Genomic DNA, 72,089 nt, shown 5'->3' with positions numbered 1-72,089 from the left:
GTTAGAGGATTGAAAGAGGAGAGGTAGCGGGTTTGGATGTGGTGGTGTTGTTTATGCAGTGGAGATGGAAGATGGTTGGCGAAGGCTGGTTGGTGATCGCTGAGATGATCAGGTAAAGTTGCTGATAAGGGGTTCTGGTGGCAGTGGTAACTACCTTATAGCCTGGGCAGAAGGGTGCATGGCTAGTAAACCTGTGCCAGCCTTTCCCAGGTGTGTGTGTAAAACAAATCTCAAGACTGTGTATGTCAGCTACTTGGGCAGAAACATGAAGCACTGGTTGGACAGAGAGACTGTTGGAGGACATGGCTTGAATCCCTGGCTAAGGACTCAGCTCTAAAGCTGTGCCAGTGGGGAGTATTATTTGGGATTTGGAGAAAGAGGAAAACCAACCCTAGACTGACTGTGATCTCTGTGTGTTCTTAAGGGAAATTGCACTTTACTGTGTGTGTACTTGTCATACTCCCAGTGTGTATGTTCCCCACTGTTGCCAGTGGTGAGGATTGAGGCTTCTTGATTACTGGGCCAGTGCAGGGACATCACAAGGTCAATGTATTTTTATTTATTTGCCAACTGCATAAGCCCACCTGATGCAGGTGCACCTTTTCAGCATTGACCCACGATCACTGTCTGTCCAATTGACTTGCTCAGAGTCACATAGTAGGCAAATGGAGGTTGAAATAATTCAACCCTGTACCCCACACTAGCAGCTCATTAACAGTTCAGGGACTTAATTCTCTGTGTTCACTGCCACAATTGCATGAAACTTTATTTACATACAAGGTCAAGACATATAACACAGTTATCATGGAACACAGAGAGAACTCTTCTTGCTTGCTACTTTAACAATTCCATGCCCAACACTAAAACCTAAAGCATTTATTTACATTTGTTAAAGGTGAAAAAAAATGTTTGCTAGTAGTCTATAATTAACTAATTAAATAACTAAACATTGTAGCATTACTAGTTGTAGCTCCTGGTTTGGTGCCTACTGTCAAACATTGTTCTTTGCTAGTACATTGTTTGCTAGTAGTTTATAATTAACTAATAACATTACTAAACATTGTAGCATTACTAGTTGTAGCTCCTGGTTTGGTGCCTACTGTCAAACATTGTTCTTTGCTAGTACATCATTTGCTAGTAGTTTATAATTAACTAATAACATTACTAAACATTGTAGCATTACTAGCTGTAGCTCCTGGTTTGGTGCCTACTGTCAAACATTGTTCTTTGCTAGTACATTGTTTGCTAGTAGTTTATAATTAACTAATAACATTACTAAACATTGTAGCATTACTAGCTGTAGCTCCTGGTTTGGTGCCTACTGTCAAACATTGTTCTTTGTTAGTACATTGTTTGCTAGTAGTTTATAATTAACTAATAACATTACTAAACATTGTAGCATTACTAGCTGTAGCTCCTGGTTTGGTGCCTACTGTCAAACATTGTTCTTTGCTAGTACATTGTTTGCTAGTAGTTTATAATTAACTAATAACATTACTAAACATTGTAGCATTACTAGTTGTAGCTCCTGGTTTGGTGCCTACTGTCAAACATTGTTCTTTGCTAGTACATTGTTTGCTAGTAGTTTATAATTAACTAATAACATTACTAAACATTGTAGCATTACTAGTTGTAGCTCCTGGTTTCGTGCCTACTGTCAAACATTGTTCTTTGCTAGTACATTGTTTGCTAGTAGTTTATAATTAACTAATAACATTACTAAACATTGTAGCGTTACTAGTTGTAGCTCCTGGTTTGGTGCCTACTGTCAAACATTGTTCACTGCAGAAGATAAAGAGAATGTGATGCCTTGTTTCTGCATTTTGTGCTATTGTCATTTGATACCTTTGGCCTTAAAGATTAAGTTACTTCCGGTTCCTAAGGCAGGAAATCCATATGAACTTGTACATATTCCTATTTAGATTTAGCTACTTTCTTCCACTAGGGATAACCAGGGGATCTGGTTATGTATTCAGCTGCATATGAATCTAAACTAAGGAAGTTTAAATTCTGGAAAAAAAAATACAATCGTGTTATTTGACCACTGTTGCTTCTAGCTGTTGTTAATAACTTTCATTGATCCTACAAAGACATCTGTAAACCAGATATTAGGCTATATGAAAGAATGGCTATATCAGTGCTGACTTTTGGGTTTAGCTTCTACCAAGAAGAAAGTATACGTACAGGTATGGCTAACCGATTATGTTCCTTACTTGTCTTAAACACATTCTACTTTGCTCATCCTGTTCAATGAATGCCCACTATCTGCAATGGAACTGTTCCAGTTCTTCTTTGTTAAATGTTACTATTCACATGTTCATAGGTTCATAGGTTCATAGGCTATCTGCCCTAGGGCATTTATAAGCCTAGCCAGAGTGTGTATGGCTTTCGCCACCCATTTTAAATTAATTTTGCTATGCCCTTTTTCGAGGTTAGTATACTGTGCTTCTGTCTAACAGTGACACAGAACTGATACCCGGGGTAAACCTACGATCTCCCATCCACTCATCAAGATTCCTCTTGAAGAGAGTCAATGAGGGACTCTGCCTAACCTGGACTGGGATTTTATTCCAGAGTGAAGGGAGCCTCTGGGTTATGAATCTGTCCCTCCAGCATGTCCTATTTATTTCAGTGCTGAGGTTTAAGTCCCTCGAGCGCGTAGCTCGATGGGATTTGGATTTTCTGAGGTGCAGCATGTCCATTAATTCCGGGTTGGACATGGCTTTATACGTCAGGCACAGATCACCTCTGAGCAGGCGGTATGCCACTGAGTAGAGCTGGAGTTTCTTTAACCAGGCAGCATATGGCATCTGTTTGAGCCCCTTGATCCTCTTGGTGAGGTACTTTTGGGGTCTTTCCAGTTGCTGCAGGTGTCTGGTAAGGTACATCCCAAAAGGGGCATTGTACTCAATTATGGGCCTGATGAGGGATGAGTAAAGAGGCATGGTGACCTCCCCTGATCTAGATGTGAATCCCTTCATGATTAGGTGGGCTATATAAAATGTTTTTCTAACCACTTTGGCCATGTGGTTGTCAAATGAGAGATTGCTATCAACTTGGGTCTCCAGGTCCCTAATTACTTCTTCTGTACTTAATGGATTACCACCTATGTGGTAATTTGTGGGCACTTTGTTTTTGCCAAAGGGGATGACTATATACTTTTTGGCATTTAGCTTGAGGCCATGGCTCTGGCACCAGTTGTCTGTTTCTATGAGGCCTTTTTGGAGGATGCTTGTGTCAGCTGGAGAGTCTATTATGGTGCCCAGTTTGCAGTCATCTGCGAACTTGGTCAGCCACAGTCCTTCCATGTTGGCCTGTACCTCCGAGAAATATATACCGAACAAGAGAGGTCCCAAGACTGAGCCTTGTGGGATGCCACTTGTAACTGGTTTGGAGTCTGACATGGCTCCAGCTATTCTAACCATGTGGGTTCTGTCCTTGAGCCAGTTTGCAACCCATCTAGTGGCATAGGGGTTTATATTTAAGCTGGTGAGCTTATCTATAATGCCCGAGTGGGGTATTGTATTGAAGGCTTTTGCGAGGTCCAGGTAGGCTGTGTGGACCACCTTCCCCTTGTCAATGGCCTTGGTGACTGTTTCAAAGAAATTGACCAGGTTTAAGTGGCAGGATCTGCCCTTAACAAAGCCGAACTGGGTAGGATCCAGTGTCTGTAGGTCCCCAATATCTTTATTTATAAGGTCCATGATGATCCTTTCCATAGCTTTGCAGACCAAGCTAGTGAGACTTATGGGGCGATAGTTTCCAGGATCCGTTGAGGCACCACCTTTGTGGAGAGGGACCACTGTTGCTGTACGCCACTCTTTGGGTACATATCCTGTAGTAAGGCTGAGATTGAACAGTAGTTTTAGGTTTGGGTTTAGCTCTTCTTGGAGTTCATGTAGGACGCAGCCCGGGACACCGTCTGGTCCCATTGATGCTGTGTTTCTTGCTTTGGAGAGGGCAGCTCTTACCTGAGCATCTGAGATGTCAGAGGGGCAGCACTCTGCTGGGATAGATATTAGCCCTTTTGGTGGGGGGGGGGTTTGCGCTGAACCTGTCAGCTAGGATGTTGGCAATGTCTGTGGGTTCGGTATTTTTTGTCATTTCGGACTAATTCTGAGCATATCTGGGAATTCCCACCCAGGTTCCTAACATAACTAAAGAAAGCCTTGTGATTATCCTTAGTGTCCTGTGCAATTTTTCTCTCGAAGCTGGCCTTAGACGATTTTATGAGTGCCCATAGTTTTTTGCTAATACTGATCAGAGATGCCTTTCCTTTTTGGGATTTTGCTCTGTCATGTAGTAGCTTCCTCCTTCTATTGTATAGTTTGTTTATGGCTGGGGTCCACCAGACAGGACGTCTGCCTTTGGAGGATCGGGTCTTGGTTTTATTTGGGATTGCATGATCCATGCATTCCTGAAGGTGTTCATAGAATGCATTTATAAAGGATTTTGTGGTCTGGGCAGATATCCAGAGGCCCGTGGGCTTTGAAGGATTCCACCTCTGTTTTGAGGAGTGTGAAATTTGCTTTAGAGAAGTTTTTCACTGTGGTTTTCTGGGCATGGGGTGGGGTCGGGATGTGAATATCCAGTGAGATTAGTTTATGGTCTGATCTTACCAGTGAGGGATACACTTCTGGTCTGGAGCATAGAGTCCCCATGTTGGTGATAATCAGGTCCAGTATGTTTTTCCCTCTTGTGGGAGTGGTAACAAGTTGTTCCATAGCATTTGAGTTTATAAATTCTAGGAACCTTTGGGCTAGGGTGTTGGAGCTAGAGTAATGCTCCCAGTCTATGGCTGGGTAGTTGAAGTCACCCAATATAATGGTGTTTGGAGAGACCTTCATATTTTCCAGTGTTCTCAGGAAGGCTGAGTGGGGTTCCTGGGTTTGGGAGGGTGGTCTGTAGCAGGCTATAAACTGGAAGGCAGTTTTACCCACTGTTAGTTGCACATGGATAGTCTCTGATGCTTCGTGCTGTGCCACCAACCTGGAGGTGTGGGTATCTTTGACGAATATTGATACTCCCTCTCCTTTTGTGGTTCGGTCCAAGTTTTGGGGCGAAAAGCATGGTATGAGGTATAACCTGGTAGTGCTGGGGTGCTCTCGAGAGCCCTGAACCAGGTTTCTGTTACTGCACAGATATCGATGTTCTCCATGCTAAGGAGAGTTTCGAGTGCGTGCATCTTGAGGTTTAGACTTCTGGCGTTGAGTAGCATTACTCTTAGTTTCTTATCCCTTGTGATACCTATGGAGGTGGGTTTGTCTTTTGAGCCTTGCCTAAAAAAGGCACTATGGGGGTAGTAAGAGCCTTTGCCAATATCCAAAAGCCCAGGGGTGACAGGTGCAAGCCATCCCTAGCGAAGCATCGTGGCTTGTCGAGCATGTCATCCCAGGCTGACAGGCATTGGATCCCCTTTGAATGACACCAATACTTAAGCCAATTTTTGAAATTGATAATCTTGTCTTCATACTGTGGCATCATTCTTGGTGAGGGTAAGATGCTACTCAAGGTCAGGGTCATACCGGCCTGGGCTACATGCCCAGAGAGCTCCTCTATGTCTCTTTTCATGTAGTCCAGGGAGGTACGTCTCAGGTCATTCACACCAGCATGGACAATGACTGAGTCATATTTGTACTTGCCTTGGAGTGACCTGAGTGCTTGTGTTATGTGGCGGATCCTAGCACCCGATAGGCAGCTCACCGTGACCTTCTCCTTGTTCAGCCTGGTGAGCGGGACATCAGTGTGCCTGATGATAGAGTCACCTATTACAAGTGTATAAGGTGTGTTGTTTAGCCTTAAGGGCTGTGACTGTTCGGCACACTGGCTTTGTGAGCTATGTGTTGCATGTGTTTTGTTTTGGGGTAGCGGTTGCTTGGGTGTCTGCTTTGGAGGTCTCTGCTGCTTAGGCAGATTTTTATTTAGAGCCTCCACGTTTGTTTTTGTGTGTTTATGTGTTTGGTTTGCTGTCGTGGTAGGTCTATGTGAGACTGGAATTGTAGTGAGTGTGGTTTCCTTCTCCTCCTGACTGGTTACGCCAGTACTGAGTTGAGAGAGCTTAGCCTCCAGTTTGGCTATATGGTTGCATCTCTCACATGTGTTGGAATTTGTTGGGAGGAGGAGAGGGTTGTCTGTGTACATTAGGCAGTTGTAACATTGCCTCAAGGTTCCCAGGTTCACCAGCTGGACCGGAGAGGAGATTGACAACTGACCTTTGGACATGCTAGAAAAGTATTGGGAATTCCTTTATAATTGAAAAAAAGGGCCAATGGGGAACAAGTTACTCAAGGGGAGTTTGTGAGGGTGTAGTGCTTTTAATTTTTTAGTGCTGACTTATATAATTGCTTTAGTGAGCAAGTGCTAGGCTTTAGCATAGGAATACAGTGTTCATTATGAGAACTAGATCAGTTCCAAGGCTCAAACCCAAATAGGTGGCGCTGCTCGATGAAGCGCTATGCACAAAATCATGCAAAGCCGCTCTACAGCGGGTTTTATACAGGCGGACTTGAAAGAGCTAGAAATTGGCCCGAAACAGTCAACAAACTACCAGATTTCTGTGCTGGGAACACTCCTCCAGGGACAGATAGCCTGCTCCAAGCTCCCCACTGCCACTGGTGAACAAAGAAGCCTCCCTCTATCCAAGAAAGGAAATGGCAACACAGGAACTTTCCAAAAGTCCAGAATACAGCAAAGCCTGTATTTGGACTACTCTAGGTCAGGTAAGATGGGAAACAAGGATATCCAAAAGTCCAGAATACAGCAAAGCCTGTATTTGGACTACTCTAGGTCAGGAAAGATGGGAAACAAGTATTACTTATGGAACTGTTCCAGTTCTGCTTTGTTAAATGTTGATGTTACTTATGGAACTGTTCCAGTTCTGCTTTGTTAAATGTTGCAATTCACATGTTACTTTATAATCGCCAATACAGGAGATTATGTTCTGGTTTCTAGTCATAACGAGCTTATTATGTTTTTGAGACATGGATGCTAAGAAATCCACTTGGATCATGGACCTAATCATAATTCTTTCTAGTGTGTGGAGCTCCATCTGCTCCATGTACTACTGGTTGCAGCAAATAAAGAAAACCTGATTACCACTTTGCCAATTTTCAAAGCCGTAATATGCTAGTGAGAACTGTCATAAAGACAGAGTAATGCATTGTTTTATTTTAAGGGAAGTCGTGGACAGATTACTGACACTGGCAGCAGACATAAATAAATCTGTTTTTAATTCTGCTGCTGTCATTATCTAGTCAGTATGGCAGGTTTTACTGCCTAGGGTGATTCCCAGTCTTAACAACAGAAGTAGGGGTGCTTAACAATTAAGATAGGTCTCATGTATAGAAGTGCTTAACTGCTTGTTTTTTCATAATAGCGAAGCATAACTATGGCACTCCATACATCTACAAAATGACGTACTATGGTGATAGTTCTGTTTGGTCCTACAACTGGTAGCATTCAATAAATAATAATGAAAAACACACTTTCTCTCTACTACCAATGTAGATTGAAATGTGCATTTTGACAATTATTCTGTTTTTATACTAACGGCTTGATAATCTGTTCAATAAACCCACAACAGAGTTGCACTTAGTTACCCACTCTATATTATATCTTGATATAATTACCTTCTGTCAGCTGTAGAAGACTTTGAAAAAGTCAGTTGAAGAAAATGTTTGCAAGAGATGAGGAATGAATGACATGAAGATAGTCAAGGTCCACCTGTAAACAGCAACATATAAAATGTTGCCACACAACATGCAACTTTAGCATTACATCTTATAACCAGAATCTTAAGGAATGATATTCCATGTTAATTACAAAGAAAAACAAACATAAAGATTTTGTTAAGCAACACAATGATAGATCATAAATAATATTTCAAATATAAAGGTGCTTGGTGTGACATCTGGACAGAGGAAGGAGGACAAGGAGACCTGGTGGTGGAATGAGGAAGTATAGGAGAGTATACAGAGAAAGAGAATACTGGAGAATTTCTCCCCGGGCCTCTGCTGAAAACAGGATCTGTGGAACCTAGTCGGACTTTCCCGGTCAACAAATGTTAAATAAATAAAATAAAATAAATAAAAGAGGTTGCAAAGAAGAAGTGGGATTGTCAGAGAGATGAAAAAAGTAGACAGGAGTATAAGGAGATGAGGTGCATGGCAAAGAGAGAGGTGGCAAAGGCTAAGGATAAGGCATATGGAGAGTTGTATGAAAGGATGGACAATAAGGAGGGAGAAAAGGACCTGTACCGATTGGCTAGACAGAGGAACCGAGCTAGGAAAGATATGCAGCAGGTAAGGGTGACAAAGGATAATGAGGGAAACATACTCACAAGTGAGAAGAGTGTGTCGAACAGATGGAAAGAGTACTTTGAGGGGCTGATGAATGAAGAGAATGAGAGAGAGAGAGAGAAGGTTGGATGATGTGGGGATAATGAATCAGGAAGTGCAATGGATTAGCAAGGAGGAAGTAAGGATAGCTATGAAGAGGATGAAGAATGGAAAGGCTGTTGGTCCAGATGACATACCTGTGGAAGCTTGGAGGTGTTTAGGAGAAATGGCAGTGGAATTTTTAACCAGATTGTTTAATGAAATCTTGGAAATTAAGATGATGCCTGAGGAGTGGAGAAAAAGTGTTTTGGTACCTATCTTTAAGAATAAGGGTGATGTGCAGAGCTGTAGTAACTACAGAGGGATAACATTGATCAGTCACAGCATAAAATTATGGGAAAGAGTAGTATAAGCTAGGCTAAGAAGGGTGATAATGATTAGTGATCAGCAGTATGGTTTCATGCCAGGAAAGAGCACTACAGATGCAATGTTTGCTCTGAGAGTGTTGATGGAGAATTACAGAGAAGGTTAGAAGGAGTTGCATTATGTCTTTGTGGACTTAGAGAAAGCATATGACAGGGTGCCTAGAGAGGAGTTGTAGTATTGTATGAGAAAGCCGGGAGTGGCAGAGAAGTATGTAAGAGTGGTACAGGATATGTACAAGGGTAGTGTGACAGTGGTGAGATATGCAGTGGGAGTGATACATGCATTTAAGGTGGAGTTGGGATTACATCAAGGATCAACTCTGAGCCCTTTCTTATTTGCAGTGGTGATGGACAGGTTTAACAGATGAGATCAGACAGGAGTCCCCGTGGACTATGATGTTTGCAGATTAAATTGTAATATGTAGTGAGAGTAGGGAACAGGTTGAAGAGACCCTGGAGATGTGAAGATATGTTCTGGAGAGGAGAGGAATAAAGTTCAGAAGGACTAATTCAGAATATATGTGTGTGAATGGTGAGGATGCAGGGAGTAGAGTTGGTGAAGGTGCATGAGTTTAAATACTTCAGATCAACAGTTCAGAGTAGTGGACGAGAGGTGAAGAAGAGAGTACAGGCAGGATAGAGTGGGTGTAGAAGAGTGTCAGGAGTGATTAGTGACAGATGAGTACCAGTAAGAGTAAAATGGAAGGTCTGCAAGAGGGTAGTGAGACCAGCTATGTTATATGGGTTGGAGACAGTGGCACTGACAAAAAGGCAGGAGTCAGAGCTGTATGTGGCAGAGTTAAAGATGTCAAGATGTGCACTGGGTGTGACGAGTGTAGACAGGATTAGGAATAAGTATATTAGAGGGTCAGCCCAGGTTGGATGGTTTGGAGACAAAGCCAGAGAGGTAAGATTGCATTGGTTTGGACATGTGCTGAGGAAGGATGCTGGGTATATTGTAAAAAGGATGCTAAGGACGGAGCTACCAGGTAAGAGGAAAAGAGGAAGGCCCAAGATAAGGTTTACGGATGTGGTGAGAGAGGACATGCAGGTGGTTGGTGTGACAGAGCAAGATGCAGAGGACAGGATGAAATGGAAACAGATGATTCACTGTGGCGACCCCTAATGAGAGCAGCCGAAAGAAAAAGAAGACATGACAGAAATAAAGAAGTTCATGGAAGTTAAAGATCACCTGATTCATCTGCCCATGTCCCTCATTAATGTATGGGCTACAGGTTCAGAGTCAATGCATCACAGGTTTAACTGGCCTTCAGTAAGTCATAGTTTTCTAATTCCACCCATTTCACCATAAAATATTTCTGGCCTAACAAACACATTCTCAAATTCTATACGTCCTGACTTCTTTGTCTCCTTAGCATGGGTGTTTTAGGTGTTGACCAGTCATTTAAGTAGCAACATCCTCAAATTCACTCATGCCTAAAACATCTTTTTTTGTATAGTTCCACTTCACACCCATACTGTCGTATGACATTCAGAGCATTTTAGGTCTGGCTTTTTTGACAAAGTGAGTTACCAACTAATAATAGGAAGTATTAGAAAGGGCATGGAGTGATTAACAAAATTACACTAAGATAACAATCCTAGTGCAGGATGTCCTGCAGTGGAGAAATTAAGTTTTGTTTGCCACATATTATTCATATTTTCAAATTTATGTTCATATTTTCATAACTAAGTGACCTACATGTCACAGAGTTGTAAGGCATAAAACACCAATGTGGAAGACAGGATATTTCACTGTCAGTGCTGGTTTATATCATATTATACTTGGCATATTGTTAGTTTTTGATGGTAATTATGAAAATAAACGCTATTTCCATATGTCATTAATACTTCAAAATGAATAACTTGCAAACTGTTGCATGACATTAATTAAAACCTTAGATACTACTAAAGAAAACTTTCATCAAATTTACCCTGTAAGTTCTACATCTTGAGAGATATCCAGTATTATTTGTTTGGCTAATTATGCAATTAAACATGTTTTCATATTTCTGCAAATATCTTAATAAACGTTCACTTTTAGAGGAATTTCTTGTTGTCATGTGAAAGCTTATGTCCAATTAACAAAAATACAATATATGTTTAGGTATTACTGTTTTCAAGCTATGAAAATTTGTTTGTGTTTGTTTACAAATAATATAATTTGCGGTTTGTGTGCGTTATAGTATATTCCAGAATTTCTTGAAAAGACTTTGAATGTACCGACTATTATTATTGTAAGGAATACTTCTTATTGATAACATAAGACATATCACAGTTTCAATAGCTTTTATTATTCCCAGATATTTGCATTTGTTTATGTTTTTTAAGTTTAGTTTTCAGAAAATGAGAAAATGCTCTGGAATGCAAGATGTGCGTAAGCTAATACAAGTGTGACATTCCACACCATGTAGGTATTAATGAGTTAAGTCTCTACATTATAAAAACATTTTTCTTATTGTTATGGAATTCTTTTTTTTTTCCTTGTTCCCTTAAAGCATTACAAGTTCTGTTTTGTCTTCTAACACTTGTCTTGAGTAGTAGTAGAGGTCTGGTTATTCCTTACTTCTCTACTTATCCTGCATATGCATAATAAATTCCTTTATCTTCTCTTCATATAATGCCTTGTGACAATAAAGCACCCCATGGTGACTTATTATGGCAGCATCCATAGTAGATCTTTCTGGAAATGAATATTCCAAATCTGCAGATACTCTAGTGTTGACTCTACTAGGCATGACATGTGCTTCCAGTTTTCATACAAGAGAAGGCTACTGACTTCCATTTAAGAGTGACGGCAAGCTGCAATAAACTTTGTATTAGCCAATGGTTTTCTTATAGTTTTTAAAGGATTTAACCTTATAAATCCTTTAACTATGGCAACTCCAAAATGTATATAATATATTCTTAGAGTGAGAGGTGTAAAAAAACAAATATCTTTCAATTGTTCCACTTCCATCATTTCATTCTACAGGGCAGCAATGCCTGCTTTCCCCAATACTGCTCCCATAAACAAAACACCATGACACGTAATGTTTGTGCAACTAGTTCATTAGTTCATTGCATGAGTATAACACTGTAACGACTGAATCATCCAGACAATAAACCTCAGGCAATCTCATTTCAGCATTGATAAACAGCCCTGAGCCCTCAGTGCTATAGGCAATCCTTTACTGGACAACATGACAAACTGTCCCACTGGTTGATGAGACCATTACCTTAGCCCAGCAGCATACCAAGAGTGCCACCTCGGCAATGCATGACAATTTTATAAATGCAGCATAGTAAACATCTTATTATCCCATCGTGGATTTTTCTAAAATGGTTCAGGAAAGGAAGAGGGCAATAAAAATGAGTGAAAGTCACACTGCAACTGACCACCAGGCTGCAAGAATTACAGCCTGTTCCTTCCTTTTCCTGATCATGAATATCTACTCCTTACAAACATTGGAAGACAACAGATTCCACTCACAGACTCTTGGAATATACATTCACATCATCAAAGTATAAATTCTGCTGCTTAGTACAGCCCTAAGGGAGACATTTTATATATACAAGCAAAAGTGTACATTTGTGAAAGGGTCTATATTAGATAAACAAAAGTTTATCTTACTGAATGCTAACATGAGCAAATAATCCCGGAACCCGAAACTGGAATTGTGAGATCACAGTACAGTGAAGATGGGAATATTTACCCTTTCCTCACTGTAGTGTGATCTCGGAGTTGGAATATATATTTACCGGGGGGTGTGGGGGGGCGCAGCCCCCCACAATTGCAGTTTCGAGTTCTGGGATTTTCGATAATGTCAGCGTTCGGTAAGATAAACATTTGTTTATCTAATATAGACCCTTTCTGAAAACTTTAACTCTTATAACTAGAATTATTTAACAGTGATATGTCTTGTTTTTATTTTATATATTTTTTCATTAGGTATTGAAAGAAACTTCAGATAAGAAATAAAATGGGATTTAGGATATACTGAAAAGAAAATAAGAATAGGTTAAACAAATCAAAACCAATATCACACATACTGTATAACTTAATCCACTGAAAACCTTAGGAGATCTGTGTCTGCAAAGTCTCAATGCTCAACAACTGAAAAAAACATTAACAACTAAAAACTCCTTCTAGTGGACTTCTTGGGGTGTCTAGATATGCACTAAACCTTCTACCAGCCTTGTAAGAACCTGACAATAATGCAATGTTTTATACAAGCAGGTAATCTGATACACACACACACACACACACACACACACACACACACACACACACACACACACACACACACACACACACACAGAGACATACACACACACACACACACACACACTAAAACAAACACCAAAAAAAGTTCCTTTGCCAGGTTCAAACTTTACATCAGAGTTTTTAGCAGGAACACTTGTAGTCTTTGAAAGCTTACTCTTCTTGTTATTGTCTTATTATTAATATTTTCTACAAAATAAGAAAGTTTCTTTCAAAACATGGGAAGGTAATGAATGGGAATCACTTCACATTTACAAGGAGCTCATACTTCTGGAAATTGGTGGACTGGGCGACTGGAAAAATAAGCCCAGATTGGCAGGATCATGTTCAAAACAGTGTCCTGCCCACAGACTGATTAAAACTGTCAAAACATGGAAAATCGGAATGTTTCTTAACTAGTAGCCTTCACAAGATGAAGCTGATAAAATGGGCACTGGTAAGGACAGCTGAGTTGAAAGTATAACATGACTGGAAAGAACAATAGGGAGGTAAGAAACTGGTATTATAAAATTTGAGAAATATAATGATCTTGCAAGAAGAAAACAGATGTTTACTGCCAGGAGTCAACAAGCTGGGCAAAGTGAGAAAGCTTAAAACATAAAGCTCAACTGTCCAGAATTTCACAGAAGACCAAGATTTATCCATCCATCCATTCATCTATCCATCCGCAACCTTTTTTCCTATTTTTGTACATCTAGAGCCAAGGTTTACAGTTCTGGGTGACGGTCCCTGCCACAGTATTTCTTTTACACCATGCACATATACACACCCACACACACACACATACACACACACACACACACACACACACACACACACACACACACACACACACACACACACACACACACGCACACACTCACCTATGGCCAGTTTACAATGTCCAGTCCACCTAATGCATGTCTTTGGAATGTGGGAGGAAACTGGAGCAGCCAGATGAAACCCACACAAATGCAAAGAGGACATGTATACTAACACAAAAGCTGTTATTCTGGGAACTTTCCAAGTTTAGTACAATATTTAAAATCTGCCCTTGATTTCTGTAATTTATCCCTCCATTAGTTTGACTTTGTCCAGAATTCTCATGCTAAGACACAACTTCTCTCAGCTGGGTTCTAGGAGAGGTATGTCTTAGAAAGTGCTGCAGGACATTGCTGCTAGATTTAATAGTAACTATATCTAAAATGAACACCCAACCTTGTTTACAATTGTTTGAATTAAATAGTAGCCTAACCTTAGAAGATTAACTTTACAAAACAAACTCTTGATATGTACTAGCAGTATTATTATTCATATTATTATTATTATTATTTTGCTTGCAAAATTGGACTCTTATTCAGTGAACTTTAATGAATAACAGTAGTAAGTTATCTCAGATTACCGCTAATACTAGCCTTTATACTACCCCTCCACAAAGGTGGCAAAAATAATAACATCTCAAACTTCCAACCTATAGCCATTTTCTCCCCAATCTCAGAAATTCTTGAAAACTGCATCCACCTGCAGCTCATGCCTTTCCTTACCAATAATCAACTGTTCACCCCTATACAACATGGTTTCCATCCTGCCCATAGTAGAATAACTGCTCTTCTCTCTTACCTAGACATAGGAAACCACGCCCGTGACTCTGGAGGAATTGCATCCACAGTCCTTCTTGATCTCTCCAAGGCATTTGACAATGTTTCCCATTCCCACATCCTGAACCACCTGTCTAACTTTAATCTCTCTCAAAATACCCTAACCTGGTTCAATAGCTACTTCTCTGACAGATCTCAGGCAGTGAAATGGCAAACTGGCACCTCAGCCTTCCTACCTACCCCGAACGGGGTACCCCAAGGATCCGTACTTGGTCCAATGCTCTTTAATATATTCATTAATGACTTCCATGCAGTAATTCCAAACACTAAGATAGTACAATATGTAGACGACTCAACTCTAGTCTGCTCCACTTCTAGTCTATCAGAGCTCCAAACAAAAACTCAAATCGCCTTTTCAACTACTGAGAACTGGATGCTTCAAAACCACCTCTCTCTAAATGCCAACAAATATAAAATTCTACTTTTCTCTCCCTCAAAATCCCTCCCTCTCGACAAACACTCCTTCAATATTATCAGCCATGCCAACTCCACCACAGAAGTTGTTCCTTCTGCTAAACTTCTTGGGGTTACTATTGATGAGCACCTAAAATTCAATACTCATATTCAGCTAAATATTAAGAAAACAAATCAGAAACTTGGCATGCTGTACAGAAACTCCCACTTTCTCTCTCCTTCTACAAGATAAACACTTGCCACTACCTACTTACTACCATCACTATTGTACGGTGCTCCCCTACTAACCAACCTATCTTCCTCCATTTCTTCCAAACTGGAAACCTGTTACAACAAAATCTCAAAATTTGCCACTAAATCCAAATACTCCTCCCACCACTGTACATCTCTCCACCTCCTAAATTGGTTAGAACTTCCCAACTACCTTAATTACCTCCAGCTCACTAAAGCCCACAAACTAATTTTAAACCAACTAGATGCCCAGCTCTAACAAATATCTTAGCATCATACACCCCTCACAGAACTCTTAAGATCTGCCCACCAAAATCTAATTTCTGTACACAAACCAAACCATTCCGCTGGTCGGCATCTCCTTTCCTTTTCCTTAGCCAAAAAATGGAATTCTCTCCCTCCCACCCTAAGAATTTCTGAAAACTTTGAACACTTTAAAACCCAGCTCCATTCCTATCTCACCCAAAATTGGAAATGCAATTGCACTCTACCCACTTAACCTGCTAATAACTACTACAAGTTAATCTACTTCATATTGATTACCTAAAACAGCAGCCTCACTCGAAATATAACGTAATTTAACATCTATATCTTGAATGTATACATTGTAAATAGTTTACTATTTGTCTTCTCTCTCCCCATCTGGGAAGGATTCTCTCTACTGCCATAATTTTTGATGCTATTTAACAAAGAACATCAACGCTTCCATATCCTAAACTGTAATGTATGCACTCCACTTTTCTATTTCACAACTACCTCTCTCTATACATTAATATCCTAAATCTATACATTTCAAATAATGTACTTTCCACCTTTATACACCCCTTTTATGGAAAAACTGTATTTACAAATGTTAGTTTTTATAACTATGTTCACATGATTTACAATTGTTATTTTATAACCTTGCACACATGATCTACTTCCTCTATGCAACTAACCTCTGTACAACTTGTCTCTAATCAAGTGTGTATGTATGCAATGTATGTTCCCCTATTTTATGATTAGACTTTACTAAGTTTTACTATGTAATATTACTTTTCGCTTATTTTTACTATGTATTATGGAGCTTTTCTCCCTGGGCCTCCATTGAAAATGGGCTCCTTGTGTACAGTGGACCTCCCCGGTCATCAAACTGGAAATAAATAAATAAATAAATATTTCTGGTCCGTACCTGGTTCTAGAATGGTGGAGGGAACTAGGCTACCAATTTATTAGGTTAGTACTAACATTCCAGCAATGAAGTAACACAGGGCAGACACCTGGCTGATTAGCAGACACAACTTAACAAAATTTAACACAGCAATGAGCAAGAAAAAAATTCTAGGTGATTTATAGTCTCTGACTTAAACAGAACGTTACATGACAGAAGGATTAGTAGATACTGCACCACCACCAATTACCAGAACAGCACACTAAAATTAAAGCCTTGAACGAAATAACTTTAGTACTATAAGCAGAGCCATAGAGCATAAGGCAGATAAGGAAAAATTAGACTTACATTAGCATGAGGCAATTCTGAACCAGGAAATTATTTACAATAAACTGACAAAAATACTTACCAATAGTGACTATTTATGATTCTGGTCACAAGACAAGTGACTACTAAACCAAGGGGAAGGAAAGACTTCAAGATTTCCACAGGCACTAAACTGGGTTTGATACCAGAGCACTCCATCTCCAGGATTAAATACCCTCCCAGATTCAAAATGACAATGGCATGTCCCCACCCACCCACACCCCTCCCCCAACCCTAGACAGTAACAGCAGCCTTGGGGATAAAATCCTTCATATGCAAATAACTTTCATACCTCTGAAAATGTTCAGCAAGTGCAACACTAACCCAGACATCCTAAACAAGAGTGCTGTGTCAGATCTGTGGAGCCTGTTCATTGAAATTGTGGACATCAAAGAGCAACTAAAATCAAAGACAATGACTTCTAACCTCAAGCTCCACATTAATGGACTTCCGCAAGCAAAAACAGCTTTACAAGTTCCTTCAAAATGACCATGGAAGCCTGTAGTGATATTACTGGCAAGAAGAATCATATGAAAGCTTTTATAAGCATGTTGTACTAACAGAACATTTGGTTCTTTGGCATACTTGGGGGGGGGGGTGGGGTGGGGGGGTCGCCAGACCAAATATCCAAATTCATTTATTTTGTCATGTTTTCTTGTAACATTCACTTTACTGGTATGGCATATTGGCTGAGTTTTTTGGTCAATTGACATATAAACCCAGATTCCAAAAGAGTTGCTTTCAGTGCAAGTCTGCCCTAATTCCAAAAGACTCGCTCTCAGTGTAAGTGACTTACTTTGGTGTAAAGCCTATCTATAGACACACTAGGTATTGTAGTCAGATTCCAAAATACCTGCTTTCAGCATGCTCTCAATGTAATAGTCACTTAGACTGAGAGCAAGTATTTTGGAATCAGGTCCCATAGTGTCTTCATTCTGCTAGGATATATTTGCTTGCTTTTCAATTTTTGAATATTGCTTAGTCTCAGAGAATTTATACATTTTACTAAGATAGATAAATATGAAGGTAAAGTACAGTAAATACAAAACCAGTAGCATAGTTCAGCACAACCATGGTGGCATAAATTGTTTAATAAAAACATATTAATAGACAAGTGACAAGCAAATGCCTGAAGAAGCTTGAAGTGAAAACATGTTAGCTTGTTGTTTATCTGTTTATGTGCTTTCATTAAACGATTTATATAATCTTAGCTGTGCTGAGCTATGCTACTTGTTTTGTATTTATTTAATTTGTGCTTAGCTGGCACTTTGTTCTACAGTCCTTCATTTGTTGCTTGTAAACTACATTAAGCCACTTATTTCTCATGGACAATGCTTCCTGTTGCATGCAATGGCCACAGAAGGGCCACATGCCCAGTGTTGATGCTCTCTCAGTTGAATTTAAATTAATTTGCCTTGTTCCGTATAAAGCCCAGACTGTAATTATAATTTCTTTATTAGGCACATTTGTAGATTTTGTACTTTTCTTTTCTGATACTGCACATGAAGCAAATCAGGATGAAAGCTGCTCTACAATAATTATTTATATGTATGCCAGTCAGTTTTGGTTGAGATAACTTATGCAAAAAACGGGGAATCATGCCTGCTTTGTTATTAAGAAGTACAGCAGAAATGAATATTTTTTGCACGGTTCTTCGCGTCCTTGACATTGCAGGTAGGATTCTATTCAAAAGCTCAGCAGGAAGTGTCTGCACTTTTCCCTTTTATCTTCGGAAAGAAAAGCTTCATTTTAAACTAAAACTAACATGTTAATTAAAATGTAATAATATCTCTAAGGCTTTATTGATTTTATAGTTTATATTCATTTTACATATTTATTAAATATGTATGTATTGTGGATTTTATGTAACTGTTTAACAAAATTTGCTAGAATTAGGCCATGGGCAAGCCAATCTGCATTCTTTTGTTACTTACGTAAAATAAGCAGAAACAAAACATGACATTTACTTCCACTCAATTCAGTAAGGAGCACATTTGTATTTATTTAAAATGCATTTTGTCCCCCAGCATGTCAAAAACTACTATATTAAGTAAAATATTTTCTCAGTTTGCAAGATATGAGAGTGGTAACTTTTCTTCTGTATGTAATCTGCCAAGTAAACATTTCAATGAGGCAGTTTAGTGTTAGTCTATAAATGCATTTCACATTTTTGCATCTTCTTAGTATATGAAGCAACAGATCACTGAGGGTGTTTTGTATCAAATATACTGCATAATAACAGGGTCATCTAAGCACTGCCCTATACCAGCAATCTGGACAACTCTAGGTACAGTTTGATGCTTAAGCTTTTTTTTTTTTTTTTTTTGCTCAGGATTACCACCAACCATATCAGTATTATCATCCAACATAATATTGCTCAAATATGCTTGTGATTTTACTGACAATAAGCATTTTGATATGCATATATGGGTATGTGGCACAACGAGATGTAGTCTTAATTATGTCCCAAAAAGCCAGGTCCATCTAGCAGCTGAGATTCTAAGAGATCTAATAGACAAGAGATGGGAGTGTGAGTTTGACATCAGCTTAACTATTTCAGAAGGAAGATGGAAACTGTAGATGTATTGCTGTTGGAGTACAACCTGGGGGAGTGGAAGCACAGGACCTCATGGCCTTGACAGTGACCCAACAGTACATACACTACAGCCATGCATTATGAACTTAGAGAGTAATTCACTCAAACATTAATGAATTCCCCACAACACTGTTCTATTCCCAATAACTTGGTGCAAACCAGTAAAGAATAAATACCATCAAATGGCATTGAAAACCTCCTGTACAACCACCATAACTATACCTGCCTCACTTCTATTCACCATCAGGTCAAGCTAAGACATTTTAAAGTAATGTCCAGTGATTGGATGATGACCATCTTTAAGAAAAACCTACCTGAGGGTCTGCAGTAATTTCACAGAGAATTTTCTTAATTATCGGTACCAAAACTCTGATATAGAGATTACCATTTATATTACACAGGAATTTGGGGCAAAAGTTGGTGGGATCCTCCAGGTCTCCCTTCTCGTTTGGCAGTACTGTCACTGCAGGTTTCATTATCCAATCTGGGACATTTGCCAAATGCATGATTTTACACTGTATTTTTACCCATACCTTAACAAGTCTCAGTACCCATTACCTTGTTAAAATGTAGGGAAAAACAAACTCCACCTGATCTTACTTTTTATATACTTATTAGTGGCTAAAATTTCCCCCATTTCCACCACTTTCTGCAAAATCACAAACTTCTCCCTTCAAAAAAGTTAACAACTCATTAATAGAACCTCTGTCCCCGTGCAATAATACCCTTATAAAATGATGCAAAAATTTACTTAAGAACTCTATAGTACCCTCATCTCTAACCATCCTTTTCCCACTCCGATCATTTCTGCTTCCTCTCCATTCCCTGTTTATCCTCTTTCTCCCTTTCCCCTCCAATCATTTATTTTCCAGCCTAAGAGCTTTGTTTCCTGCTGCACGTTTGCCTATCAACAACTCTTCCTCCTCCTCCTCCTCCTCCTCAATTCTGCATCAACCTGACTTTCTTTTAACATCATCAGATTCTCTTTCAATTCTCTTAGACTGTTCAGTGCCTCTTCTTCTGCCCAGATCCTCACTATTCCTTGCAGTTTCATCATCGCCATCTGCCATGCCCTAACCTTATCCCAGGAATCCCATTTTACTCATGCCTTATAATCAATAAATCTTCCATTTCATGCTGCTTTTATCCCATACAGTGTTCAGATACTGTTTGGTATACCGCCAATGCATTATTTATCCTGTACATTGATTATGGCTGACCAGAATGTGAGAAAAGGATTCTGTCCCATTCACATTTCTACTGAAGCAGTGTATGTGTTGACTGCTGAGATGAATAATGTATCATATAATGTCTCTAACTGAGCTTCTGGTTCTCTACATCTAGCCCAATATTGAATTAATGCACTGGGAACCTCAACACCAGGGATGAATAATTTATTGAAAATAAACAATTTGAGTTAAGCCTTTGGGAATGCTCCCTGCATTAGTGCTGTCCTGTAATAAAGTATTTTCCATTTGCAGGCTTCACATTTTAAATAAATTGTCACAAAGTCCCCATATTTTCTATGTTAGGTATTATCAGTTTGATTAACTCTATGGGTTTCCTTACACAAAATAGACCTCTTTATCTGTTAATCAAAAATAAATGTTGGGGAATTGGTATGCTGGTCATGTAGTCTGATCCTACTTACTACCCCAATCAGTACCATTTGCATAATTTTTGTCATTTGTGCCCTGGTTAACATCTATCACACCTACATTTCACAGGTCTTGTCACTCATCATCTTCTTTCGGCTGTTCCCATTAGGGGTCACCACAGCGGATCATCTGTTTCCATTTCTTTCTGTCCTATGCATCTTGTTCTGCCACACCAACCACCTGCATGACCTCTCTTACCACATCCATAAACCTTATCTTAGGCCTTCCTATTTTCCTGTTACCTGGTAGCTTCATCTTTAGCATCTTTTTCCCAATATACTCAGCATCCCTCCACAGCACATGTCCAAACCAATGTAATCTTGCCTCTCTGGCTTTGTCTCCAAACCTTCCAACCTGGGCTGACCCTCTAATATACTTATTCCTAATCCTGTCCACCCTTGTCACAACCAGTGCAAATCTTAACATCCTTAACTCTGCCACATCCAGCTCTGACTCCTGCCTTTTTGTAAATGCCACTGTCTCCAACCCATATAACACAGCTGGTCTCACTACCCTCTTGTAGACCTTCCCTTTCACTCTTACTGGTACTTGTCTGTCACAAATCACTCCCAACACTCTTCTTCACCCACTCCATCCTGCCTGTACTCTCTTCTTCACCTCTCTTTCACACTCACCATTACTCTGAACTATTGATCCCAAGTATTTAAACACATCCACCTTCACCACCTCTACTCCTTGCATCCTTCACAGGTGTTGTCACTACAACCAGAATAAGGTTGAAGTGGAGGTGACATACTAGTTAAATCAGGTGTATCTCTTTTTCATTTTTAACTATGGCAGAATGATTTTGCTGCTTATCCCCATTAGTTGGGTATTAAACTCTGATACCACATTATCCAATTTAGTCATGGTTTGTGTGAGAAATTGTATAAGTTAGCTCACCAGTCACTGGGGCCACTGTATCATCTTCATGACTGAACAATATGCTTTCTTCTTCTTCTTCTTTGTCTTTTCGGTTTTTCCCAGTTAGGGGTCGCCACAGCAAAACTCCGGTCTGCTAATTATTGGCAGTAGATTTTTTATGGTGCTGAGTTGCCAGCCCAATGCCCAACCTTCAGCGAAGGCACGCCCATTCACACGTCTTTCAAAGGCCACTTGACTGCAGGGAGGACATGCAGACTCCACACAGAAAGCACTCCAGCCATGAACTGAACAAGAGAACCTCTTGCTGTGAGGCAAAAATGCTACCGCTGTAGTACCACCGCGGATTGAATTTTACATTTGAAGACACAGCCATGGTGGTGCAGTTGTTAGCATTGTCGCCTCACAGCAACAGATTCTCCAGTTTAATTCTCAACTGAAGCACCTTCTGTGTGGAGTCTGCATGTCCTCCCTGCAGATGAGTGAGTTTTAAAGACATGCAGGTAGATGTGTGTGTGGGTGCCTTCTGAGAAGGTTGGGCACCAGGCTGGCAACTCAACACTGTAAAAACTTCACTGCCAATCAATCTGCAGACTGGTGATCCGCTGTGTTGACCCCTAACCAGGAAAAGCAAAAAAAAATGATTTTACATTTGAAGGCATCACTTTTATAATTAGATATGAGGTATTTTTATTATTAAATATGTGATGCTTTTTTATTGTCATATATTTTTAAAGATTTCCATAGGGCTGACTTTATAAAGTAAAATGATCCTTTGATTGGCTGTTTTTAGCATGTGATTTTTGAATGGTTTTAAAAGGGGAGGACTGTTATTTAATATTTTAGTTCTGATGAAGTTCTAAATAAGAAAACAAAAACACTTAACTCAAATTGTTTATTTTCAATAAATTATTGATCCCTTGTGTTGGTGTTCCCAGTGGCATTAATTCAATTTTGGTGGATTTTTATACTGCTTTGGAAGTATTTGTTTCACAATTCATCCAATGCTAAACTAGAACAGCTTGGCTTAAAATAGCTCTTGGGCTGATACCCTAGTAACCACCTATGAACCTATGAGCTACAGATTGACTGTTTTCGTACTTCTTAACAGTCCAGATTTTCACAAAATGTCCAGATTGTTGCCTCATATTGTTTGGTCACTTCCTCATAAAATATGTGGTTTTCTGACAAATCATTGAAGACTGAAGTCACCAAATAATGACAGACACTGTAGTTTCAGACTTCATACTCTTTAAACACAAATATACCTCTTTGTTATCTATTAATCAAAAATAAATGTGGGGGAATTGGCACAAGTATGTTGGTCGTGTAGTCTGATCCCACTTACTACCCCCAGTCAGTACCATTTGCATCATTTTTGGCATTTGTGCCCTGGTTAACAACTATCATACCTACATTTCACAGGTCTTCTCACTACAATCAGAAAAATGTTGAAGTGATGGTGGCATACTAGGACCACTCCATTTAAATCAGGAGTGTCTCTTTTTCAGATTTAACTATGGCAGAATGATTTTGCTGCATATCCCCATTAGTTGGGTATTAAACTCTGATATCACATTATCCAATTTAGTAATGGTTTGTGTGAAAATTTGTATAAGTTAGCTCACCAGTCACTGGGGCCACTATATCATCTTCTTGATTGAATGATAAGCTTTCTATTAATAGTATTTTACATTTGAAGACATGGCCATGGTGGTGCAGTTGTTAGCATTGTCGCCTTACAGCAACAGATTCTCCAGTTTGATTCTCAACTGAAGCACCTTCTGTGTGGAGTCTGCATATCCTCTCTGTGGTCGATTGAGTTTTAAAGACATGCAGGTAGGTGTGTGTGGGTGCCTTCTGAGAAGGTTGGGCGCTGAGCTGGCAACTCAACACTGTAAAAACTTCACTACCAACCAATCTGCAGACTGGTGATCCACCGTGGTGACCCCTAACCAGGAAAAGCCAAAAAAAATTGTTTTATTTTTACATTTGAAGGCAGCACTTTTATAATTAGATGTGAGGTTTTTTATTATTAGATATGTGATGCTTTTTTATTGTTATATATTTTTAAAGATTTCCATAGGGCTGACTTTGTAAAGTAAAATGATCCTTTGATTGGTTGTTTTTAGCATGTGATTTTTTTTAAATGGTTTTAAAAGGGGAGGACTGTTATTTAATATTTTAGTTCTGAATAAGAAAACAAAAACACAACTCAAAGTGTTTATTTTCAATAAATTATTGATCCCTTGTGTTGGTGTTCCCGGTGGCATTAATTCAATTCTGGTGAATTTTTATACTGCTTTGGAAGTCTTTGTTTGACAGTTAATCCAATGCTAAACTAGAACAGCTTGGCTTAAAATAGCTTTTGGGCTGATAACCTAGTAACCACCTATGAACCTATGAGCTACAGATTGACTGTTTTCGTACTTCTCAACAGTCCAGATTTTCACAAAATGTCCAGATTGTTGCCTCATATTGTTTGGTCTCTTCCTCGTAAAATTTGTGGTTTTCTGACAAATCATTGAAGACTGAAGTCACCAAATAATGACAGACACTGTAGTTTCAGACTTCATACTCTTTAAAAGATGCATGCTAATTCAAAACCTGCTATTCTAGCAACTTTCTATATTTATAACAGTAACATTGAAAAATCTGTCCCTATTCTAGGTCTTTGATTTCTGGCTCTTACCAGATTTCTTGTGCTAAGAGGTTGAGAGGTATGATGGTTTTGTTCTAATGATGGTTTTGTTCTAATAATAGGTACAGTGAATGTTGTGAGGAAGACATGGATAAAGCTGTAGAAGCTTTCTAGAGCTGCTGAAGTACATGAAGAAACTTCACAAGCTACAGAACAAAATGAAAATGGCAGTAACAGAAGGTGCCAAGATGACAGAGAAACCACATGTGATAGCTACATGATATTACTCAGCTGAAAGTAGTAAATGTTGAATTAATGATACATACTTTGAAAAGTAATCTCAGGGCATGGAACCAAATTCCTCTGGGCTATAATTTCATTACGAAAGTATATAAATGCTGCAGTTGTATTATAACTTACTTGGATATGAGAGAGCTGCAAAACCAAATCATGCAGACAAACGTATTTACATATACATAATTACAGAGTAAAAGGAGTACAGGTGCCAGCTGAGACACCACAGGGAAAGCAGAATATTAAAACAGAATTAACTTTCATTTCTAAATTTTACTATAAAATTACTGTAGGTATGATTTAGACATATTAATTAAAGCTTTGGAAATGAATTATAGGATTTCTAAGACTGAGAAAATGTAAGAGTATTGGTTATAAGTCGATACAAATTGTTTAATATGTGATACTCATAGCTACATAAGAAGCAAAGATGGAATTTAATGATTTTTATATTCCAGCCACCCACTGACTTTTCTCTATTTTATTGCACCCTACTTCATATTACATATTGTGAAAATAAAGCAGGTGTTGCACATATGTCAACAATAAAATGTCATGCCACTTATTGCATATAAGGTCAGCATGTCACTTACAATGTAATGCCCTGCTTTAAACAGAAATAAATCCCTTCCTCTAGAGCTGCTCCCTACAGTGATGGCATGCATAACGAAATTTACATCTGACAACCTTCCTTTGAAGATTTAACATGATTGTTGCCTCTGTCTGCATGGAGTTTCAAAAGTGTGTAATGCAGACTTTATGTTGCTGATGCAGTTTCCACAGTCTTGACAAATATGTCTTATTTTATTTCATGCATGCTAGTTTACCCAACAAATCTTATGAAACAAGACGTGCACACATCACAACATTATCCCCGCACAATGACAGTCAGAGTTAATACATTTGCAGAAAACTTTAGATAAGGAAGATTTCCACAATTATAACAATAGCACAAACATATATATTGAATAGAGGATATTGTATAAAGTTTACTATGCAAGTATTCTATTTCTACTGCAGTGACATTTAATGGACAGAAATACCAGGGTAATAAATGTAACAGTTACAGCCTTTTCTTTTTGTATGTCACTTAGACTGACTGTACTAATATTTTTTTTTACTCTTTGTGGATTGCCACATGCACTTTGGAACCAGGAAAACAACAAAATGATTTCATTCTACATGTCTGAGCTATTTAAAATAACATAATTTGTCATAAATGCAAAATAAATATTTGTTGAGTGGTAAGAATATGATATGCTGAAGACATATATGCAGTAATAATTATGTCCCTGTATAGTTACATATTATTATGCAATAACATATATCTGTTTATTTGCTTATTTATTGACCTGTAACACTGGAAAGCTTAAAAGACCCAACACAAAGAGATACTTATTGATAAGGGAAAAAATACAGAGAGTAGAGAAATGTAGTGCATCTATACAACCCTAATATGCAAATATAAAGTATATCCACAAAATGCCATGACGGGCACCACTTGGTGATTATTACTTGGTTGACTAGACTGAGTCTGTATGCTGCTATTAAACTTAAACTTCAGTTTTATTATAGTGCATATTTTCTAACTACTCTCACAATAATCAAAGTGATGGAGTTTGTACAGTAAAATTAATTAATTTTTACATAAAACAGAATGATGCAAGACTGTTGATAGATTTGAGACCCTGAACAAAATGCAAATGTAAGTACAGTGAGTAAACAATTTAAATTAACATAGCGACATAACTGAAAAATGATGTCAAACCACTTAATTTAAATATGAGAGTTATGATAAGAAGTACAGTGATTATATCACTCAATCATAATCTCATGCCACCAAATTCCAACAGGAAGAAAATAAATCCATCAATCCAAAACGATATCCTATCACACATTCCGCTATTAGGCTGTTCTTCATCCAGCACAAGTTGTCCAGGTGTACACCATCCAGCAATCATGTATATCAACTTTCCAGATAAATGACCTGAAGGCATCACAAAAGTCCAACATCCAGCATCCTCAAACAAATCCACAGGACCTTACACTTGTGATAATGTGACTTAGCAATGTTACCAAACAGCATGGACGAAATAATTAAAAATGCAGACAGAATATAAAAGTTCAAGTAAACCCTCAATACACTCCTGAAAAAAGCAATACTCAGTGTCAGAATGAAAAACAGCTTAGGAAAAAAAAAAGATTTTTGTCCATTGGCAACCAATGATGCCATCTTCTGATATGTGTGCTTGTACTGATTGCTTCAGGAAACTTATGGAAGTACTTGCAAGAAATGATGTTCCAAAAATGACATTTACATTCGGAAGTACAATACAAAAATGCTATCATATATTTTAAAGCAATATTTTTCAAAATTCATGCTGCATGTATCCTAAACAACTTAGCTATTCACTGGCTTTTTGAGAAACCTTCTCCAGTGCTGAGGTATACCTAATGCAGCCATGTGACTCATGTTTCCCTGCAACAATGTACAAAGGTGACTGCTCTGGTGGAGCAAAAGACACATAGGTTCATAGGTTGGTACTAGGTTATCGACCCTAGGGCCTATACAAGCCTAGCCATAACATTTCCCTGGCTATTTCTTCCCAGAATATTTACTTCCCTGATTCCCTGTTTAGCAGGGTGACTGATGTGATCCCTTGGGTGAATTTCTTATCTCCCATCCAGTTGTCAGGGTTCCTTTTGAAGAGGGCCAAAGAAGCGCTTAGCTTGACATGTATGGGCAGTCTATTCCAGAGTATGGGAAGTCTCTGGTTCAGGAACCTATCCCTCCAGCATGTTTTGTTCATTGTGATGACAAGATTTAGATCCCTGGAGCATGTGGCTCTGAGGGATTGGGATTTCTTTAAGTGCAGCATGTCCAACAGCACTGGGTCTGACATGGCCTTGTATGTTAAGCAGATATCGCCTCTGAGTAGGCGATATGCGACAGAGTATAGATGAAGTTTTTTTAGATGGCCAGCATAGGGCATCTGCCTTAGGCCTGTGATTCTTTTAGGGAGGTATTTCTGTGGCCTTTCTAGTTGTTGCAGGTGTCTTGTGAGGTACATACCAAACAGGGCGTTGTACTCTATAAGGGGCCTAATGAGGGATGAGTATAGTGGGACAATGACCTCCTTTTTTCTGGATGAAAAGTCCTTAATGATGAGGAGTGCCACATAGAAGGATTTCCTGAATGTTGTGGCTATGTGGTTATCTAAGGTGAGACCACTGTCCACCCGTGTCCCTAAGTCCCTTATGACACTTTCCATGTTTAGTGTACTGCTACTTATGTGGTAATTCATGGGTACTTGTTTTTTTTCCCAAAGGGGATAACTGTACATTTCTTGACATTGAGCTTGAGCCCATGGTTCCGGCACCAAGCATCTGTTTCTGTAAGGCCCTTTTGTAGAGTATCAACATCATTTGAGGATTCAATAATGGCTCCCAGTTTACAGTCATCTGCAAACTTTGTTAGCCAGAGTCCCTTAGTGCTGGCCTGTACTTCAGAGAAGTAGATGCCAAACAAGAGAGGTCCCAGGACTGAACCCTGAGGTACTCTGCTTGTCACTTGTCTGGAGCTGGATTTTGAGTCGGCTACTTTTACAGTGTGGGTTCTGTCAGTAAGCCAGTTGTCAACCCATCGAGTGACATAGGGATTAATGCCCAGCTTAGTAAGTTTATCTATGATTCCAGAGTGCAGGATGGTGTCAATGGCCTTGGCAAGGTCCAGATAGGCTGTGTGGACCACCTTACCCTCATCCATGGCTCTGGAGACTGATTCGAAGAAGTAAATCAGGTTGAGGAGACAAGATCGGCCCTTTACAAAGCCAAATTGGGTGGGGTCCAGTGTTTGAAGGTTGCCAATGTCTTTGTTTGTAAGTTCCATGACAATGCGTTCCATGGCTTTGCAGATCAGGCTCATCAGACTGATGGGATGATAGTTCCCGGCATCCAAGGTAGATACCCCCTTTTGGAGTGGGATAACTGTAGCTGTGCACCACTTATTGGGTGAGTCTATGATTAAACATGACACTTAGGTGGGTTGCCAGTTAATTTTGTAGTTCATGTAGTTCACAGCCCGGGATGTCGTCTGGTCCAATGGATGCTGTATTCTTAGCTTTGGAGAGTGCATTTTTTAACTGTGTGGCTGTGATTACCGGAATTTGGCAATCTTTTGATATTGAGATGGGCCCTTTAGGGGGAGAGAGGGGGGTGAAGTTGGCACTGAATCGATCTGTCAGGATATTGGCAATATCCTTGGGATCAGTATATTTGATGCCATTCTGTTGTAGCTCAGAGCAGGTCTGAGCATTGCCATTTAAATTCTTGACATAACTATAGAATGCCTTGTGGTTGTCCTTGGAACCTTTGGCAATTTTATTATTGTAAGCAGCTTTGGAGGATTTTATGAGGGATCTCAGCTTCTTACTGAGGCTGGTAAGGGAGTTTTTTGAATCCTGGGATATTCCCCTTTTCTGCAACAGTTTCTTCCTTCTGTTGTATAGTTTGTTTATGGCAGAGGACCACCAGGTCGGGAACCTTTTTTTGGAGGAGACCATCTTGGTTCTGTTTGGAATGGCATGATTCATGCACGAGTGGATGTGCTCGTACAGTGCCTTTGTGTAAGAGTCAGCATTCAAACTTTCAGTTCTCGTCTGCATGGGTGTCATGAAGTTTGTCACTTCTGAATTGAGTAGCATGAAGTTGGCTTTGAGGAAGTTTTTTATGGATGTTTCCCCACTGGGGGGTGGGGGTGGGGTGTGGACGTCAAGTGTGATTAGCTTATGGTCAGACCTGACCAACAAGGGGGTGAATACTGGTGTGGAGCATTGATCTCCCATGTTGGTGATGAGCAGGTCTAGGATATTTGAGCCCCTGGTGGGACTGTGGATTAGTTGGCCCAGGGCTTTGGAGTTTATGAATTCAAAGAACCATTGGGCAAAAGTATTGGTACCAGAGTAGTTTTCCCAATTAATGGCTGGGTAGTTGAAATCACTCAGTATTAGGGTGTTTGGTTGAATCTTAATATTTTCTAGTATGTTTAGAAAAGTTATTGTGAGAATCTTGGGGCATGGTGGGGGATCTGTAGCAAGCTACAATTTGGATTGCAGTCTTACCTAGTGTTAGCTGCACTTGTAGGATTTCAGATGCATTGTGTTGGGCAACTAACCTGGAGGTATGAATATCCTTGGTGAATATGGACACTCCTCTGCCTTTAGTGCTTCGGTCCTGGTTTGGTGGCCGAAAAGTGTGGTAAGAGTTGTAGCTTGGTATTGCAGGGGTGCTCTCTGGAGCCTTGAACCAGGTCTCAGTTACTGCACAGATATCGATATTCTCCATTTTTAGGAGTGCCTCGAGAGAATGCATTTTGAGGTTTAGACTTCTAGCATTGAGTAGCATTACCTTCAGATTTTGCATGCTTGTACCTGTTACGGTGGTGATTTTGTCCTTTGAGCTTTCCCTAAAAAAGGCACTATAGGGTTATCATGAGCCTTAGCCAGTAACCTGAATCCCAGGAGTGACAGGTGCAGACCATCTCTGGCAAAGCATCGTGGTCTGTCGATCATGTCTTCCCAGGCAGACAAATACTGGATCCCCTTTGAATGACACCAGAAGCTTAGCCAGTTGTTGAAGTCAATCATTTTGTTCTTATACTGTGGTATCATTCTGGGCAAAGGCAGGATGCTGCTCAGGGCTAGGGTCATACCTGCCTGGGTCACATGATCCAAGAGCTCTTCCATATCTCTTTTCATGTAGCCCAGGGAGGTATGTCTCAAGTCATTCACTCCAACATGGACAATGACAGAGTCATATTTGTACTTGTTGTGGAGTGACTTGAGTGCATGCATTATGTGGCAGATCCTGGCACCCGACAAGCAGGTGACAGTAATTTTCTCCTTGTTCAGCCTGGTGAGTGGGATATCAGTGTGCCTGACTATATCGTCACTTATGACCAAAGTGTTTGGTACGTTGTCTTGCCTTAGGGGCTGTTGTTTGGTGGCACACTGGTGTTTTGAGCTATGTGTCACTTTGGTTGTGATTGGTGTTTGTTTGCATTTCAGCTTCAGAGGTCCTTGTTGCTTGGGCAGGTTAATGTTAAGGGCCTTCGCATAAGTGGGTTTAGTGTTACTATGTGTGGATGTTGGTGGCATGAGTTTTGAAGGGCTATGTGTTGCTTGAGGTGTAGTGCAGGTGTTAACCTTCTCCTCTTGACTGTCTAGCACAATCTTGGCTGGAGAGAGCTTTACTTCCAGTTTGGTTATGTAAGTGCATCTCTAGCAGGTTGTAGTTTTGGGTGGTAGGAGGAGAAGGTTGTCTGTGTACATAAGACAATTGCTGCATTGCGCCAGTAATCCCAGATTCACCAGGTGGACTGGAGAAATAACTGGAAGCTGAGCCTTGGACATGCTTGGTTCTGTGTTTCTTCTGTAAAGTACAAGAGCTGTTTTCCCTTACCTTGGCAAGGTACTTTGCAATTATTGGCTGTTTAGTGCCTACGATTAATTTCTCCTTATTAACAAGGAGAATTGAGTGCTTGTATCAGTTTAAGGCTTTCTAGTGCTTTCCCGCAGGTTAGTTACAGGAAAGGTGGGAAACAAGCACAGATGTAGGCTTTTGAACCAGAAAGTTGAAAGAGATGGACAAACTGCCCAAATGGTCAATAAACTACAATTTGTGGGCCAAAAACAACTCCTCTTAATTTTAGACATGTTCTATAATGCCTTACAGTTCCTTAAAAAAAACATAATCAGTTTTACAGTTGGAAGAAAACTACAGTAATATAAATATTTAATTGAGAAATCTGTGTGCTGGTTGCCAATGCTTTCTCTGCTTTCAGAGTACAATAGTTCTGCAAATTTTAAACTAAATTTTCTAGCCCTAGCTACCAGTCTGTCGTGGTAAACCTGCACTTTACTAGCAGGCTAGACCATCATTGTACCAAAAATATCTTTAACGAGCAATGCAATCCATGTTAATCATGTTAACTAGAGCACAGCATTTAGCTGTCTACAGCAATGTGATCACTAAATTAATTTTTATTTATATTTAGCATTTGTTTACTGGGATAGTTTGACTGTGATGAGTAGTATTCCCCTTTTTAGGTGAGGCCTGGGGAGAAAAGCTCCACAGAAATGTAATACAAGCACATATAGAAAAACATATTACAGTTATAATACATTATCAGTAGCTGCATATAGGGTATGCATGCAGACAAACATGTCAGAACATAGCAGTTTTGCAGATTTCATGGTACAGTGATGATAGTATATGAAAAAATGAAGTGGAAAGTTTTCAATATGTAAGGAAAATGACCGCACATTACTGAATTTAGTGTTTACAGACTAATAGTGACTACACTGATAAGGAATAGATAATATATTGAAAGTGTACAAGGTTTGGATTTTATCATAGATATACACTTTGAAAAGCAGTTTTAAGTATGAAAACTACATTGTTTGATTTTTAGTTTAGAAGAACATAATGCTTAGATGGACATGAAAAAGTCTTAAAACATTTTTGAATCCTACACAATGGTAGTATGAAAGGAGGTGTTAAGGTATAATGATGTAGTGAATCAGGAGAATGACTCGAGCAAAGCAAGAAAACTGGGTGAGGTGTTTTCGTAAGTTGTAGTTTGAATCTGGGTAGCTTTTATGTTTGTTTTTAGATAGAATTGAATGGACTACCACAATTTGCAACATAGTTAGAGTATAAGGAATTACTTGCTAAATTGTTAGTTTTGGTTATGAAAAGGAGATTTTGGTTATAAGAAGACCCTTGGCTAGTTCATAGTTGTGTAAGGTGTTTCTAAGGGATGGGCAGTTGCCAAGATGGTGGATAAGTGAGTGAGTAGTCAGTAGTTAAGAATAAGTGAGTTCATTTGGAAACTCAATCCATTTTAGTTCCATCAGCGCTAAGCAGTGATGTTAAAAAGAGATCTGGTTTGCTACAAATCTAGCAGTTTTGTTGTAGCATGTGTCCAGTTTAGATTTCAGAGAAAATTTAAGATTTATGAGGATAGGAAATGCATACAAAAGAGAGGGGAGTAGGTAGGTAGATAGATGCTATTGTTTTCCCAGTGTGGTTTGTAAGGTACAGTTTGGATCTATAATGAGTGCCATGTGTTTAATTTTTTTTTCTATGACGAGCTATCAAATTTCATGTTATCATCAATGATGACTGAGCAATTATGTATGGGATACAAGCAGTGTTGTTCATAGAGGAAATGGTAAATGAGAGTTTTATGTTGGTAAAGTATTTTGTTGTGAAAAGCATGGGCTTAATTTTGTTTGGGCTGTGTAAGAGGTGGGCATTAAAGAACTAGGTCTCAGTTGAAGAGAGATAGTCTTGGGTAATTTTCTGTAGTGCATCAAAGTTTGGCGCAAAGCAGATGACTATAGAATAATCCACATACTGTATAACAAAGGTATGTTTGGGGAATTAATTAAGTGAATTAGTGTAAATGTTGAATAATAGGGGCCTAGGATCAATCCTTGAGATACCTTGACAGAAATGGGTAGGAAGGAAAAGTATATTTGCTGCCGCTTAACTGCCTGTTTTTTATCTATAAGGTAACTGCAGAACCAACATATCAGGGTAGCCAGCTCATCTAAGAGATTGTGGCATGGAATGGTATCGAATGGCTTGAACAGATCTAGGAATGTGAAGTGAACTAGACTGCCATAATTTCTCTCTTTATGGTGTCAGAGAAACTAAGAAGAGATGTGGTGCTGCTAATGGTTTAGGTATGAAGCTGTGTTGTGCATCTGTGGTTAAATAATTTTCATTTAGGTAGGTTATTAGCTGGGAGTGGATGCATTTTTCAAATATTTTATCTAGAGGGGATAGGCTCTGTAATCATAGTACCCTCATAGAAGTTCCCCCTCATGCAGGGTATAATATATAATCCTTTCAAGAGTGAGGGGATATAGTTTTCATTAACAGAGTGTTTAATAAAGATTGATATAGGGTATGCTGGGGCATCTAATGTGATTGTAAGGTATTCTGTTGGCAAGTGGTCTTCTGCCATGGCAGTTGGTTTTAATTTTAAGAATGTTGCTTAATATTAGCAGTTGGAATGGGTTTGAAGTGGAAAAGGGCATTATGGGTTTTGGGTGTTGACAGGAGGGTAGTATTTTTGTGTGAGGCATTTTTGAGTAGTAATAATACAGTTTTAATGAAATGAAAGTAGAACTGGCTGGCTATGCAGTCATTTTTTTTCATAGATTTAGGAGTAGGAGTATTAGACAGCCCTGGATTTAGAATTTATTAATCGAGTTCCAAAAAAATTAAGGTTATTATAGCAATTTGTTGGAGGTTGTAATAGTACTTTTTGTCATGTTTTAGTTGTCATTTTTTATAAGGTTTCTTAACTGTCTGAACCATTCAAGGGACATTTGATTTGTTTTTTGTTTGTAACCGTTTCCATTCCCTATGAATCTGCAACATTACTTGTTTTGTTCCTATTGTAAGCAATTGTACTGTGCTGAATTTTATTCTGTTTGTTCTAAGTGGGGCTTGTTCATTTAAGATGTTTAGTAGAGCAGTATTAAAGTATGACACTGCCTTGTGTAGGGGCACGTTTTTTAGTGGGAACTAGTCTTTATAAAAAGCACTTAGGTCATGTACCTAGTTATAGCTTTTTTTTTTGATAGTAGAACATTGTCTAAGCATATAAGTAGGCAGGTGATCACTAAGGATGTCAAGTAAACAAAGAGAGTTGCTGATGTTGTTGTGATTATTGGTCAGGATCCAATTTAATACAGACTGTCTACCGCTGTTTTTATGTACTCTAGTGGGTATACTAATAACCTGGGTGAAGCCATATAGATTTATTGGGTCAGTTTTTGTGTCTGGATTTATAAGTTACCAATCAATATTGAAATCCTAGTATAATGGTTTCTTAGGAGATGTGGCAAAAAACTAATATAGGATATCCTCTGCTACTCATGTGTTGTTTCCTAGGGGGATGTAGATGGCTGCTATGCAAATATTTTTGTGTAGGTATTTAATTTGAGGTAGGACATTATAATGTCTGCCTTGTGAAAGTTGAGGATACTATTTATAGGTTCATAGACTCATATGTAATTACTAGGCTAATGGCACAAGACCCTTTACAAGCCTAGTCAATAATACACAGGATATGACAATATATCTTAACTCCCCAGATATGGGATGGAGTTGTATCAGGGTAGTGGGTCTTTGGGTGTTAGTGCCCTGAGTGATTTTACAGATTGCCTCTGTCCATAAGGGACATGGGCAGTATCGCAGGCATGAATTTATGATTTTCCATTCATTCATTTATCCAAATTGTTTGTGAAGAGAATGAGGGATGTGCTTTGTTTTACAAAGATGGAAAGTTTATTCCATAGATGAGGTAACCTTTGGGATATTAATCTGTCTCTCCAGTGAGTTCTGTTACAGTCACAAATAAGGTTCATGTCCATGGAACTCATTACCCTTGTATAACTTTTCTGGTGAATATGTAACATTTTCATCAGGGCTAGATCCCAGAATGCCTTGTAGGTCAGGCATAAGTCTCCTCTCAATAAATGATATGAGACTGAATATAGGGATAAGGCCTTTAGTCAGTCTGCATAAGGCATGTGTCTTACACTTTGTATTTTTTTAGTAAGAAAACGTTGGGGGCGCTCCAGTTGGTGTAAGTGCCTGGTTAGGTGCAAGCATAAGTGAGCATTGTATTTGATTATGGGCCTGATGAGGGCCAAGTACAATGGCACTATTACTTCCTTTCATCTTGATGCTATGCCTTTACTTATAAGTTGTGCCACACAGAAGGATTTCCTCACTACTGTAGCTACCTGGTGGTCAAAGTTTAGGTTACTATCTATCTGTGTTCCTAGGTCTCTCACCACTAGGTCTAGTTTTAGGGGTGTGCTATCAATATGATAATATCCAGAGATATCTGATTTATCAAAGGGTATGATTATGCATTTTTTTAGCATGTATTCTGGATCATGGCTTTAGTACCAGTCATTTGTCATTTTTAGGTCTATTTGTAGGATGTTAGCATTGTTTGTGGATTCAGTGATTGCCCCCAGCTTACAGTCATCAGTGAACTTGTTGAACCAGAGGTACCAAACATTGGTCTTAACTTCAGAGAAGTATATACTAAACAGGAGGGGTCCGAACACTGAACCGTGTGGGACACTGCTAATAACAGATTTTTTATTGGAAGTGGATTCACCTATCTGGACAGCATGTGTCCTATCAGTGAGGCATTTGGGCATCTCTAACAATGTAGGAGTTTATGCCTAACTCACTAAGTTTATCTATGATCCCTGACAGGTGAATTGTGTCAAAAGCTTTGGCCAGGTCTAGATAAATGATGTATGCCATTTTAACCTCATCCATGACCCTGCTGACTTTCTAAAATAAGTGCAACAGATAGAGCAGGTAAGACCTTCCTTTGAGAAAGCCAAATTGGGTCTGGCCCAGTTTTTGGAGAGTTCCTGTGTTGTTATTGATCAGCTCCATGATAATTCTGTCCATAGTCTTGTAGATGAGCCTGGTCAAGCTTATGAGTCTGTAGTAAGATATAACACCTATTTTTTTTTTTAATTATCAAATCTCTGCAAGGTGGTTGGAAAAATGTTATACAGTCTTGTGAAGTCCATGTCACATCCTTATGAATGTAGCCGAGATGAAAAGGTAAAGAATGACTGTTATGATCCTTGCCAAAGTTACTTTGTTAATGCAATAGTACTCAAATGCTTTCTACTGCCCACCAGAACTGGAGCCTTATCTCGCATAGATAGAGTAAAAGTAGGACTTGCTTTTAAAACACATTTATAAAAAAAGTGTGTGCATTTTCAGGAGCTTTTAACTTTGGATAGAGTTTGGATACACTTAGTATTTTGGATTATAATCTTTTCTAACATCTCCTCATCTTTATTCCTAATAGTGTGCTTAACTAGCTCATATCACACTGAGTTATGTCTGTGTGATACCACGTCAGATGTAGTATGCCAGCACAGCACTGAAAACCTGCTGCATGGACAGCACTGTGTTATCCAATGGCCATAAACTAGCTCTGACTAAGGACATCTTTCCAGGGATCCATACAACTTGACATTGTTATAAGGGTAAAGGCTCAGTCTCATGATGTCTACAACCTCTTTAGTTGAAAAACAAGTCCTATTACTAACTGTCCAGATTTTTATTTTATCGGCACTCACCTTCCTGTCATGTCCAAACATTCGTTGTTGATCTGCTATATTTGCTATATTCAAATGTTAAGACAGTTCTATAGGTCCACTAAAACCTATAATGAAGTTTTGTATGCAGTGTACAACAAACCTCTAGAGTCAATTGGGTTCAGCCTCTCTCTTATGATTAATCAAGTTATAAAGCATCTCTGCTTTCAAAAATTCAAATGTTGGAAACACAGCAGACTTTTATGCACTTGTGTATGTACAGAGTGTATATAAGACAAGGTTTTTGTCCTAAATAATCATGGTATAATTTATAAATTTTTCTCAATTTTGTCTTTATGCAGAATTAAACCATCAAATCAATTATTTTGTTTGCTTTAGATGTAAAGAAATATATTTTCTATACAACGATTCTATAGATAATCAGCTGAGTAAGACATGCATCCATACCTCCCATGCTGTTAGCTCAAGAATTCCAGACAAAGGTGAAAATAATGTTGGTAGAAAACCCCCAAATTATAAACATTTTTGTTTAAATACTTCACTAATTCATTAACAGAAAAGCAGTAAGAAGGAAAAAAACACCCATGTCTGGCGTTACTGACCATAATCCTTAGTGAGTTATCAGAAGATCATTTTATGATGCCCAAGAAAACATGTGAGGCAAAATCAGGGACAATCTGCAAAATTCTGAATTGCTGAGAGATATACATACATATCGCACATCTGTCAGTGAATGCTCCCAGTGGAAACAATATTATTTTCAGCACCTAAAGGAGCGTGCAACCCACTTTATCTGATTCACAGAAAAATAAGAGTAACTTGTGTCAGCAGGAGAATTACTCAACTGTTGCCAAAGCAAGCACTTACCTTGTGATTATAGGGACAGCAAATAGTGGCACAAAATCTACACTTACTCTCTGAAAGAATATAAAGAATATTTTTGTGAGAGAATGGCACAAAAAGAAAGCATTAGCTTTGTCGCCTGCTGTACAGACTTCCTTTTAAATGCTCCCTTTATTTCCTATAGTATGTCTCCTCAATTTTACCAGTGGTAGCCCAGTAAATGTTACACATAAGTCATAACTTTTTTTGGTTTAGAATAACATTTCAGAGGAAATTAACGTCAAGAGTTGAAAAAAGTCATTTATAGTAAGCAGTTGATTTCACCACTAGCCAAGCTGACATTCTTAGTCACAAACTTCTGATGGCTTTTAAATAGTGAATATATAAACAAAGTGATGATACTTATCTTTGAGTTAAGACAACTTGGAAGTAAAGGCTGCACCTGTGCATAGATGGGCAGTTAGGCATACTTCTCCAAAGGATGCACACCCATAAAAGATGTTTTCCATTCTACATGTCTATTTGACTTATAAATTCTAGATTCAGAATTCTGAAACTTAGATGCAAGTACTATGCCTTATCGAAGGCATACTTTTTTTCAGCCACCATATTACAAGATAGCTATCAGAGGAGTAATCAATTTCCTCTACATTTAGAGTCTGTTTGCATTAGTGGGTATATAATCCTTGTTGCTATTATGTTCAAGTTTCAAGTTTATTTGTTTGCCCTTCCTATGCCATATTATTAGTGAAGCTCTTTATATTCCATTGCACTGAGGATCAGACTGAATTTTGTACATATTTTTTGGGGCAGCTATCTCATCAGCCTCAAAAAGAGATTTTGATATTTCTAAGTCAGTTCAGTAACCCAACATGTTATCATCCCTTAAAGTGACAGCATATAATGTTATGTAACCAAAGCCTTTCTCTATCAGTCAGTTCTTTGGCATAAAGAAATACAGCTAAGATCTTGGGTTCTGGATAAGGTAGCAGTAAGGTATGGGAAACAGTGGCTGTCCCCTACTTGCCCATCTTGAGGGTGAAGGCGTTAACCTGGTTTACTGAAAATAGGAGATGCTGTTAGATACAGCAAGCCAGCGCCCAGAACAAATATGAACTCTTGTTTAACAAGCAGTGATTTGTGCTGTTTCTAAAACTGGCACATGAGTAGTAGCATAAAATGTATTGCCAGACTTGCACTTTGATCCTTGTTAGCGTGCACCAGAAATTGCAGAAGATAGGACATCAGGTTGTGCAGAAATCTCATATGGCTTCTTATATGACAGTTGTCCTTCAGTCAGCTATTATATTCCAAAGATAGAGTTTTAATGGGGTTGGTGTGGCAGATGAGTTAGTGAATGAATGAAAGAACAGGGAAAATGGTTGACCAGGTGGGTTTATGATTAGAAGGAAAAGAGTTCAACGTATAAAGAAAAATCAGCAAAGAAACCCAAAGGCAGTGAGTATATTCCAGTAGCAAACCCAAGCAAATGTCCATATAAAAACCACAGCTGGTAATAGGCAGGAAGACAAGGCTGAGCAGTTGTAAAATCCACAAATTTTATTAAAAGTTAGCACTTTTGCACTGTTCACCACCGCTTCATCAGACAAAAGAATAAAGCAATTAGATATCTCTTATATCAGGTTTTGATGTCAATTAACCAATCAATTCAAAATCCTAATTAAAGCACAAATGATCTTCATTTAAAGCAACAGCATATAAAAACAACATATAAAAATGCTACAAATAAAATACAGCATACTATATTCATTTACTTCTCCTAGCTTTTATTACTAGTTTTAGGGGTACATGGTCATTCAGACCCAATCCCCTATGTGCTCCTAACCTTAAAATACACAGTAATTCTGCATTTCCTGTCATGTTTAATAAATCACCTCCCCCCACACTCTCTGTCACAACTTGCAAAACTGGAAATACAAAGGTATGTGTATTACCCATTTGTTAATGTGTGCTTGGTCAGGGCACTACAGTCATTCCCTTTTCTCATACAATACAAATGATCCCGCACCCTTTCTTTCAATTGTCGATTAGTTTTACCTACACATAATTTAAAACACAAAATACAGTGTGCTGCACAAATAACATTCTAGGTATTGCAATCTGCCGGAACCCTAAGTTTCCATAAATAACCTGCCTCTGAATGTTTAAAATACATGGACTGATCAATATAATCACAATATGCACATTGGTGACACTTGCATGTGCCCCACTGCCTTTCCCCTAAGGCAGTATAAATTCTAGGGTAACATAAACATTGTTTAAGGGCTTTTTGTTTTTGTATACAAACACTGGCTGTTGAACTATAGCTAAGCCTTACTTCTCTCATCGACCTGATACAGTAAAGTATACAAGGAGAAGTTCTGTGAAAATGTCCATGGTTATCATCTACACATCAGAGGTGAACAGGATTAGGGAAGTCGTTAGAAGTAATTGGCACATTTTACACACTGATGAATGGGTTAAAGAGCTGATAGTTCAACAGCCAGTGTCTGTATACAAAAACAAAAAGATCTTAAACAATGTTTATGTTACCCTAGAATTTATACTGACTTAGGGGAAAGGCAGTGGGGCACACGCAAGAGTCACCAATGTACATACTGTGATTATATTGATCAGTCCATGTATTTTAAACATTCAGAGACAGGTTATTTATTGAACTTAGGGTTTCAGCAGATTTCAATACCCAGAATGTTATTTATGCAGCACACTGTGTTTTGTGTTTTAAATTTTATGTATGTAAAACTAATTGACGATTGAAAGAGAGGGTGCAGGATCATTTGAATTGTATGAGAAAAGGGAATGACTATAGTGCCCTGACCAAACACATATTAACAAATGGTAATACAAATACCTTTGTATTTCAAGTTTTACAAGTTGTGACAGACAGTGTGGGGGGGTGATTTATTAAACATGACAGAAAATGCAGAATTACAGTGGATTTTAAGGTTAGGAGCACATAGGCGATTGGGTCTGAATGACCATGTACCCCTTAAAATTGGTATTAAAAGCTAGGAGAGGTAAATGAATATAATATGCTGTATTTTTAAAATGCTGCATTTTTTATGTGCTGTTTTATATGCTGCTGCTTTAAATGCAGACCTTTTGTGCTTTAATTAGGATTTTGAATTGATAGGTTAATTGATGTCAAAACCTTATATAAAAGATGCCTATGTGCTTTATTCTTTTGTCCGATAAAGTGGTGGTGAACACTGCAAAAGCACTAACGTTTAATAAAATTTGTGGATTTTATAACTGCTGAGCCTTGTCTTCCTATTACCAGCTGTGGCTTTTGTTTGGATATTAAGAAAACTGTCTAATTATTAAGACCTTAAGACCTCTGCAGGAGCATCTTATTTTTTCAAATTTTTTTAGCCATCCCTCAGTTCCATTAAAACTCAGCTAAGTGGTTTATGGAGGAATATACCTCTCACTCAGATTTTGTTGAATGGCTAGGAATTTCCAGGAAACAGATGTTCTTGTCTAACACATGAAGGGTTCACTTTGCATATGCTTGTTGTAGTATTTCTGTTTGCAATGTTCTAAGATCTAAGATACTTGTACTCTTCACATCTAAGTTTATGTCCCTTAAACTGATAACCTGTTTGACCAAAATGCTTCATTTGTTTACATAAAAAGAAAGAAACCTGCCATACAAAAACTGTCACTGACCCTAAGACCCTCTGTTTCAGTCCAGAGCATGAAAGTGTAATTTTCAACTCTTAACATCTCTCCATGAAACCTCTGTAACCAACATGAGATTATAATCTGTTCCTTCTTAGATATGCATACATATGTATCTATGATTAGCTTGACGAATGTAACTCTGCATTGGTATGCCCCCTTTGTATTCTCAGTTTGTCAACTAGAATTCTAATATTATCACATCTGAGTTCAGTTGTCTTTTCTTTCACTTCTTCGATCTACTGTTAACTGACAAAGTAACCTACTACCGAGGAAATATAGATTTCCAGCCTTAATGGTAGTGCATCCTTTCCTTTAGGAAGAACATAACGAAAAAAGGAAAACTGGATGTACAGCATACAAGTTATTGTAACAGACTGTTGCCAAATATGTTTATTTAAGATTCATGCCAAAGATCACTTTGCATTTTTATTAAAAATAAGAAAATGAGATTCAGTGTGGTACTGCTTGTTTAAATCGTGGTTTATTATGTTAAAATAAGAGATGAGTGTTTTCTTCCCTGTTAGAGCTTCATCAGGCCACTGATGTGCATACCTCTCAACCTCATAGAGTGAAAAATCTGGACAAAGCCTATCTGGACCTCACTAAAGGCCTTTGCCACCATCCCCCACTCTGGAATCATAGATAAATTTACTAAGCTGGGCATTAAGCCCTACGTCACTCGATGGGTTGCCAAATGGCTTACTAACAGAAGCCACACTGTAAAAATAGCCGACTCAAAATCCAGCTCCCGACAAGCGATAAGTGGGGTACCTCAGAGTTCAGTCCTGGGACAGCTCTAGTTTGGCATCTACTTCTCTGAAGTACCGGCCAGCACTAAGGGACTCTGGCTAACAAAGTTTGCAGATGACTGCAAACTGTGAGCCATTATTGAATCTCAAAATTATATGGATATCCTACAAAAAGGCCTTACAGAAACAGATGCTTGGTGCCAGAGTCATGGGCTCAAGCTCAATGCCAAGAAATGTATAGTTATCCCCTTTGGGAAAAATCATGTACCCATAAATTACCACATAAGTGGCAGTACACTAAACACCAAAAGTGTGATAAGGGACTTAGGGACAGAGGTGGACAGTGGTCTCAACTTCGATAACCACATCACCACAAAAGTCAAGAAATCCTTCTATGTGGTACACCTCATCATTAAGAGTTTATCATCCAGAAAAAAGGAGGTCATGGTACCAGTGTACTCATCCCTCATTAGACCCATTATAGAGTACAATGCCTCATTTGGTATGTACCTCACAAGACATCTGCAACAACTGGAAAGGCCACAGAAATACCTCACTAAATGAATCACAAGCCTAAAGCAGATGCCCTATGCTGACCATCTAAAAAAACTCCAGCTATACTCTGTCGCATATCGCCTACTCAGAAGTGATCTCTGCTTAACATACAAGCCATGTCAAACCCAGAGCTGTTGGACATGCTACACTTAAAGAAATCCCAATCCCTCAGAGCCACACACTCCAGGGATCTAAACCTGGTCATCACAATGAACAAAACATGCTGGAGGGATAGGTTCCTGACCCAGAGACTCCCCATACTCTGGAATAGACTTCCCATACATGTCAAGCTGAGCGCCTCTTTGGCCCTCTTCAAAAGGAACCTTGACAATTGGATGGGAGATAGATAATTCACCCTGGGGATCACGTCAGTCACCCTACTAGACAGGGGACCAGGGAAATAAATATTCTGGGAAGAAATAGCCAGGGAATTGTTATGGCTAGGCTTGTACAGGCCCTAAGGCCAATCGCCTAGTACCAACCTATGAACCTATAAATCTATAATGGGGGACAAAGGCCAAAAAATATGGAAAATGTTTAAAAATTGCTCTAACACACTTTGAAAGTTGATAGAATAACAGATTTTACATTAACATGAATTTTCTGAAGGGTATGAAGTCTGAAACTATTTGTCTTTCATTATTTTCTGACTTCAATCTTTAATAATTTGCCAGAAAACCACAATTTTATTAAAACTGGACCAAAATATGAGCTAAAAATCTGGACATTCTGCAAAAATCTGTACAGTTGAGAGGTATGGATGTGTGTGTGTGTGTGTGGGGGGGGATTCTTAGGATGACAAAATTACTTAAATCACTCCTCTATGACTCCTAAATAATTTATTGCATTTAAAAGTAAAAGCATTAAATACTGTTATTACACTGTCTCTAGAAGTTATAGCTTGGCTGGAGTTTTCATTTAGTTTTTACTGATAAGTTTGTGAGGAAAGGGAAATACACCTCTTTACTCTTTTTCTAATTTGGGAAATGCCAATATTATTTTAATTTTCTGCCAATTAAATGATAAAATAGTTACTATGATGTAAATTTCACTGATTTAATATTTAATAATGTGTTTTTTTATTTTTTGTATGAATGCCATTAAATGGTGCTTTGTGTGAGAAGCCTCTGGAACATATATTAAATATTTTATGCCATTTTGTTTCTTTAATTGTATTTTATCTTTAATCCATTGCAATTTGTGCATTCAGATTTCATCTAGTGCTCAGAATGCACTGACCTACTAGAAGTGTGTCAGTTTACCATCTGCAAAAATGATTGTATTTTTAGATCCAGCCTTCTACATACTTGTAAATAAAAAATACAGCTGCCTGTTTTGTTAATGCAGTACAAGAGGTTATGATCAGGTGTCCAAACATAACCAGCTTGACATATGATAGGGATATGGACGTCAAAAAAAAATCACCTTTGAGAGTATAGTACCAGGATTCAGAATTCATTTCTGATGCCTGTTCATTGCATGTATGGAATTTGCATGGCTCTCAACATCTGTTTTGATTTTCTCTAGGCATTTTGATTTCATCTCACATCCCAAAAATATACTCATTGGTTGAGAGCCCTATATATATATATATATATATATATATATATATATATATATATATGTGTGTGTGTGTGTGTGTGTGTGTGTGTGTGTGTGTGTGTGTGTATTCATTTTATTCATGGCTAAAAAAGGATCCGAAAACTTCTCTTATCCAATAAAGAAATTAATACACATAAGAAACTTGTTTGAAAACTGGAGAGGCTGTTTTAAAAAAATTGTGCTGTATCTCAGTCTAGGTGGATTTACAGAAGAGTCATAAAAGATTAAATGCACAATGTTTCTTCACGTTGTAGGTGAGGATGCAATTAAACTGTTTTATACTCAAAAGGAAGACGAGAAACAAATTATTTTTCTTATGAAAAAAGTTTCACGCATATCACATAATAATGTTCCATACATAAGGCATTTTTTCACTAAAACCATATAATTTAGAAGCCAACAGATTGTTGACTGAACTGAAAGAAAGAGTGAAATATTATGAGTTTGCTGAATTGCATAATTCACTAGTAAAGGATATAATTCTGTGTGATTCAAACAATTCACAAGCCAGCCTATTAACAGAATAAGACTTAAAGTTACTATTTTTGAAGTCTGTACACAGTGTGGTGTTGTTTACCAGGAGATGGAGTGGATATTTTGAGTGTAAAGGTAACCAGTTGGCTGTCTGAATTAACTAACAGTGGACCAGCCAAGGACAGAGAAAATGTTTGTGCCAAGTTTTTTGAAACCTAGATCCAGAATGTTTCTGTTTCTTGTGTGATTGAGGAAAATTGATCCAGGGAGTTTTTGTTTACCCAATCCAGGAAACATTGTGCATGCACTTTATAGGATGTGTAAGTACCCTAGTCTATGAAGGGAAGGGCTAGTTAAAGTCACTGAAGATCAGTGATACATTTCCTATTGGGATATTTTCGAAGGATGCCAGCACATTTTCATGAATTTGTGGGGTATTAGAAATGTATTGATAATCTATAATTGGAATGCCATACTTAGCTAAGGGGAGCAGGAGTTCTGAGTTTGGTGGGAGGGAGGTCTGGATATTATATTGGAAGGGTTATTGTCTTGACACTTACAGAGAGTCTGCCATAGTTACCAATAATGTTACAGTCGTGATAGACACAGAACTCTGACATGGAGAAAGTTCTGTCATTATATTTGAACCTTGTCTCAGTAACTACACAAACATGGACACATTTCAGGTGCAGAAGTGCCACCAGATTAGGCAGTTTATTGCTAAGATCTGGCATTGATCTATTTGGTGTGCTCCAGTTTACTAGCTGATGTTACCGTAAATATTGTGACATCATGGGAGTATAGACCTTGAAAGATTCAAACGTAGGAATATGAAGGTGCCTGAATGAGTTTGGATTTCTTTTCTTTTAGTAACTGAACATCAAGGGACAGAGACAATGCAGGGGCACTGAGATGAAGAGAACTGTGGTGCAGGTATGAAAAATATTATTATTAATTTTACAATAATGCTGGCAGACTGATCAACCAGATATGTTGGACAATGCTTTTTATGTGATTGTGTAGAGAGATGAAAGAAAAGGAACTGTGAAATAAGTGCCTTTACTGTACAGTGATGCTGACAGTGATCAGATAAATATGTTTTGCAACTGTAGTCTTCTGGTTTTGTTATTTATCTGTAACAACTTAGTTTGAAATACTTTAATGTGTGACAAATTGTTTATGTAGGCTGTGAAGGCATACCTCTCAACCTCTTAACAAGAAATCTGGACAAAGCAAAAATAATGGGGGCAGGGGTGAACAAATGCAATATAATAGGGACAGATTTTAAATATTGCTCTTATAAACTTAGAAAGTTGCTTGAATGACACGATTTGTGTTATTTTAGCATATGTTTTCTTAAGGGTATGAAGCCTGAAACTCAAATGCATGCCACTATTTAGTAACTTCAAACTTCAGTGATAAACACAAATGTTATGAGAAACAGACTAAAAAAATGTGACACGAATCTGGGTATTCTGCAAAAATATGGACAGTTGAGATAAATGCGTGAAGGTGATATAATATTACATATCCATCAGATGTGGAATCTACTACTGCCAATTATTTTAGAACATAAATAAAACAAGTTTTACTCTTGTATTTGTGTGCACCTGAACCTTAGGGAAAGAATAAGGATATTGCTTGTGAGATGAAGTAAGGTATTCCAGGAGAAGTAGGGAAGTGGATATGTAACATATCCCAGCACAGCTAGCTAGAATTTAGTAAATAATTATATGTTATTTGAATATCAAACTGATTTGTACTGATGCTTGTGTTGAGCAGTGGGTCCTGACTATATTGTAACTGAATTATATATATATATTTGTATATATATATATATATATATATATATATATATATATATATATATTTATTAACAGAGGATACTGGAAGAGAAGAGGTTAAGCTCATCTCCAGCTAACTTTGGAAAATAGTAAGAAATTAAATTACTGGGCCTAGGCCATAAATATGTTATCTCACAGTTTTTAATGAAGTCAGAGATGCAATGTCTGTAAGAAGCATGGTTTGTTAGGCTCTACAGGAGGAGTAGAAGTTTGTAATTGTTTTATGACACCAGATCAAAGCAATGCTCTTGTGTGTGTATTATTGACATGTAGGTACTAAATCCTGACAGTTTATTGCAATGGAGGGTTGCATGGAAACCAGAAGTCAGATGACCAGATGTATGTGATGTCATTCAGTACAGAAATAATGTTTTAATATTAGGTGAGACAGAAGTCTCAGGGCAGTCTTTTTCTTGGAACCTGGCATACAAGGATCAATCACATATTTCATCTTGCCATGCTCTATTAAGTTAGTAGGGACAGTAATTCTCTAGATCATTCAGGAAAATATAGTGAGAATAGTTAAGTATTGTTTTTCTGAATCTTTCTAGATGTGTTATTTTTAGTATTTCCAATGGCTGAAACTCTGGTGTTTACTGTAAATATATATTTTGTATTTTCATGTTCTTTTATTGTTTGTTATTAAATATGTTTAAACTTTTCATTGTGGCGGTCCTTTAAGGAATATTTTAACTTTTGAGAGTACTTATATCTGTTGGTGACACACTCCTAAAGCCTGGCTGTTTGGTCAACATTACCAATTGTATTAATATTAACTTAATTTGGTATAACTGGATACCCTTGCAAGAGCCTTAGGTAGCTGGCTTTGTACTGTCTGGTGGCAGTGATAACTACCTTGTAGTCTGTGCAGAAGGGGGTCACAGCAGATAAATCTGTGCCAGCCTTTCCCAGGTGTGTGTGTGTGTGTGTGTGTGTGTGTGTGTGTGTGTGTGTGTGTGTGTGTGTGTGTGTGTGTGTGTGTGTGTGTTTGTGTGTCTGTGTCTGTGTCTGTGTGAAAATCAAATCTCACAGTGTGTGTGTGTGTGTGTGTGTGTGTGTGTGTGTGTGTGTGTGTATGTGTGTGTGTGTGTGTGTGTGTGTGTGTGTGTGTGTGTAAGCTACTTGGAGCAGGGACACAAAGCACTGGTTTTACACAGAAGGTGCTGGAGTACTTGGCTTGGATACTCAGCTGAGGGCTAAACCTTATAGCTGTGCTAATGGGGAGCCTTACTGGGGCCCTGGAGGGAGACAGATATAAAGAAATCCAGACCCAAGGCTGACTGTGCTCCTTTTGCGCTCTTAAGGGAAATTGTGCTTGATGCAGAGAGGTCTGCATAAAGAAATACTGAGTGCATCCATTTGTATTCCAAGTGAATATCCCTCTCCAGTGTCAGTGGTGAGGATTCAGGCTCCTTGACTACTGACCCAGAGTGGGGACATCACATATTGGTGAGCTGTGGTGTGTATATTAATTATCTTCTGTAGCCTGTGGGCAGTTGACACTAAAGGTTTATCCTCTCAGCAGCCACAAGGTAAGCATTTAGAGTTTCATTTCACACAGTTTATTACTTTGTTTATTTATTTATTTATTTTTTGTTAGTTTAGTTTAGTCAGCGAAAGATGGCAAAGATGTCAACAGTGGATTATGGCAACCTGCCAAAGAACCAGTTGGCCAAGGTGTGTGAAGCCAAAGGACTGGTTTATACCAAACTGACTAAAGAGGAATTGATTTCAGCCTTAGTCACAGCTCAGACCAGCAACAAGGAGGATAACAAGTCTGGTGATGGGAATTTGCAGCCCTCAGAAACAGGACAGTTCTCCTTTTCCTCAGATGACTTAAAAAAATATCTGGAGTTAAAGAGACTTGAACTAGAGGCCAAACATTTAGAATTAGCAGAGAGATTGCAGGATTTGGATGCAGAAGAAAATGAGAGACAGTGGTGTTTGGAGATTGAAGAAAATGACAAGCAGCAACAACATGAGAGGGAGATGCTGACTCTTTGCCAGAGTCATGGAGGTAATGAGGAAGGGAATAACTGAACCCCAGAAGCAATAAAGGTCAGTACATTTCTTCCACAATTTACAGAGAGTGATAATTTTGTTAGTTTTATTCATATATTTGAAAGTGTGTAAACAGTATAATGCTGACCAAGGGAACTTGGTACAGTTCCTGACCCCCTTACTCCATGGTAAAGCTGTAACTGCTGTTTCTAAATTGTGTAACATTGATTGTTTAAACTATGAAAAAGTAAGGAAATGTTTACTTGAATGTTTTAAGTTAACATCTGAAGTGCACAGAAAAAAGATTTGTGAGCATAGACACAAGGCAGATTAACATGTGTGTGTGATTATATTGCTGTGTTTAGTATGTATTGTTGTAGATGGATGAGTGGGTATCAGGTCACCATTTTTGAAGGCTGGCAGACCTTTTGGTGAGGGAACAAGCCCTTAACACTTTGCCTGAGGACATGGGATTCTTGTTGGCAGACATAGAATGCAACTCTGCAGATGAGCTGGGGAAAAAGGGGATCTCTACTTAGCAAGTAGGGCATTACTGCACAGGAAGGGGGATACCCAATGCTGCATATGGATATAAGGAAACCCATGGTGGGTCCAGACTCTTTACAGTAACCCTTTGTTCCAATATACAGACTCCCCTTTTCCTTGAGAATCAGGCACCTTCTTAGCTACCTCTCTCAAGCCTCTCAGAGTCCACCAGTAACAGGGGAAGCCACTAGTTCAGGTACATGGCCAGGATCAAGGGTTAAATGTTTTAAATGTAACCAGTGGGGCCATGTATCATCTAGATGTCCCTGGAGGCAAGGTGTGGATCAAAAGGTGGATGAGCCAGCAAATGGGAATAGCAGTATGCCAGTGGTAAATTGTCTGGAGATGACATGGTACCAAGCTATCATCAAAGTTTATATCCAATCTTATCTGATGCAAAACAAGCCACTGCTAAGAGAGACACAGCCTCTGACATAACTATTGTAAAGACTGGAGTAGTTAAAGGGGAGCAACACTTGCTTGGGCAGTCCACTCCAGTTAGGACTTTATGAGGGACTCCATTCCACATGCCTTTCGCCAGAGTTCACCATGACTGGGATTATGGAAAAGGAAGCAAGCAAGTAAACGTGTTTGAGGATATCCCTGAAAATGTCTTGATAGGGAATGATTTTGATAATGCAGTACCTTGTATGCATGCAGTTACACAGAGTCAGGCTTGGAGACAGGCATGTGGGTCTGATAGCCTGGAAGAGACCCAAACAGACCCTACACATGAATACAGGGCTGGTGAGGTGGCTATTTCAGGGAGAGAACTACCCTATAGCAGTGAGCCTGAAGGTGAACTACATCTGCTGGGTAGATACTGAAGTGCCCATGGACAGATTGACTGCAAGGGGAGAGGTGAGTGGTAGTACCCAGGCTGACAGTGAGGTACCTCTGTCAGAGGATACCAGACTTCCTGTGGAAGGGGAGCTGGGTAGAGTTACAAAGATAGAGCTGAGACAGGCTCAGATCTCAGACCCTACACTGAGAGGCTTGAGAGAGGTAGCTAAGAAGGTGCCTGATTCTCAAGGAAAAGGGGAGTCTGTATATTGGAACAAAGGGTTACTGTAAAGAGTCTGGACCCCAGAAAGGAGGGCTAGAGGCTGAGGAAATACATCAGTTGGTAGTGCCTAGATCTTACCATCTGGCACTTGTAGCCATAGCCCATGACATTCCTTTTGCAGGTCATATGGGCATAAAGCATGCCAAGAGATGTATTATACAGAACTTTGATTGTCTTGGGATTGCAAAAGATGTATCAGGGTACTGTCTGTGAGCAGTGCCAAAAAGTAGGCAAGGCAACAGACAAAGCCAAAGCTCCTTTGATGCCTTTGCCTGTGATTGAGGAGCCATTTCACAGGGTAGCTATGGATATTGTGGGGCCTCTGAGTACACCAAGTTCCACAGGGAATAAAAATATTCTTGGTGTTAGTAGATTATGCTACTAGATAACCTGAGGTGGTGGGTCTGTCATCCATTGAGGCAGAGAAGGTGGCAAATGCTCTGTAAGAGATTTTCAGCAGGGTAAGTTTTCTGAGACAAATACTCACTGACTGGCAGACGTGCCAATTTCATGTCAGACCTGCTGGCTTGTCTGTGGAACCGCTGTGGTGTGAAACACCTAAGGGCCACCCCCTACCATCCCCAGACTAATGGTCTTGTGGAGAGGTTAAACTCTACACTAATGACCATGCTACTGGCATTTGCAGACAAGTTTAAGAGAGAGAGAGAATGGGACAAATATTTGCCCTATTTGCTGTTTTCTTACAGAGAAATACCCAGAAATCCACAGTTTTTCACCCTTGGAGTTGCAGTATGGGCATAGGGTGAGGGGGCTTTTAGATTTGATTCATGATGAGTGGGAGGGTGAGTGTGAATACCACAAGGAGTCTGTTGTGGCACATGTCCTAAACCTCAGGACAAGGCTTAGAGAGAGCTTATGGGCTTGGGTCAGGAGAGCCTGACAGGGGCCCGACTGCAGAAAAAAGGTCTGGAATGACAGGAATGCTTAAGCCCAAGAGTATGCTGTAGGACAGCAAGGGGTAGTTCTCATTCCTGTTAGACACTAAGCTGCAGGTAGCTTGGGAGGTACCATTCAAAGTGGTAAGGAAGGTCAGTGATGTTAACTACTTATAGAACTGCTAGGCAGGAGACAGGGGCACAAATTGTACCATGTAAACATGATGAAACTTTACCATGATAGGGAGGGCCTGTTGTTGAGTATTTGCAGTGGATGGCAGGATGAGTCTGATGGGTATCTGGTGACTGATTTCCTCAGTGAGGCTTGAACTGATACCTCAGTGGAAGGGGTAGCAATGTCCCAGCAGTTCTCCCCTACCCAGGTTCGAGAAATCAGACCAGTGTTACAGGAGTTTGGGGCAAGTTCACTGGAAAACCTGGGTGCACCCATTCCAGCACCATCTGGATACAGGAACCCAGAGGCCTATTAAGCAGGCCCCTTACAGCATGCCTGAGTGAGTCAGACAGGAAATTATGGAACTGGGGGTAATCCAGGAGTCCAGCAGTCCCTGGGTCTCCCCAGTGGTGATGGTACCAAAGAAAGAGGGCAGTATGAGGTTCTGTGTGGACTACAGGAAACTAAATAGTCAAACAGAGCCAGATGAATACCCCATGCCTAGGACAGATGAAGCCTTAGAGCAGCTGGATGGGGCTAAATATCTGACCACTATTGATCTGACCAAGGGCTACTGGCAGGTGCTTATGACTCCCACTGCTAGAGAGAGGTTACTCTTTGTGACTCCTTTCAGATTATATGAGTTCACAAAGATGTCTTTGAAATGAAAAATTCCCTAGTGACATTCCAGAGGCTAGTAGATCATATCCTAGCAGGATCAGGAGATTGTGCCCTTGCTTACCTGGATGATTTTGCCATTTACAGCCATTTCTGGCATGAGCACTTTTAGCATGTCAAGAAGGTCCTGGGCAGACTGCAAAGGGCAGGGTTGACCACAAGTATCAGGTGGGTATGGCAGGGGTCTCCTACCTGGGACCTAGAGTGGGGAGTGGGGAGATCAGGCCAGAACTTGCCAAAGTGGAAGCAATTCAGGTGTGGCCTGCCCCTGTTACTATAGCTGCTCCCCTCACAGACTTGATGAGGAAAAACAGGCCAGACAAGTTAGTGTGGACCCCAGCCTGTGAGCAGGCATTCCAAAATGTAAAGGGGCTTTGGGATGACCCCTGTGTTAGCTAGTGCAGATTACAACAAATTGAATTTGTTGTACAGGTAGATGTTTTGAACCATGGGGTGGGGGCTGTACTCAGCCTGGTTTATTGAGAGGGAGAGGAACACCCAGTGGTATATCTCAGCTGTAGACTCCAACCTAGGGAGGAATGTTATGCAGCAGTAGCAAATGAATGTCTAGTCATAGTATGGGCACTGCAGAAACTTCAACCCTATCCATATGGAAGGAAATTCACTGTAGTTACAGACCACATAGGTAGATCGAGCCAGCCAGCAAAATGCCAAGTTACTAAGGTGGAGCCTAGGATTGTAGGCATGTGATATGATATGACAGTGCAGCACCATAGTGGGGTTAGCAATGCCAGTGCAGATGGGCTATCAAGACAGGTTATGGGTCAATGTATTTCCAGATAGGCCCATTCCTCTCAAGCAGTTTCTCAAGGGTCACTTGAAAAATTAGCTTGAGTCTTCAAAGGAGGGAGAAATGAGATGATGTGAGGTATTGCCAGCTATGCCAGGAGAAGTAGGGCAGTGGATGTATAATGTATACCAGCAGAGCTGATGAAATTTAGTAAAGACTCATGTTATTTTGAATATCAAACTGATTTGTACAGATGCTTGTGTTGAAAATGGATTTGCAAAGTTTCTTGTGTTAAAAATTTACCAACAGTGGGTCCTGACTGTATTGTAACTGAATTAAATTTATGTATAGACAGAAGTCTCAGGGCATTCTGTTTATTGGCATGTGACATAGAAGGTTCCCTCACCTACTTCATCTTGCCTTGCTTTATTAAGTAATTCTCTAGATCAGTCAGGAAAACATAGTGAGAATAGTTAAGTGTTATTTTTTCTGTAATTGTCTGAATTTTTCCAGCTGTGTTATTTTTAATATTTTTGTGCTTCAAACTCTGCTGTTTACTGTAAATAGATATTTCATATTTTCATGTTTTTTATTATTTGGTATTAAATATATTTAAACTTTTCATTGTGACTGGTCCTTTAGAGAGTATTTTACCCTTTGAGAGTACTTATATCTATTGGTGACACTGTGGCCACTCCTGAAGCCTGGATGCTTGGTCAACATTACCATTTGAGCTGTGGTGAGAGTAAGTACGCTTGAAGCTCAGGGTTGCAAAATGTCAGTGATTGATGGAAACATGATAATGCTGAATGTTCCTCATCTGGGAATAAATTCTGGCAGATAAAGAAGCTGGCTGGGTGCAAATCGAAGAGCATGATGGGATGAGGTTAGTGATTTGTAAAAGTGAGGCCTATAATTTAACACAGAATAGGTAAATTTCAGAATCAAGATCAAAGCCAAAATCAGTCAGAGACAAGCTTCTCAAGCCAGGGACACTTTTTGAATAATAGATTAAATAAAATGACTTGAATTAGCATGCATTTTTTTGAGGACTGAAGTAATAGAAGCCTGTGACTTGAATGTATAATTATAGTTGCTGACTGTAATTAAACTGCCATAAGAAAAAAAAATCAGTCACAGGTCAGAGCAAAATGTTAGCCAAAATAAGGGCATCAGTGACAGGGACATTTCAATGGTATTCACAGTGCAGAACAAAATTTGCAGCAGTAATTGTGATGCTGTGTTAACATTTAACACAATTCACTAAACCATGCAGTGGTATCTAGCTGATTAATGTAGTCAAAAATACTTTTGTTTTTCACTGCAGAAACTTTTCATTCTGTTGCCTTCTTTCTTTTCCTCCAATTCATTTTTCATTTGTTGTATATATCTTGAGTCTGAATATAGAGGATAGAGGTGGAAAGCCATTGTGAGAATCTGTGTGTGTGTGTGTGTGTGTGTGTGTGTGTGTGTGTGTGTGTCTGCATACGTGCATGTTTGCTTGTCTGTCTGTCTGTGCCTGTGTGTGATATCTGTCAACCTCTTAATTCTATGATCTGAAACAAAGCCAAAAAGTAATCAGGGAGAAAAGCCCCGAATAAGAGACATTGGAGGTTGGGTGTACCTCTCAACTATCCCAGATTTGTTAGCCCTAACTTGTAATTTGGGAGAAAAGTTGGTGGATTATACTGAATAAATAATGACAATAATTAGATATATAGACTTATTTTGCTTCAGGAAACACATGTAATTTCACATTAGCTTATTTTATCAACTCCTCATGTTAATAGTTCTTATATTTTAAAAAGTGTCCCTGATTATTTTGTTTTTGTTCCTGATACTGGATGTAAGGGATTAAAAACTATGGAGATGGGATTGGCTGGATGAAAGGAATGTGATGTTCTTGTCTTTTGCTCAGTTTTAAGCAATCATTACTATTTGGCATTGTAGGAGTAGTGTGCATCTGTGAAAACTGAGATGAACTACTTAACTGGCACTTGATATGCACAGACAGAGTAGGTACAATTGCTGAATCTGTGGAGTAAAATGCTGTTTGCTTATTATCCTGGCTTTGCAGGACTAGTGTGATTTCTGTGGAGCAATATGGAATATGTTAATATGTGTCAACTATTTGAAACAAAGGTGAAATGCATTCCAACTGCAAAATGATTATCCTATTTTATCGCGAGCAGCATTTGAATTGCACATAGACATGGCTATAACTGCTTTTTGGGGTTGTCTGGATGACAGTAACTGATTCTCTTGCATTTGCTCAGTTTACAATAATTTCTGAAAAGGTAAAAATGCATCACAGAATACTCAGAGCTTCAAAGCTTCTGGGGGAGGGGGGGTGATGACTCCCATAAACCAAGGTTGTCTAAGTGGATTTTGACTTGGGTTTAGTAGTGACCTCTACCATGCAACCCACCTAGTCTGAAATTAGTGCTGCTCAGGGCATACACAGAAGATCACTGTAGCTTGTGTGGGGAGCTGAGGATAATGCCATTAATTCTTTAACTTTCCTCTCAAACCTCAGCAGTTACCATCTTGTGTTGTGCTGGGGGCAATGTAGTCATTATTTCTTTAACTTTCCTTACAAACTTCATAGGGATGCAAAGAGGGGTCACTAAGATTCTACAAGAGTGAAGTGCCATCTAAAAGTAAGTTGGAGACATTACTATATATATATATATATATATATATATATATATATATATATATATATTTTTTTTTAATTTTTCCTCACAATTAAACATCAGATGTATATACAGGTGACTATTTTGGGGGGAGGGTAAGAAGCATTCTGTTTATATATATATATATATATATATATATATATATATATATATATATATATATATATATATATGCAACAGAAAAATGTTGTATTTGTTTTTTCAGTTTTGTCCAAATGTGACTGCCTCTTGCATACAGAGATGAAGATGCATGCTGTATATGCATATAACAGCAGTTCCTTGAAATGTGATTGTGGTAATTTTTTCCCCTTAATTTTCATCCCAATTTAACACCAGACAGGGATTCACAGAAAGACACTGCATTTTTAAGGTGGCATCGGGAAATAGGTATTATTTCCAGATATGATTTATGCAGTGTCACAATCATTTGTGTTTTATGTTTATTGTGCAGCTCATTTCTTCCTTGAAATAAAAAAGTAGCACTGAATTTCCTTCCTTATGTATAATTTTTGCTCAGGCCATCATTGAATTAAAAGGTTGGGAAAAAATTACCTTAGAGCATCTTATTATAACCCCATGGCTTCTGGTGGCTATCAGTGCCTAGACCCCAGCTTCATTTAGGTATTACAATGTAGCATTGATCATCTTGGGTGTGTTGAAAAAATTCAGGATCATTACAGTGCAGTCTTGGTCAGAGTGTGCTGAAAGGATTAATGGAAAATGAAAGTTGAATAACAAGACTGAATGAAATAGCGGTTTAAAAAATAACGTAAAATGTACCTCAGAACATCTAGAATCCTCATGGCTTCAGGAGGCCTTGTAGCTACAGAACACAAACTTAATGCACTCATTTCTATTGCAGTTATTCCAGTGTATTCTTCGTCAGTCAGGGTGTCTTCAAAGCATTCACGGGAAAACAGAAGTTAAGGAGCAAGACAGTTTCTTTCCTTACTTGTGATTCATGTTCAGGCCATTATTGCAAGAAAAGGTTGATTAGAAAAAGTGTAAAATGCACCTGAGAGCATCTAGAAACCTCATGGCTTCTGGAGACCATAGGGCCCCCCATACCTCTGGCTTAATGCAATTATTTCTACTCCAGTTATTACAGTGTAGTTTGGTCAGTTAAGGTGTGTTACATGGATCCAAAGAAAAACAAAGTTGGAAAGCAAACAGCGATTTTTTCCCTTAACCATGGGTTTTGTTCAGGCCATCATTCAATGTAAAGCTTATTAAAAAAATGTAACATGCACCTCTGAAAAAGCATCCGACCCCCCATAGATGTTTTCAGCCCCCAACCCCCAAATTAATGCAGTTGTTTTCTACACAAATATCAGAGTTAGTTTTGCCAACTTAAAGATGTGTTGAATAAATGAACAAATGCAGGGAAAAACTGATGAATTAGACACATTTTGAGAAAAAGGAAGAATAAAACTAGTCCTGACGGTGTAGGTAGGCCAAGATGGGGAGGCACCAAGTAGTGTGTATGTGTGTGGGGGTTGGGGCCCCCATGCAGCCCTTTTACCTAGGGTGTCTGTTGACCTAGGGCTGGCCCTGCATCAAAGGTCCTCCTCCTCAACCTACTAAATGTGCATTGCACTATTCGTTCCTCAAAGACATGTATGAAGGATCTCAGCCTCTGTCAACAAATGAATAGGACACATTGGCATGACATGTTTTTATCCCAGAGTATTCTTTACTTATAGAATAAACTGCACCTGTATATTAACCAAAACTACATTCAGGACTAATCAAGATAGTTTAATGGACAGTGTCAAATTTACCCTGGGTCTATCATGTTTGACCTTTCTAGAGACAGGGAATACCTCCTGATGTAGGGTGTTGTACTTTAGGCTGTTAATGATATGATAACTGATTGTCTTGTATCTGTCTATGGACTTATAAACATAACTGCACCTGATATTGTGTTGATATCTCCATTTATATTTCTGAAGTCTTCTGGTCATAGAATTAAGTCATTGGCTCATATATATTTAAATATGACTGCAGATGGAGGCAATACAAGTCGATGTTCTACACAGCACCTTTGGAACAGAAATGAAAGCTCCCCAGTACATTGGGTCATAGTAACTGTGGAACACATGTTATTAATAAATGGCTTCACACTGTGCTGTTACAAATGATTTAAAAATGTATGCAGGCAGCAACTTGCTAATTTGATAGATGGAAATGTAAATCTGGTGGTATTAAAGAGGTTAGAAAGGTGTGCATGCAAAATGGCAACAAAACTGTTTGCATATCCATAAAGCCAGCAAGAAAATCTAAAGAGTTAAAAAAAGGTTGTTATCACAGGGAGCTTAACAGAGTTAGAATAAATGGTAGTATAGACATCCTTCCTAACAACAGTTTAAAAGAATATGCTACAGTTCTTGATACTGCTAGAAACTGTAAGACAGTGTTTCTTTAAAGGCCAGGAAGCACAATGCCCAAGGCATTGATGAGATGTTGTAGAGATATTCTGATGTATTTTCTGGTTTAGTACTGATTTAGACTGTCTAGCAAAAGAATGCAGTGTTAATGTTTCACCTGAATCTATACCAGTTATACATGTACTAAGAAGAGATCCAGTCCAACTCAGTGGGAAAACTGAGCAAATACTGACGTTTGTGGAAGTAATGGATGTAATTGTTAAGAAGACAGAACTGAATAAATGGCTGACTATCAAACTAACATTTCATTTTCCAAATCAATACAAATTTAGAATATGTATAGATCTTCAAAAGTAACAATTAACATAGTCTATTACCTGCTTCAATCAATCTATAAAGCTGTTTCAACTATTCTCTAATGGTAAGTTCTTCTCTCTGCTTTATACTATCAATAGTTTATACAAATGAACTGAAATATGTTCGTTCAAAACCTTTGCATATTATGCACCACTCTGGGGAATATACAGGTGACTGTATTTTGGAATATAATTTCCAAAATAAGTGCTTAAAGGAGCTGTAGCTGAAATGACTGAAGTGCTTCATGAGTCAGGGTCAATATTATTGATGATCTCCTAGTTTGGAGAAACAGAAAGCAGGGAATTAATCAATGAAGTGCAACTTATTAATATGCTTAATATACTTAGCAGAGTAATGCTAAAAGGATTGAAATATATTCAACGTGTTAGACTTGAAGTCTTGCAGTGCAAAAGAAGGCTAGTCAATGAGGCAGCTACTTTGAAGTTCTATGATGTTCCTGATATGTTTACTTACACTGTCATGTCAGAAAAGGTTTAGCTATATCCTTAATAAGTCATCAAATATAATAAAATCCTTCTAAGCACATCACACTTATGCTGTCTGCTAAAAACTATATAAAAGTGAACATACTGCACATGCAAAAGACAGACACATGCAAAACTCACTGTGAGGACTGGTAGGGAAGGGTGAAGGCTACCAGCCTAGCCAGCTAGAATTTTATAGATAATTCTATCATTTGTAAATATAAACGTAAAATACAGGCTTGTTTCTTAAATTAAAGAAAACGCTATAAAATGTGAACTTCAAGATTGTAGCAATATTGCCATCTGCTGTAAGGAAAACTAAGCCAAGCATTTCAAATGTTCTTTGAAATTAAAATTATGTTTTGTATGTCCTTTGAAGTTAGAATTTGGAGTCAATGAGTCTGGAGTAAGCATCCTGCCTATTGTTTTAAGGCTAAAGTTAATGACCAGAATTTACATGTGGAATGTCCTTTATTGCTCTAAGTGTAAAAGAATGTAAATGCAGTTTTGGTGGGCCTGGGAACCAGGAAAGTGTAAACAAATGATGCAATGTTTTATCAGAACTGCAGTTTCAATTTAAACGGTGAGAACCAGAAATTATTAAACATTTTTGTTGTGATATTCAACTCAGCACTACCTTGCTCTATGTAAGTAAGTTATCTTAGAAGTGTGTTTTGTTGTAGAAATAGCTAGGACTATAAAGATTAGACTTAAGTGTTTTTCTGTTATGTCAGAACTGTACTACAGAATTATTTGAAGTTTCTGTGTGATCTCTGAACTCTTGAATAGCACTGTGGTGTAGTAGTATTGTGTTGTGTTTTTAGTATTTATTATTAAATATTTTTAAAACCTCTTAACTGTGGCTAGTTTATGTAGAGATAATTAAGCTATAGAGTACATTGCATGCTTATAAGTGATCCTGTAATAAGCCCTTCCAAAGTCTTAAGATTGCTTAAGTTACACTACTATTGGATAATAATATTGCACAGTAATAACTGGATACCCTTTTAAGGGCCTTTGGGTAGCTGATAATTATTAGCTGGTGGTGACAGTAATTACTACCATATAGTCTGGCTATAGGGGCACAGCTGGAGAATCTGTGTCAGCCTTTCCCAGGAGTGTCTGTGATGTTGTATAAATACATATCTCAAAGTGTGTGTGTGTGTGTGTGTGTGTGTGTGTGTGTGTGTGTGTGTATGTGTGTCTGCTACTTAGGCAGGGACACGAAGCACTGCTTGGACAGAGAGGGTACTGGAGGTTAGCTTGCCAGCTAGGCTGATATCTGGACCCTATAGCTGTGCCAGTGGGGAGTCTTTTTGGTGACCTGGAGAGCAAGGGAGCGGCCATCCCCAGTCTGACTGCGATCTCTGTGTGCACTTAAGGTAAATTGTACTTTACTGTGTGTATTTGTTATCCTTTCCTCTTATATGACTCTGGTGTTAGTGGTGAGGATTGAGGCTCCTTGATTGCTGGGCCAGGGCGTGGGCGTCACACTCACTACCCTCACTAAACAACACCAAATCCAAACCTGTACTTAATTTAAAAAGAAAAAGTAAAAGACAATTAAAATGTAAGAAAAAAACACCCCATTTTCCATTCATCTTAGTGCACAAAAAGTAACTTTACATATTGTACACTCAAAATGCACACTGTCCATTTTAATCAATAAACTGTATTTGTCTCTGGATCACTCCTGCAAAAGAAAGCAAGCAATCATAGCTATCCTGACCATTTTATTGAACTGATGCAAACACCACTGAGCTACTCATCATTATTATTTTAACCAAGAACTTATTGAAATGGAAGTTAAACCCTGATTTAAATAACGTAGTATATACAATCACACAATGAGTAAACCAGCCAGCAATATATAAAACTCTAAGTAAAACAAAACACAGTATTACAGCAGGAAGCACAGCACACATAAAATGTCCACCAAGACTTGTAGGTATACGAAATACGTTTAATAAAATACGTGCAAGTCGGTAAACACTTTCACCAAATAACCATTGGCTTCATCACATATCCATACACTTTATATAGTCATACGATCAATTAAAAAAATTCAAATTCACCAGTAGCATATTCTACACCACCATTCATTTACAGATATTAATTACTTTCAATCACTTCTTCAGTGACATCACATATTAAAGGAAAAGGTCCCTTTTCAGTGTATATGCTACAACCTAAATGTTGCATAAAAAACATAGTGCCTTAAAAATTAAATCAAACCGACTGACAAAACATGTCCTATCTGGGTAATCTACTTTTATCAAGTACTGGTTTAATTGAGACTGTACTATTTAAACCTGATCCTTTGTCGGCTCTCAGCCTAAGGATCCATCTAAGTTCAACTTCACTAGTCCTCTTTTCAATATTACCCATTCTAGGTCCTACTTGCAACATTTGTATGACTTTAAACCTAAAATGATGAACATGATCACTAACTGCCACATATCTAGCAAGTGCATTCATACTATTACTGTTCTAATACTACATAAATGTTCCCTTACACATTCTTTCAAGGTGCGATCTGTCTTCCCAACATAGAATTTTTTACAACAATCACACTGTGCTAGGTACACTAGATGCTTCATAGTACAAGTTGCCTTTACATTAAATGTATACCTGCTATTAAAGTCTGGGTGCACAAAAGTATTATTGCTATCTATCAACCCACAAAAATTGCAAGATCCACATGGGTACATCCCATATTGTTTATCACATACCATCTTGCTTTTATCTGCATAGCATAACATAATTTTCAATGATTTACAATTTCTGTATCCATACATGGGATTATCCCCCATCACTCTCTTGATTTTGTCATCCATCATTAAAAGATGCCAGTTGTTCTGAAACACTTTTTTTAACTGAGTCAACATTACTTGCATATGCCATAGAAACTTTAACTCTTCCTGTAGAATCACGCAACCCTCCACTTTCTCCTACAGCTGCAACTGAGTCATAAGTGGAAGAAAAATATGGTATAGCTCACCCATTCCTCATAGAATCAACATCTATCAAAATAGAATTTACCTCACTATCCCTATAACCTCTATGCCTTAGAGACTCTCTAAGTGCTTCACGACCACCCTTATAGTCCAAGTCAACATTATGTAACCTGGAGACTCTCATACCTTGGCCTTTTATTATGTTATTAAATACCCTTCTAGGGTGCATACTCTTCCTATGAAGTATTGAATTTCTATAACACTCCTTTCTAAACAAACGAGTGGTCAATGTACAATCTAAACATTTATTTACTAATACATCTAAGAATTCCATAGACTCACATGACCATTTATACGTGAATCTAAAAAATGTGTTAGATTCATGCAATTTCAAAACAAATTTCAGTAGATCCCCTGAGGTATCTCCCTACTTAAAAAAAATCATCTACAAAGCGGCAATAAAAAAACACATGCTGTGAATACATTTCCATCCTAAACACATCCTCCAACTCCCACTGTGCCATTACTGCATTTGCGTAACTATTTGCACAGCATGTCCCCATCGCCACACCATGCTTCTATTTATAATAACAATTATCGAACACAAATATGTTGTTGTTAAGTACAACATCTATGAAATCACAGACCAATTCTATCAACGTATGTTCATATTCACTTTGGTTATTTAAATATCTACATAAATATTCTACTCCTTCCATATTAGGTATTGTTGTAAACAGAGATACCACATCCATAGTAACTAACATATAATCATGGAGTTGCTCATGCCTTTACATGAATCCATATAGATCCTGTAAAAAATGTTTAGTGTCTCTTAATACAGTGTCTGACCTATCCAACACTGGTCTAACATGCTTCTCAATAAATACGGAAAAGGGTTCAGTAACTCATCCATGCCCAGCTACTATGGGCTTAAATGGGGATGTCCTTGAGTTCTTATGCACCTTAGGTTGTCCCTGAAACATTGGTATAGTGGTTGATTCAACTGTCAAATATTGTGCGAGCTCCATTATAATTTGAAAATTTAGGATATAGTCATTCACCATATAACGCATATCTCTCATCAAATTTTCTATACATTTAATGTCTACCCTCTCATATACATTTTTATCCCTCAACATGTTGTTAATAGAACCAAAGTAGAAGCTTCTGTCCATAACGACTGTCATGCTGCCCTTATCTGCTGGGCATATTACTATAGCTGTGTCATTTCTTAGTGGACTTAGTGCTTCCTCCTCATTTCTAGTCATGTTAAAAACCTTTTTGCCAGTCGGTTTAGTATCAGATAGTCTATATATATATATATGTCTTGCTCACAAACTTTACAAAAGGCCTCTAGTATTGGATGATTCGTAGGCACCATATTACCTAACTTTTTAAAACCACATTTTTAGAATTTGTATCACTATTATCATATATTGGTTTCAGCATTACATTTCTTGCAGATATTCTTAGGTCAATAATGGAATCAGATATATTTGCTGCATGAGCAGGAATAAAAGATATTCCCAAACCCAATACCCCAATCTCAACTTCAGTCAATGGTCTTTTAGAAATATTTAAGACTAACAATTGTGCGGTTCCCACATCTTCTTGATGGTTGGGTAACTCATGGCTCCCATCTGGCCCTTCCTCTTGATTCGCCCACAACTCCTTGAGTGACTCATAGGTCTGTTCCTCCTCTGTCAAATGGGAAAAGGTGGTCGAGCAAACCCTTGATGTAATGGGTTTATTTGCTCCTTTCTTCGCACAACTACATCTTGAGTCTTATTCATTATGTCCATGTTGTTACCTTGTCCACATTGTATGTGCACATCCATATCACCCCCAGATTCAAGTGAATTCCTTGTATTATTCCCAGATAATTGGATATTCACCCCCTTCTCAATTGCAGCTGATTACGGCCTGATGAAGCCAATGTTTATTTGGTGAAAGCTCTTAACAACTTATACCTACGAGTGTTGGTGGACATTTTATGTGTGCTGTGCAATACTGTGTTTTGTTTTACCTGTTTTAAATAAGCCTACCACACAGTCTAATCTGGGTTGCATACCAAACCATCCCCTTCAGCTGACTTGCCCAAACACAGTGCCCCTCCTGTCATACTAGACCTTATCAGATTGCAACATTTGAACTGTTAACTAAATCCTACCATCACACTATCCAGGTTGCCTGAGAAAGAAGGGAGGAATACAAGGGGCAAAGGCTGTTCTACAACCACCCCCCTCTTACAGATAAAATGAGAGAGTGGGAGGTATTCACTCAGGAGCTGCTGCGCTGAACTGAAAATTGCAAGGTATTGCTCCTCAATAAAAACTTAATGATGGAGAGGTGACATATCCTCTTACAATCTCACAAAGCCCCCAGGCAAATTCCTCCATGAGAAAAGTTTATTTTCCCCTGTCCCACTCCTATAAAAGCGAATAAGTCACAATAGCTATTGTGACCACTTTATTGAATTGACACAACATTGTCAAGAGTCATCAACAACTGTGCACAATGCAAGCCAGGATATCATTTCCACATGACCTCCACAACAGCTGGATATAGTCCGAAATTACCTCCATTTAGCCTTATCGATGCCCACTTAACTGCCAGCATAATGAAAGAGTGGCTGAGAATGGCAATGTAGGTAAAATCTTCAAAGCACAGATGCAAACATTAGCAGCCACATTACCTGATATATTTAAGAAAAGTTGAGGATAGCAATCATCTGATTCTTTAGTGATCTTGATCATGTAGTGATCAAAGTTTTTTTTTAAAGTTTACTTGTCTTTTTAAACTAACTCCAAGTCTTGTTTAAAAGAATTGTTTTGCCTTGGAAAAAGGGTTACTGCAAGCCATAAGCCCTTTTTCATCAGCTAAACCCTCTTGTATTATTTTGCATTAAGAGACAGGTCCACTGCAGTGATTTGGCATGGTCAAAGGAAGCGACATGGTGGGTCACCCAAAAGCTATGTTACATTACAATTTGTTATTCTGGGGGAATGGCTAATCCTAATTAGTTATGCGCTTCCCCCATAAATGCCTGTGGGAAGGGATTATTGCTGCCAAGTGATTCAGAGAATATCTTGGTTAGCACAGTCAGCCATAATTAACAAGACCTCAATGTTATGTGAGAGACAGTATTGTGGGTATGTTTAGGAAAGTTCAGCAAAGAAATAGTGGTGAGTGTGTATATGTTCAGTAAATTAGACTTTGTGCATGTGTGCTACAGTGTGTGCATATGAGTCTAGAGATATATGAATGGCGTTGGATGACTGTGTGTATGTGTGTGTGTCAGTGGCAGCTGGTGACTTCAAATTAAAGGAGGGCTGCAGGAGACAGCTGAATGGGTGGGGCCAATGGGGAGGGGTGTGGCCAACTAGAAAGGGGTGGAGCTATGCTCAAAACCACAACAACTGAAACTTTAATTAAATACACTGCCCTGGGTGCCAAACAGTCATTACGAGAGTCCAATCAAGACAAAATGAAGTGTAGAAGAAAAAAATATTTCAATGCATTGGCTACATGACAACTTACTTAATATCCAGATGGAAACAGGTTGTGAAGCATGAAAAAATAAATTACTTTTTAAATACATTACTGGAATGCCAGTCAAAAATCAAGTATAAAAAAACAAGCAGCACTCAACTCAAACCACTACTCCTTGCACTGCAGTTCTAATTATAATTTATATTCAGCTTTATAAAATTACCAAGTAACATGCTGACAGTAGCAATCTCTGTGATACCCTCACTTGTAAAAATGTTTCTTAACCAAAAAAGACCTGCTGCCTGACAAAACTATCTACTTGTTTCATGGGGAATACATGATCAAAGTAAAAAATGAACAGCAAACAAGAAACAAGCTCAAGATAAATTGCTTAAAGGATTCCTGCACAAATTATGGACCACACATGATAGATTGGCATTCTGTTTAGTTTACGGGTAAGCCTGCAAAGATGACTGCAAGTCTCCAACAAAAGATGACCGCAAGTCTCCAATAAATGTAATGAGCTTCTGAAAATACTGTAATCCTGTCCTTTTATTACAAATACTGTCATATGCATTTCAATACCCAAGGCTTATACATTATCTAGTTATGTAAATATTCTCTGCATGGCAACAACGAAAAGGCTTTCAATGCTGGTAATTCTTTAACTGTATGCCTATTAAAGCTTACTGGCATCTTACAATCTCCGACACGCTTACCTGATGCTCATTAAATCATTGCTACTTAAACAGAGCAACAGGGCACTGTGACAGCATGCATTTCCTGAATAATAAGAAGCATAAATCAACAGTATAAAAATCTGACAGGAAACCAGAACATTCTGCAAAATCAAGGACAGATGAAAAGCCACAGTCGTACTTGTGGTCTGCCTTGGATGGGGGAATACTCTGCACACTTACACTGCATAACTGCTCCTTGCCTTCCTTGGACACATCCAAAGCCACTACAATGGGGAGTGGGGTGCAACAAGTATGTCATAATTTGAAATGTCTCTGGCTGACAGTGATGGCTCTGACACTCATACCTCTCAACTTCAGAGCAAGAAATCTGGACAAAGCCATACATAGAACTAGAAGTGGGACACAGGCCCAAAAATAAGGGCAATTTGTAAATATTGCTCTTATTAACTTAGATAATAGAACAGTAGTAGATCTTGCATTAGTAGGAATTTTCTGAAGGGTATGAAATCTGAAACTCAAATGTCTGCCATTATTTTATAACGTCAATCTTTAATGACTTGCCACTAATTTGCCAGAAAGCCACAATTTTATGAAAAACAGACCAAAAATGTGATGCAAAAATATAAAGTTGCCACACAATACAGCTGGGAACCTGTTAAAAAAGGGACACCTTTTTAATATTAACACTGTTAACTTGAGCAGCTAACAAAATAAGAGCATCTACATGCATTTCTGAAATAAAAGTAATCTATAACTCTGATCATTACAGTTATATAGAATTGTAAACCCTCCACATTTTCTTCCAAAATTGCCATTTTGAGGAGGGATTATTAGGGGAGAGCAACATTTTGAGCCAAAATTTGGGACAATTGAGAGGTTTGGATATTCCTAATTCTGCAAAGTGATTTGCACGTACCTCTCAACCACTTAATGCAGGAAATCTGGACAAGGCCAAATATATTGGGGGAACATACAAACACTACTAAAAATTGCTCTTATATAAACTTAAGACAGTTGATAGAATAACAGGTCTTGCATTAACATGCATTTTTCTGAAGGTTATGATGTCTGAAACTCAATGTCTGTCATTTAGTGACTTCATTCCTAAATGATTTGCTAGAAAACCACAAATTTTATGAGGAACAAACCAAAAATAAGAAGCAAATATCTATTCATTCTGCAAAAATATGGACAACTGAGAGGTATAATTCAACCGGGGCTGTCTGAGTTTGCTACACCCCCCCTCCACAAAATCATGGTCGAATGGAGCCTCCCCCCTGCAGCCATTCCAACGTTCCATTCCTTCGTTATTTTACCCCATTTACCATAAACACTGTAATGTGCATACTGCTTTACTTCTGCGATGATATGGATTTCATTTGAAAGTTTTATTTTATATTTTACAGCATAAACCCTAATAGATATCTGTTAAACAAAGCAATGCAGTCTCACAATGAAAATAGACTTAGCATTAAAACTTCTCTGCCCTTGAAACTCACATGCATTGAAACAGCATTGAAACCTACATTCAAAGAAAATACATTTTGCCAGTGGCAGATAAAGATTAACTCTGTGCTGTTTTCAAAATCATAGGCCCCTTGAACATGAAACATACACATGCTCTTTGATACACCTTCCTGAATGTATTACATTATATTCCTTGTACAATACAGTACATTTGTTAGAGGGCATTTTAAATTTATTGTTTTGAACATTTTTCCAGTAAACAATGAAACAAAATGCATGCACCAATAATGACAAAACTGCCCAGTTCAGAACATTTCCATCATAAAACGTCTACTCAACCTTTTATAGTCCACCAGTTTCTGTAAATATGCACAATCTCTGAAGTAGTAAAATCTACATTAAAGAAATCTGTAACTAATAAAGAGGTTGCTGCTAGCAAACAACTTTATATGTCATTTTTTCAACTACAAATAAAGTGCCTGTTGCCCTTGACGAATAAATTGCCTATGTTGCATGCATTAAAAAAATGATAAGTTAGTAATACCGCAATAGGGAATGGATAGCAAACTGATAACAGGTTCATAGTTACTAGGTATCTTTGCAAAAAGGACTGCATCCACCCCCTTTACAACACAGTACAGTATCCGCAATGTATCTACCTACTGTGGGAGTAGAACCCACAGCCTTCTGCATCAAAAGCAAGTACACTACCTGTTGTGCTATTAACAATGCACGCAAACTTCGCATAAGCAGCACTAAAATTTTGTTCCCCTGCAGCTCTTAGCTCCTTGTAAAATCTACTCGACACTCAGCTGTATCTCTGAACTTTGCAGCACAAGATATCTGGAAAAGTCAAAATTTATTGTGGGGGGGGCAAAAGGCCAAAAACCAGGGACACATTTTAAACATTGTTTGTATAATGTTGGAACGTTGCTAGAATAAAATGCTGTGTTACCACCATACATTTCACTGCCACGTCTTGAACCCAGGGGACCCTGTGCAAAACAGTCAGAGAAACATACCACTATGCCAAATCAGCTGAAACAGAGGAAGACAAACTTAAATGGCTACTGTTTAGTGAATTCAGTTCTCACCATAGCTGTCAACCTCTTAGCAACAAATACCTAAAAAAAGCCAATAATGTGGGAATACAGCTGCCAAACATATTCAGTGAATTCAGTTCTCACCATAGCTCTCAATCTTAGTACAACATACCTGGACGAGGCCAATAATGGGGGAATACAGTCCCAAAAATATGGGCAAATTTCAAATATCCATGTTATAAACTTAGACAATTGCTAGAATAAAAGGTTTTGTTTTACCATGTACTTTCTGAAGAATATGAAGTCTGAAATTCAAATGCCTGTTATTTTTAAACATTTGTTAACCAGGAAACTAGTCTGACTTGGAACAAAACAAAGCCAAATTTCAGCAGAGCAGGGAGTAACACATCTTTGTAAGGGATGGGAGGACATGCAGACTCCACACAGAAGGCACTCCAGCCAAGAATCAAACCAGAGAACCTATAGCTGTCAGGCAACAATGCTACTAGTGCACCACTGCACTACAAACCTTTGCAAGGAACTATGAAGATACAGAAACCATGATTTTATGAGGAACAAAACAAATATGAGGCAAAAATCTGCATTTTTTTATAAATAGTGGTGGGTAGGGAATTCAGGTCCTTGCCACCTGCATCCAAGGTACAGGGTTCAAGACTGAGTATTTCTACCCACCACTATGTGTTAACAAGGGCATTTCACACACACGCACATACCTGTAAATGGGTCCGGAAGCAGTAAACCAGGTCCAACACCATTGTCTCAAAGCAGCAAACCCACGCTCGACTTAACGCTTCCCTGCAAGGGCTTTGCACTCAACTTACCTCATTCCTGATTGGTCCTGTGCTCAAATCCCTGCTTACTTCTTTCCTGATTGGTCCTGCCTGCGGCTCAAGCAGTCCAGAACTCCTCTCTTCTGTGTGGCCATCTACTGTACAGCATCTTGGGCATCTGCGGGGCAGAAAATACCTTCTCTGCATCTGGACTGCTGACTTGAGCAGTCAGAGTTCACAAGGATTCCTGGGCATCTGCGGGGTAGTCTGAATGTGTCCGCACATGAGCAGCAGTTCCGGTACTCGTTAAAAAAGAAAAAAATTTTTTTAAAGTTTATGTTTCACGGTATGTATTTCTGGTGTGTGTGTGTGTGTGTGTGTGTGTGTGTGTGTGTGTGTGTGTGTGTGTGTGTGTGTGTATGGGTGAATGTTTCCATGAGGATTTTGAGTGGGGCGATGTCATGCTAAGTGATTGCATGTGTAAGTGTGCGTTTGTGGGATGTTTCCAAGTGTGTGTATGTGTGTGTATATGTGTGTGTGTGTGTGTGTGTGTGTGTGTGTGTGTGTGTGTGTGTGTGTGTGTGTGTGTGTGTGTGTGTGTGTGTGTGTGTGTGTGTATGTGTGTATGAGTGTATGAGAGGTGCAGAAGTGGGTTCCAAGTTTACTTTAAGACAAACTATCCATTCTGTCATTTTATTTATTGATTATAAAAATGAGGGAGAAAACATATTCCATATATTGGAAATTATTGCTGAAAAATGCTGTTTATCATTGGTAATAATTAAGGCTATTCTGAGAAATGCATTTTGCACATCTGAATTGCATTTTACGTAGTCATGTGACCTTCACCTACTTGTGATAAGCAGTTTATACAGCCACAGCCCTTGTCTCTGAATTCTAGGTACTGCTACACACTTTAAAATTTGCCAATATTTATTTTAGATGTACTCTGGAAATCAGCGATTCTCAGCTAGAGCGTCTTCTGCGTGGAGATATGCGTGAATGGGCGTACCTTCATTGAAGGTTGTGCATCAGGGCTGGTAACTCGGCACGTAAAAATCAACTACCAATGATTAGCGGACCGGAGTTCCCCTGTGGCGACCGCCGAAAGACACAAACAAACAAACTCTGGAAATCAGCAGCATATATGGTTAAAATGGACAGAAACATTCTTTCTTCTTTTTACCCTATGGAATATTGATTATCTTTTACTTACTGCCTTTTCATATATTTCAGTTCTATTTTTGCATCTGCAGAGTTATGTGCTTCATAATTTCAAGTCCTGTAAGTTGTACTTGAAAAGCTATTACTAAGATGACTTGAGTTAATACATTGTGGTCACATCAATCATTTGAAATATATTTTAACATTTAAGCCACCTAATTTCTGCACTGACTTTTTCTAATTTGTGGTATGAAATGTTAAAAAATTACCGTTGTATAAGTAAACTTACCATAACAGTAGGTGCTCGAATGATCACTGCTGCAGTAGCCTTAGTTGTTTGTGTCATATCTTACCAAATATATAACAGCCATCAAGCTTCCAAAGCTTCAAGCCACATTCCATGCACATAAGCTGTCAGGCTTTTTGAGCTGACTAAACGACAAGTTTGAGTGCCAAGCCCTTCATTATTTTCCTGCCAACAGAGAGAGGGAGAAGCTGAGCTTTGAAAGACCACTGCTAGTATGAACAAAAACTAAACAATCACAACCTGGGATAAACAACACACTACAAATTAATAAACAAATAAATAAATAAGGAGAATGGAGGGAGAGAGCAGCTACTGCACTAGTGATCATTTAAATATGTACTGTTACAATAATTTCAATTACACACCTGTACTATGTTCACCATATTAATCACAGCTGCAGTAGCCCAAAATATATGGCACATTGCCCTAGCTTACTGCATTTGGAAGGTGGAAGAAAAATACTCCAGGAGCCTCTAGAGAAAGGTCCTTGTAAAGCCTAATCAAGACCTAATGAAATAATCAAGCTTATGGTTCTTTGTAAAGTCTGTACAGAGGATTAAGTTACAGTTTCTAGAGTACTTTTATAATCCAACCCTTTCCAAAAATGCATAGATGAAACCAAGGCCTGGTAGAGTGGACCTTGAACCTGCCTGGAAAAATGTTGTGATGGTGAGTATAAAAAAAAGGTAACTACATTGGACAACCATTTGGAAACAGGCTGCATTGGCACAAGCTGTTCCTTCCTCTTGCCTTCACAAAACTAACAAAAAGCAGATCCAGAGACCTGAAAGATTTAGTTCGGTCAAGATAGCACCTGAGTTGGTTGTCAGTAAGCAACCAATGTATGGAATATGCTTTCTCCCTCATTTTTGTAACTAATAAAGAAAATGTCAGAATGGATAGTTTGGCTTAAAGTAAACTCGGATCCAACTTTAGGCATAAAAGACAGATTAGTTCTCAAAGAAACACTGTCCTTGTGAAAAATGAGATAGGGTTGAATCACTATAAGAGCTTGCAATTCAGATACTCTTCTTCCAGAGGTCAGAGCTATCGGCAAACTGTTCTCCATGTTAAGAACCTCAAGTCAGCCAGATAAGCTGATTCAGAGGAATCAAGTATTAACTTCTCTAACACAAAATTAAGATCCCCAACTGTTTTTTGGAGGTCATGTAATTTTTAATAAAACCCCTTTTAAAAACATTTTGACATGACAAGACCTTAAAACAGGAGGATCCATGAGAAGGCATCCTGAAATGGCCAATAAATGAATCTTGATGG

Source organism: Protopterus annectens, chromosome 5.part0, assembly GCF_019279795.1.
Source record: "Protopterus annectens isolate FY-2018-M chromosome 5.part0, PAN1.0, whole genome shotgun sequence".
Classification (NCBI taxonomy): domain Eukaryota; kingdom Metazoa; phylum Chordata; order Ceratodontiformes; family Protopteridae; genus Protopterus; species Protopterus annectens.
This window is presented reverse-complemented; position numbering follows the sequence as displayed.